This window comes from Aquarana catesbeiana, linkage group LG03 (genome assembly GCF_042186555.1).
Source record: "Aquarana catesbeiana isolate 2022-GZ linkage group LG03, ASM4218655v1, whole genome shotgun sequence".
Classification (NCBI taxonomy): Eukaryota; Metazoa; Chordata; class Amphibia; order Anura; family Ranidae; genus Aquarana; species Aquarana catesbeiana.
Window position 1 is genome coordinate 206,662,526 of NC_133326.1, and position 72,089 is coordinate 206,734,614.

Consider the following 72,089-nt stretch of genomic DNA (forward strand, 5'->3'; position numbering starts at 1 on the left):
CCCACATTAGTGCTACAGCATCCAGATGTGTAAACAGCTGCTGAGTGTCCTCTCCTTACACAGAATCTAGTTTACATTTCATTCTAGTTACAAACCCATCTAGACACCAAAATAATTTTAAGAGAAGTAGGCCAGAAAAAATGTATTGAACTGCATCTGGACAAAACATGGTGTTTTATAGGCCGAACTAACAATGTTTCCTACGAACTAATAATGTGTCCATGAACATGAAAGTTGCCATTTTAAACTGTACAACAGTAAAGAAAAGCACATGGAGCAGCACGAACGTAATAAAAATAAAGTATAGGAACACAGCACAACTACTTACTTTTTTGCAGCACTCTCCTGATCCTTCTATACTGATCGTGCGCCCTTAATTTGAGGTCCGACCACCGCTTCCTGAGTTAATCCTTGGATCGACGTACCCCAAAATTTCTGTGCAGACTCTTCACAACTTTAGTCATGATCTTGGCCTTTCTGACATTGGGGTTGGGGTAAGGTCCATACTTCCCATCATAGTCGGCCCTTTTCAAGATGTCCACCATCTCCACTAGGGATGAGCTTCGAGTCGAACTCATGTTTGACTCGAACATTGGCTGTTCGCAAGTTCGCCGAACAGCGAACAATTTGGGGTGTTCGCGGCAAATTCGAATGCCGCAGAACACCCTTTAAAAGTCTATGGGAGAAATCAAAAGTGCTAATTTTAAAGGCTAATATGCAAGTTATTGTCATAAAAAGTGTTTGGGGACCTGGGTCCTGCCCCAGGGGACATGGATCAATGCAAAAAAAAGTTTTAAAAACGGCCGTTTTTTCAGGAGCAGTGATTTTAATAATGCTTAAAGTCAAACAATAAAAGTGTAATATCCCTTTAAATTTTGTACCTGGGGGGTGTCTATAGTATGCCTGTAAAGGGGCGCATGTTTCCTGTGTTTAGAACAGTCTGACAGCAAAACGACATTTTGAAGGAAAAAACTCATTTAAAACTACCCGCGGCTATTGCATTGCCGACAATACACATAGAAGTTCATTGATAAAAACGGCATAGGAATTCCCCAAAGGGGAACCCCGAACCAAAATAAAAAAAAAATGACGTGGGAGCCCCCCTAAATTCCATACCAGGCCCTTCAGGTCTGATATGGATATTAAGGGGAACCCCGGCCAAAATTAAAAAAAAAAAATGATGTGGGGTTCCCCCTAAATTCCATACCAGACCCTTATCCGAGCACGCAACCTGGCAGGCCGCAGGAAAAGAGGGGGGGACGAGAGTGCGGCCCCCCCTCCTGAACCGTACCAGGCCACATGCCCTCAACATTGGGAGGGTGCTTTGGGGTAGCCCCCCAAAACACCTTGTCCCCATGTTGATGAGGACAAGGGCCTCATCCCCACAACCCTGGCCTGTGGTTGTGGGGGTCTGCGGGCGGGGGGCTTATCGGAATCTGGAAGCCCCCTTTAACAAGGGGACCCCCAGATCCCGGCCCCCCCCTGTGTGAAATGGTAAGGGGGTACTTACCCCTACCATTTCACTAAAAAACTGTCAAAAATGTTAAAAATGACAAGAGACAGTTTTTGACAATTCCTTTATTTAAATGCTTCTTCTTTCTTCCTTCATCTTCTGGTTCTTCTGGTTCTTCTGGCTCTTCTGGTTCTTCCTCTGGCGTTCTCGTCCAGCATCTCCTCCGCGGCGTCTTCTATCTTCTTCTCCTCGGGCCGCTCCGCACCCATGGCATGGGGGGGAGGCTCCCGCTCTTCTCTTCTTCTTTTCTTCTCTTCTTCTCTTCTTCTCTTCATTTTCTTCTCCGGGCCGCTCTGCAACCCATGCTGGCATGGGGGGAGGCTCCCACTCTTCTCTTCATCTTCTTCTTCATCCTCTTCTCTTCTTCCTTCTTCTCTTCTTCTCTTCTTCATTTTCTTCTCCGGGCCGCTCCGCAATCCATGCTGGCATGGAGGGAGGCTCCCGCTGTGTGACGGCGCTCCTCGTCTGACAGTTCTTAAATAACGGGGGGCGGGGCCACCCGGTGACCCCGCCCCCCTCTGACGCACGGGACATGACGGGACTTCCCTGTGGCATTCCCCGTGACGTCACAGGGAAAACCGTCAAGTCACCGTGCGTCAGAGGGGGGCGGGGTCACCGGGTGGCCCCGCCCCCCGTTATTTAAGAACTGTCAGATGAGGAGCGCTGTCACACAGCGGGAGCCTCCCTCCATGCCAGCATGTATTGCGGAGCGGCCCGGAGAAGAAAATGAAGAAGAGAAGAAGAGAAGAAGAGAAGAGCGGGAGCCTCCCCCCCATGCCATGGGTGCGGAGCGGCCCGAGGAGAAGAAGATAGAAGACGCCGCGGAGGAGATACTGGACGAGAACGCCGGAGAAAGAACCAGAAGAGCCAGAAGAACCAGAAGAACCAGAAGATGAAGGAAGATAGAAGAAAGAAGAAGCATTTAAATAAAGGAATTGTCAAAAACTGTCTCTTGTCATTTTTAACATTTTTGACAGTTTTTTAGTGAAATGGTAGGGGTAAGTACCCCCTTACCATTTCACACAGGGGGGGGCCGGGATCTGGGGGTCCCCTTGTTAAAGGGGGCTTCCAGATTCCGATAAGCCCCCCGCCCGCAGACCCCCACAACCACCGGCCAGGGTTGTGGGGATGAGGCCCTTGTCCTCATCAACATGGGGACAAGGTGTTTTGGGGGGCTACCCCAAAGCACCCTCCCAATGTTGAGGGCATGTGGCCTGGTACGGTTCAGGAGGGGGGGCCGCACTCTCGTCCCCCCCTCTTTTCCTGCGGCCTGCCAGGTTGCGTGCTCGGATAAGGGTCTGGTATGGATTTGTGGGGGGACCCCACACCGTTTTTTTTTTTTTTTTGGCGCGGGGTTCCCCTTAAAATCCATACCAGACCTGAAGGGTCTGGTATGAAATTTAGGGGGAACCCCACGTCATTTTTTTTTTTAATTTTGGCCCGGGTTCCCCTTAATATCCATATCAGACCTGAAGGGCCTGGTATGGAATTTAGGGGGACTCCCACATCATTTTTTTTTTTTAAATTTTGGTTCGGGGTTCCCCTTTGGGGAATTCCTATGCCGTTTTTATCAATGAACTTCTATGTGTATTGTCGGCAATGCAATAGCCGCGGGTAGTTTTAAATGAGTTTTTTCCTTCAAAATGTCATTTTGCTGTGAGACTGTTCTAAACACAGGAAACATGCGCCCCTTTACAGGCATACTATAGACACCCCCCAGGTATGAAATTTAAAGGGATATTACACTTTTATTGTTTGACTTTAAGCATTATTAAAATCACTGCTCCTGAAAAAACGGCCGTTTTTAAAACTTTTTTTTGCATTGATCCATGTCCCCTGGGGCAGGACCCGGGTCCCCAAACACCTTTTATGACAATAACTTGCATATTAGCCTTTAAAATTAGCACTTTTGATTATTCATGTTCGTGTCCCATAGACTTTAACGGTGTTCGCGTGTTCGAACGAACTTTTTTCCTGTTCGCATGTTCTGATGGGGGGGTGTTCGGCTCATCCCTAATCTCCACCATCTTCACAAAGGACATATTTGAGGCCTTAAATTGTCTCCTCCAGGATCCTGGCGTTTCTGGCACCGGGCTTACCTCCTCCTCCTCGTTGCTGTAATTATCAGACACCTGCTCTGTCTCCACCATGTGCTCTTCCCCACTGTGCTGAAAGAGAAGGGGCGGGCAATAGACTAGAAAGATCATCAGGGGCAGGCGGAGTTTCACGCATGCGCAGTGTATATAAAGCGCAACACGCATGTGTCGTACGTACGATCTGTGAGCAGAGGAATGTCATGAGAGGGTTTACCCGTTGGTGGCGCTATCGGTCTCTTGGATCGCAATACCAGTGTCCATCAGCAGGTGTCTTCCAACACCTAGGACCTGCAGTAAGAGGTCTTTCCTGCTGGTGGCACTGTTCCATCCTTGGGCCGTATTACCGGTGTCAACCAGCGGGTGCACTCTGGCAGTGTGGAGCAAACAACACACACTGCGCTCAGCTGTGACATGAGGTCAATCACCACAGCCTTATAAATACCCGGCAAGCCCTCATAGGCTTGCCTTGGTATCTCTCTCTCCCTGCGTTCTGACCTTGCTGCCTGTTTGACCTTGAACCTGCATCTGCCTTGTCCTGATCTGATCCAATCCCTATCCTGAGGCCTTCCTAGTCCTGTCCCTTCTGTTCCTGGCTACCTTGGATCCCTGCCCTGAACCCCATCCATCCATCCTCTCCTTGTCCTGTTCAGTTTCCCGTCCTTACCCTTCTGCTGACTTCCCTGTGTATGACCTTGGCTTGGCTTTGTTTACGATTACGGTATCTCCATTTACCTATATATATTGTTGTTTGTAGTGGGTTGTTGTGGGGGTTTTGCACTGTTTATATTCCTTTCACTTATCACTTGTTAATAAACACCATCATTTCACTTACATGTGTTTCTGGTCTCCTCTGTGCAGTCCACACAGTCTGGTCTACTAGTCTCCTGACAGGAAGGAGTAAAGGAGGTGCCGATTGTGATAACGAAGGTAACATTTAAACTTGGGCCTATACTGCTTAGAGATTGAGGCCTATATTGGGACAAAATAAGGAGAGTTTAGCCTGACATTATGGTTTGTCTTGTGTTGTGTCTTGCAGAGAAAATGGATATATTGAAGGATCAGAACTTTATCACCATATTCATTGATATGTTCAGGGAGCTGCCCTGTCTGTGGCAGGTAAACCACCCACATTATAAGAATCAAACAAAGAGGAAGGCAGCGCTGGATCAATTGCTGGAATTTGTGAAGCCCCATGGCAGACATCACCTATTTGAAGGCCCTAATTGGTGGCATGAGGAGCACTTATCTATGGGAGCACAAGAAGGTCCAGGATTCCCGAAGATCAGTAGCAGCAGATGACATTTATCTCCCCAGGCTGTGGTACTATGACAGACTGCATTTTCTGGCCGGTCAGACTGAACCCAGGCCAGCACTCTCCAATCTTCCTTCCACGCTTCCTTCCCCCTCAGCTGAGGCTTCTGACGTCCAACCTGGGCCTTCCAGGCAGCAACATGTGGAGTAGCCCAACTTGAGCCAGGTATAGCATTCTTCTGAATATTTCTGGTTGTCAAATTAATATTGTTAAATATATGTTAGTTTGGTTTCCTAATTTCTGATTGTGATTGATGAACCAAAAACTAAAATGATGTCCCTTTTTCATACACAGGAAAGTCTCAGCCAGGAGGTGGCTGGGCCAAGTAGGCTGCCTGATACCCAGGTCCCTCCGCCTTCAAAGAAAAAGTGGCGGGAAGAGGAGTAACCTGGAGGAGGCTGCAATTGGCCTATTTTGGAACACCCCACAGTGTTGAAGGGTATTTTGCTGACCTAACAGCATGCAAAATGCTGAAAATGGAGTAGGGCCAACGCCTCTTATGTGAGTTTCTCATTTTAGAAGCACTAAATAAGGGGTTGAGGGGCCAACTCACATACCAAAGCCACATTTGTGAGCTCACTCATGGTCCTCCTCCTCCTCCTCCTCCAGGTCCTCCTCCTCCTCCAGGTCTTACTCCTCCTCCTGCCACACCTCCAACACCAGAGCCACAGCCGGGAAGGAAGTGTGTAAGGAAGACCAGAGAGTGATGGCCTGGGATCAGTCCGGTCTGGCAATAGATGCAGGCTCTTGTATGACCACAGCCTGGGGACATACATGTCATCTGCTGCTGTTCATGATCTCTTGGACTTCTGGACCAGATTGTACTCCCTTATATATGGACTCCTCAGGCCACCAATTTTGCAGTAAAATAATTGATGTGTGCCCTGGGGGCCAAAGGCTTCGCCAATTTCTGCAGTTTATCCAGCGTTGCCTCCCTCTTTGTTTGGTTATGAGCCCTTAATAAAGGACTTTTTTTTCAATTATACTTACCTATGTGTGTTTTCCTTCAAAAAGGACAGTTTGTTTGTGAGGAGACAGGTACATGTCAAAAATACAATGTAAAATTAACAAGAGACACCAACACCAAACAATCTCCTCGAGATTAATAAATAATACAAGATAATAATGGTGTTGTCTTAACTTGACAAAAAAAACACACCCAAAAATATTCTGGAGTAAAAAAAAAAGATAAATAAAACACAAGATCAGGCTTTAAAAAAATCCTAAAAAAAGTTATTTAATCTAAAAACATCCCAAAAATATTATTTTTTCAGGAGATGTGACAAATAAAAATATTATATTGATGAAATCACGAGAAATAGTAAAGAAAGAAGTTTGTGAGAAGTCTATGTGAAAATGAGCAGCAAAACTACTTCATTCCTCTAGCATTATAAAGAAGAAGAGAGTGCGCTGCATTAAACAATTTAAAACATTGCAGCCTGATGAAAGTGCTATATCCATTCCGAACGCTAATTTTACTAGACCGAGCAGTTCTGCCTCGGAATTTATTCTGAGCATGCGTGGCACTTTGTGCATCGGAATTGTCCACACACGGTCAGAATTGACGCGATCGGATTTTGTTGTCGGAAAATTTTATAGCCTGCTCTCAAACTTTGTGTGTCAGAAAATCTGATGGAAAAAGTCTGGTGGAGCCCACACACGGTCGGAATTTCCGACAACAAGCTCCGATCGCACATTTTCCATCAGAAAATCCGACCGTGTGTACAGGGCATTAGATTGCACACAGGTGGACATCATTTCACTAATTATGTGGCTTCTGAAGGTAATTGGTTTCACCAAAGTTTTTTATGGGCTTCATAACAAAGGGGGTGAATACATACGCACATCCCAATTATCAGTTTTTTATTCCTGAAAATAGTTTTATGTATATATTTTTCTAATTTTATTTCACCAACTTAGACTATTGTGTTCTGATCCATCACATATAATTCAGATTAAAAAAAACATTGAACTAAAGGCTGTAATGTAATAAAATAGGTAAAAAGCCAAGGGTGGTGAATACTTTTGCAAGGCACTGTATATGAATATAAAAGAGTGGAAAAGGGAAAAATGGTGGATATTGCAGTGTGTGGAGAAGCCTCTTAAAAATATAACATTGGGAAGAGATGTGATGGAAGTTGTGGAGACATAGCAGCTGTGTAATGAGACACAATGGCTGTGTTTCGTGCCACCACCATGTCCCAATGTGACTGCCTGCATGAAGATGTATGCAAAACCTGTGCATCCCCATGCAGGTAAACACAGCCCTGCATTGGCTTATGCTATTATACATACAGGGGGTCATTTACTATAACTCCAGGAAGTACTGGGCACTATGGCAAATAATAGAGCCCATTTTAGCCAAATGGAAACAAAACGGCGAATTTGCGCATGAAAATCAGCGATATAAGTGGAGAACAAACGTTTGTAAATTCCAAATTGCCGCTAATTAGCGCTTCCGCGTATATACAAATGCCAATTCTTATCAAGTTGTTATATAGCACTGTACTGTAGCCATGATCCATGTATGTGAAAGAAACATTTTTTATCAGAGATGTGCTCTAATTCCCGTGCATCTATTGATTTATATTGCAATTAGTATTCCTTTTTTTTTCCTTCTTTTGCTAAGAAATGCAGTTCTGAATGATTATTACATAGTAATGTCTGCTATTCTGTAAAGTTACATGTATTAATCATTTAGGTTACCTATTTGTTGTATGTTGTTTTTTTCATGTTTTTGATTTATCAGTAATTATTTATGTTCATTCTTTAATAATACTACACTATTATGCAGGTCTTGTACTTAGCACAATGGCTTAGTGGTCTGCTTGGATATCTCTACACCACTCATGGTATGAGTTCAAACAACAGCCAACCTACCATCCACCAGTTGTGTTTATTTTTTCAGTGCACAAGTGAATTAAAATAAACAAACAAAGAAATGTAAACTGCCCTTTAGCTAGTGTGTGGTGTTTGGAATGTCACATCATAATATAATTGAATACTTACATATCATTGCATGCATTTAAAGAGTTAATACAATAAAAACTTTCACATTAAACTGCATTGGCTACTTGGCAATCACCTATTTTCAGTAAATATATATATACACGTATATTTGTGTTGCTTTGGCTAATTGGCTAACTGGCATTCTCCTTTTCCCACCAATGCAATCTTTTAGGATTTTTCTGTGGGATTTGAACCCATGAGTCTTTCAATACCTGAATGTTTGAAGGTAGAGGTGCTAACTGCTAGCCTATTGGGCTGAGCACAATTGTACATACAAAATACTTTTACTAGTGTTTGATGTGTTATATACTATACAATAAAGTTTATCAAATGTAAACTGCTTGTTAGCTAGTGTGTGGTGTTTGGAGATTCACACCATAATATTAGTGAATACTTACATACCATTGCAAGCATTTGAAGAGTTAATACAATAATATCAACCACATTAAAGTGTATTGGCTACTTGGCATTCACTGTATGCTGCTTTGGCTAATTGGCTAACTGGCTAACAGTAATTCTCCTTTTCTCCACCAATAGCAATCTTTTAGGATTCTTCTGTGGGATTTGAACCCATGAGTCTTTCAATAACTAAATGTTTGAAGGTAGAGGTGCTAACTGCTAGCCTATTGGGCTGAGCACAATTATATATACAAAATACTTTTACTAGTGTTTGATGGTTTATATACCATACAATAAAGTTTATCAAATGTAAACTGCTTGTTAGCTAGTGTATGGTGTTTTGGAGATTCACACCATAATATTAGTGAAGACTTATTTATTTTTATTTAAGGTACTGCTATAGTGCCGTCAATTTATGCAGTGCTTTACATATACATTATACACTAATATGGGCCCCTACCCTCAAGGAGCTTACAATCTAAGGTCCCTAACTCACATTCATATACTAGGGCCAATTTAGACAGAAGCCAATTAACCTACCAGCATGTCTTTGGAGTGTGGGAGGAAACCGGAGTACCCAGAGGAAACCCACGCAGGCACAGGGAGAACATGCAAACTCCAGGCAGGTAGTCTTGTGGTGTGGTTGGGAATACGAACCAGCGACCCTTTTTACTGCTAGGTAGGGATGAGCAGACCCCCCCCCCCCGTTCGGTTCGCACCAGAACATGTGAACAGGAAAAAAGTTTGTTCGAGCATGCGAACACCGTTAAAGTCTATGGGGGTCATTTACTATAGCGCCAGGAAGTACTGGGCACTATGGCAAATAATAGCTCCCATTTTAGCCAAATAAAATTTCAACAGGCGAATGTGCGAATGAAAAACTAGCGCTATTAGTGAGAAACACATGTTAGTAAATTCTAAGCTGGCGCTAATTAGCGCTTCCGCGTATATGCAAATGCCAGTTCCTACCAAGTTGTTATATAGTACTGCACTGTAATCATGATCCATGTATGTGAAAGAAACATTTTTATGTGAGATGTGCTCTACCTCGTGTGCATCTATTGATGTATGTTGCAATTAGTATTCCTAGTTTTTGCCTTCTTTTGCTAACTAATGCAGTTATGAATGATTATTACATAGTAATGTCTGCTATTCTGTAAAGTTACATGTATTAAACATTTAGGTTATCTATTTGTTGTATGTTGTTTTTTATTTTTTTATTTAGATGACTATAAAGCGGTAATTATTTATATTCATTCTTTAATCATACTACACTATTATGCAGGTCTCATACTTAGCACAATAGCTTAGTAGTCTGCTCAGATGTCTCCACAGCACTCATGGTACAAGTTCAAATACCAGCCAACCTACCATCCCCCAGCTGTGTTTATTTTTTCAGTGCACAAGTGAATTAAAATGAACAAACAAAAAAATGTAATCTGCCCATTAGTTAGTGTGTGGTGTTTGGAATTTCACACCATAATAGTATTGAATACTTACATATCATTGCATGCATTTGAAGAGTTAATATAATAGAATCAGCCAAATTTAAAGTGCATTGGCTAATTGGCATTCACCTATTTTCAGCATATGCTGCTTTGGCTAATTGGCTAATAGTCATTTGCTTTTTTTTCACCAATTCAATCTTTTAGTATTTCTCTGTGGGATTTGAACCCATGAGTTCTTCAAGGTAGAAGTGTTGACCGCTAGCCTATTGGGTGTAGCACAGTCATACATAGAAAATACATAGAAAATACATTCACTAGTGTTTGATGTTTCTTCTCCCCGAGCTGTCTCTCCTGCTGCCACCATCTTCTCCCGCTGATGTGTTCTTCAGCGCAGCCAGTTACCCACTAATAAAAAAAAAGCCACTCTTCTTGTGGCGGTCTTCTGTGGCCATCCGATAATGTCACCCGGAGAGTCCGCTCCATGGCTATGTAAGAGACACTACACAGCGGGTGACAACACAGCGGAGGAAGACCACCATGGAAGAAGAACAGCTTTTTTTTATTAGTGTGTAACCAGCGGTGAGGAAGAACACAGCAGATGGCGGCGGCAGGAGAGACGGCTCTGGGAGAATACAGCTCGGGGAGAAGATGGAGGAGGGAGAGACAGCGTCTGGAGAAGATGGCTCAGGGAAGAAGACAGCTTGGAGCTATTCTACAATAAAGGACTTGTCAAAAACCGGCTATTAATTTTTTTACATTTCACTGCTTTTTTTGGTGAATGGGTAGGGGTAAAATGTACCCCATACCTATTCACATAGGGGGCAGGATCTGGGAGCCCCCTTGTTAAAGGGGGCTTCCAGATTCTGATAAACCCCCTGCCTGCAGACCGACAACCACCGACCAGTGTTGTCGGGAAGAGGCCCTTGTTCCCATCAACATGGGGAAAAGGTGCTTTGGGGCATGTGGCCTGGTAAGGTTCAGAAGGGGAGGGTGCTCACTCGTCCCCCCCTATCCTGACCTCCAGGCTGCATGCTCAGGTAAGGGTCTGGTATGAATTTTGGGGGCCCCACATCAAATTTATTTTACATTTTGGTGTGGGGTTCCCCTTAAAGTCCATACCGAAGGGCCTGGTATGTACTGGGGGGACCCTACGACATTTTTTTCCTTGAATTTTGGAATTCCATACCATATTATTGAATAAGTACATACCATTGCATGCATTTGAAGAGTTAAAATATGGAATAAAGCAAGCTGATGTGCTTTGCCTAATTATGCTTCTGAGTACAATGCACACTTCTGGGAGGTGATGCTGTCAGTGGGATTTGAATTCATGGCTTGAACTTTTGGGGGCAGCAGGGTAGACCGCTATACTACAGAGCTGAGCACTTACCTACAGAGAAAATACATTTACTAATGCTTGATTCAATACAATAATGTTTTGCATTTCAGGCATTAATATTATAGTAACAACCATGCTCGTGCCAATGTGGCATTGGCTAATAGGCATTTGCCTCTTTTCAGCATATGCTGCTGAGTACAATGCAAGCTTTCAGTAGGTGATACCATCTGTGTGATTTTCAGCCATTTGAGCACAATTATATTGAGAACATATGTTTACTAGTGTTTGATGGTGGGACTACTTTATATTCTAGGTATAAAATAGTACTCAGCACAGTGACTTAGGCACCTTTCACACTTGTGCGACCTGAAAGTTGCAAGATTTTAATGCGACTTTAAGCAATGCCTGTGTAATCTTGAGGTCTATGGACACAGGAGTCGCAGGGAAAGACACGCAACTTTCCCATGATTTTGCATCAGCAATTTTGCCGCAATTCCAGGGAATGCCTGTGTAAACTTGAGGTCTATGGACCTCAACTCGCATCAAAGTCAGACCAAAGTAGTACAGGGACTACGTTGAAGTCAGTGTTACTTGAAGTCGCACAGATATGAATGGTACACATTAAAAATCATGGGGTATGACTTGTCATACGACTCTGATGTCCAAAGTCGCACAAGTGTGACTCAGCCCGACTTTGTCAGCGATTTCAGAGACATCAGTGCACTGTCCTGCACAGATGTCTAGTGAAATCACATAGGTCCCAACTGTTCTCCTTTAAGAAAGTGTCCTATGCCTACCTACTTTTGCTAATAGGTGTCCCTTATACCCATCTCAAAAAGTTGGGAGGTAAGAAATCGCCCCTTGAAGTCGCCCAAAGTAGTGCAGGAACTACTTTTGGGAATCATTGTGGCGTTGCACCAATTCGGACAGTTCCATTGCCATCAATAGGCGCCGATTTGGCCTACAATTTGACATGTCAATTCAGACCTATGTGAACATGGGTGAAGTTGCATAGATATTAGAGCTGCACGGTTCTGGCCAAAATGAGAATCACAATTTTTTTGCTTAGAATAAAAAGATCACGATTCTCGCGACGTAAAATCTTTCACATTATCCCACAAAAAATTGGGCTAACTTTTCTTTTTTTTTTTTTTTTAATTCATGAAAGTACTTTTTTCCAAAAAAAAATTGCATTTGAAAGGCGCAAATACAGTGTGACATAAAATATTGTAACAACCACCATTTTATTCTCTAGGGTCTCTACTAAAAAAAATATATATAATGTTGGGGGGTTTTAAGTAATTTTCTAGCAAAAAAAAAATGATTTTAACCTGAAACCAACAAATGTCAGAAAAATGTTTAGTGTTTAAGTAGTTAAACTTTCCTCACTTACACAGAATTCTATTTAATTGACAAATTGTTACAAGGTTTCTAGTTAAGTTCACTGATAAAGAATGTTCTAATTCTTGGCAGACTTCCTGGTTTTTCGGCTGTGGCTTCAGAAGAGCAAAGAGAGTTCTTTGCATAGCAAGAATCGTGAAACTCTTTTTTCAAGATCGTAAAGGGGAAAAAAAAAATCACGATGACGATTAATCGTGCAGCTTTAATAAATATGCATGGAAATCAAGGGGGACAACTTTTCATGTGACTCTGAGGTCCAAAGCTCCATGAAAAGTCACCCAAGTGTGAAAGTAACCTAATGAGATTAATTGATAACACCTTTGAATAAGGCCCCATTTGCACTTGTGCGACCTTAAAATTGCACAGCTTTGTCATGACTTGAAGCAATGTCTGTGTAATCTTGTGGTGTATGGACCTCAAATTGCATCAAAGTCAAACCAAGGTAGTGCAGGGACGAATTTGCTACACTTTCAGGATGCACAAGTGACAATAGGGCCAAATTCAAAGGTGTTATCCTTGAATCTCATTCACACTGCTGCGACCTGAAAGTCACACTATTTTGCTGCCACTTTGCCGCTGCAACTTGGCCCCAACTTCTGGGAATGTCTGTAATATTGTACCCGATATACCTCAAGTCACACCAAAGTAGTACAGGGACTTCTTTGAAGTTGGTGCGACTTAAAGTAGCACAGATATGAATGGTTGTCATTGAGAATCATGGGGTACAACTTGTCATTCAACTCAGAGGTCCAAATTTGCTGGAAAATTCTCCCAGCTGTGAAACAAGTCTTATATATTTTAATAAAAGGAGCTCTCATTTATACTTGCATAGTCCTTACTGATTCACATCAGCAGAACAAATGCAGGAAGTGATGTGTGCACATGGGATGGAAGCAAATGTGTGGTGATGCCAAACAAATCAATGAACCCCACCCACACCAAATCTAACTATGACATCCACCCCCGCATTGATTAAGTACAAGTACATATCCTACACTTACCCGGCCAATGAGCAGCACCTCCTCTCTGCTAAAGAGACCTCACCATGTCCACCTAGATGGAGATCCTGACCGGCACAGGAACAGGAACTTCTGGGTGCATACAATGAATAATTTCCAGGTCAGAAGGTGAAACCACACTTTTGATTGCAGCTGCGAATAGTTGATCTCAACCATGATTAGTATTTTTTATTTTCAGACATGCAAATCTGTATTTCTACATATATTTGAAGGTAAACTTAAGGGAGTTTGCTAAGAAATGGTGTCCCTGGGTTAGCAACAGGTGAATTACAAAGACAAAAGGCCCAGTTTGAGCCCTGGTTCACACTGACAGAGGGAGGAAAGCGTTCAGCTGAACTCCCACAATTTCGTTCCTGCATGTCAGTCCCGACTGTGGGGGCAACATCAGAGACATCGGTGCAGGTTTCTGCACCAATATCAATACAAATCGCACCAATTAGAACAGTGCAATTGCCACAGATTTGACATGTCAAATCACACCAATGTGAACGAGAGCTGACACATTCAAACACTGCCTATCCACCAGCTGAATTCATTACCTGCAATTCTCCACAGCTGTTAATGATAAAGGTGGAATCTTTATATATAACTTGCAGTTGTATAGAAGCCTAGGTTTACATTGGAGCGATTGGTCATGCGATTTGAGAGATGACTATTGGCAATGGCACTGTTCCAATTGATGCAACTTTTTTTTGTGGCACTGCATCAATTTGCTAAAGTAGTTCCTGCACTACTTTTGCCGATTTCAGGTGCGACTTCAATAGACATTTGTGTATGAAGCCACCTGAAATCACGCTGACCTTGCTACTTTGAAATCGTGCTACTTCGAGTGAAGTAGCGCAATCTCAAAGTAGCATGTGAACCAGGGCAAAGAGATAAGTTTTTTGGTGCACAAATACATATTGAAATAAAATATAAAAGAGATATTGCACTTCCCCAAAACCACCACCCACAAAAACTAAAGAAAGAAAAGTAGAAGGAAAAAAAAAAAACCCACACACACCCCACAACAAAAGCTCAATGTACTTTTAGTTTACCAGCAGAAAAAAAATAAATTTACATTTACTAGCTTCAAAAAAAATTTGGACAGGATATATGGTACCACATTTAGCAACGGAATTTTAAGGGCCCTGCTCATAGGAGCTTACAATCTAAAATTAGACAAAACCTTAGTGTGGACACAGCTTTAATTTCAGTGTATAACGGGCAACACATCACATTATTATCTGAAAGATTATAGAAACATACTTAACAGTCATTCTTACAAAGCATTCCAACAGAATATTGCAAAAGACTTATTCAAAACACCCACCACCAGCCCACAATCCACACATACATACATTGGTGACCATGTTCTGCTGGAAGCTGCATTTCGGTGTACACGATTAAACAAGATCAAAAATAGTAGGTCAGCAGATGCTTCCAAACGATGTTTGCATGATCAGACAGGAACAATACACCCACAACATTGACAGCATGGCCACATAAAGCCACTTTTGATTGAAAAAATGCACAAGAATTTCATCAAATCTCCCAATATCATTCCTTCTCCATCACAACAAAAAACCTGACCTTCTCAGGCCAAACGAACCCCCCCTACTGCAAGCCTTTATATAAGAGAGGTTGTATTGTTAGCACACTGACACACCCAATAGAAGTACACGCCCACCAGTATCTTTCAATCTGTCTCTTCATGTATGTCTAAAGTGATTGCACCTGATAAGCAGGAACACATAATAGTATTCACAACTGTGTTAGCCCTTGGCTATGTGCATCAAATCTCCAACTACAGGACAAAGATCAAAGTCCATTTGCATCCACATAAACAAAGAAACAGTTTTCTAATCATATGTACCTGTGCAGTGTAAACCCTAAAATTTGAAATGCCCAAGTCCCTGGGCATTAGTGCTAATAAACATTAACATCAGTCCCTGGCTGCAATGAGCTTCCAATATAAAGTCCAAAATTAACTTTCTTACATTAGAGCCTACTTCAACAGGAGACAAATAAGGTGCCAGCATGTCTTTAGATTGTGGTGAAAAACCCACACAGGGAGAACATATAAACTTCAACATAAGCATTAGCATGTTAGGGAATTGAACCAACATCCCAGGTGCTGCTAGACAGAACTGCTACCCACTTAGCCACCAGGGCAGACCCACACATGTTCTCTGCATCTCTGTGGTGTGAACCAGCCCTAAGTCCATAGCCATGCTCAGTGTCACAAGCAATATACAGTATATTGGCGTAAGTATTGGGATGCCTGCCTTTAAACACACATGAACTGTAATGGCATCCCAGTATTAGTATTGGGTTCAAAACTCATTTGGCCCACCCTTTGCAGCTATAACAGCTTCAACTCTTCTTGTCCACAAGGTTTAGGAGTGTGTCTATGGGAATGTTTGACCATTCTTCCAAGTGCATTTGTGAGGTCAGGCACTGATGTTGGACAAGAAGGCCTGACCTACAGTCTCCTCTCTAATTTATCCCAAAGGTGTTCTGTTGTGTTGAGGTCAGGACTCTGTGCAGGCCAGTCAAGTTCCTCCACCCCAAAATCACTCATCCATGTCTTTATGGACCTTGCTTTGTGCACTGGTCCAAATGATTTGGTGGAGGGGGATTATGGTGCGGGGTTGTTTTTCAGGGGTTGGGCTTGGCCTCTTAGTTTTAGATAAGGGAACTCTTAAGGCGTCAGCATACCAAGACATTTTGGACAATTTCATGCTCCCAACTTTGTGGGGACAGTTTGGGGAAAGCCCCTTCCTGCCTGTTCCAACATGACTGCACACCAGTACACAAAGCAAGGTCCATAAAGACATGGATGAGCAAGTTTGGGGTGGAGAAACTTGACTGGCCTGCACAGAGTCCTGGCCTCAACCCGATAGAAAACCCTTTGACTGAATTAGAGTAGAGACTGCAAGCCAGGCCTTCTCATCCAACATCAGTGCCTGGCCTCACAAATGCACTTCTGGAAGAATGATCAAACATTCCCATAGGCACACTAAACCTTGTGGACAGCCTTCCCAGAAGCTGTTCTAGCTGCAAAGGGTGGGCCAAATCAAATTTTAACCCTACGGACTAAGACTGGGCTGCCATTAAAGTTCATGTGTGTGTAAAGGCAGGCGTCTCAATACTTTTGGCTATATAGTGTATCTGGAAAAGACTTACAATGGTGGTGGAAACCTCCTACACATAACTACTACAATTAGACATAGTTATAGGACCTGAGAGATGAGACAACTTCTCTACATAAAGTAACATGGTTGGGATTTGAACCCAGACCCTCAGAGATACTAAGCAGAAGTTCTAACCTCTAAGCTACGGAGCTGCCACGTGTGAGACCCTCCTACACATAACTACACATAAATACACATAAAAACACATAAATACTACATTTCTATGGACATACAGGTGATGGAATTACATTACTCAAGAGTTATTCTTCTTGATTTATTCTGTGATATTTGGTGGTTTTTTTGTGGGTGAGAGTAGAATATTACCCTTAAATTTTTGGGAATTACATTTTGATTTCTGATGTTGGTACACATATCACATTTTTTGGGCTCAAATTATGAATATTTGGAAATAATACAAAGCACAAAAAATTGTGATTCATTTTAAATTTTCATCAGCAATGGTATTGTTTGTGGATTATAAAAACTCCTGTGTGAGTTTAGGTTAAAGATTGTTGTGAGATGAAGAATAACAAGTGAAAGTGACAGAGAAAAATATATTTTACCAAAACATCAAAACATTCCACATTGTAGCATTCTTAAAATCAAAATATTTTAAGTAGAAGCAACAATGTTGCAAAGGAAAATTTATTTCAAAGAAAGATACATTTCATCTCAACATTAAAAGGTTTTTTTGTGAAAGTTAGAATTGTTCCATTAGAATCAATGACTGAAACTTCATTTGGACTAAATTAGAGCAGATTTTAACTCCCAAAAAATGCTCTCTAATTAGCTCTCATTTTGGTATTTACTATACCTCCAGGTAAAAAAGACACTTGAGTTAAAATGAGAGTTATTTTCAGGTCTGAGCATGCTCAGTTGTGTTGGCACCTAGTTGTCCAAAACGGGGAATTTTTCACTTTTCAGACTTTTAAAGATATTTCAGTGTAGAAATCACTTTTTCACACAGTTTAAAAGCAGATAATCTTTAAATAATATACCGCATATTTCAGTACCATTTAGGCAATTATATCATGCTCTAAACATTATTTCCATGTGCAATTCTCTAGGTTTTAGCAGAGTTAGGGTTTGGGCTCTATTTAGTTTCAGGGAGCTATAGTAAATTCGATTTTGGGAGTATTTTCTCACCAGCGCTATAGTGAATACCGTTTTAGCGCGAATTAGCGCTATTAGCGCTAATTCGCGCTAAATTGCCGCGATTTAGCGCTAATTCGCGGCAATTTGCGCGAATTAGCGCCATAGCGCTATAGTAAATGACCCCTACAGTGTGTATGAAACCTCTTTCAAACACAGATAGGAATATCAACTGGACATTAAAGCTCTGAGGAAGCAAAAAGTTCATGAAACTTGTTGACACCATTTGATACCTACTATGTTTGAAGTCGGCATGTTTGCACAACAGCTGAAGCTGTTATATTATACTCAGCTGTTAAGTGTAATGCCCTGTACATACGGTCTGACATTGATCGGACATTCCGACAACAAAATCCATTAATTTTTTCAGACGGATGTTGGCTCAAACTTGTCTTGCATACACACGGTCACACAAAGTTGTCGGAAAATCCCATCGTTCTAAACGCAGTGACATAAAACACGTACGTCAGGACTATAAACGGGGCAGTAGCCAATAGCTTTCGTCTCTAAATTTATTCTGAGCATGCGTGGCACTTTGTGCGTCGGATTTGTGTACACACGATCAGAATTTCTGGCAACGGATTTTGTTGTCGGAAAATTTTATAGCAAGCTCTCAAACTTTGTGTGTTGGAAATTCCAATGGAAAATGTGTGATGGAGCCCACACACGGTCGGAATTTCTGACAACAAGGTCCTATCACACATTTTCCGTCGGAAAATCCGACCGTGTGTACAGGGCATAAGAATGGCTACATGACATACATATTATGTGGTTTTAATCTGTATTGTTCATAATACTGTTTTTCTATTGGACTTGGATATTTAATTAAATACATTTATTTTTGTAAATTGTATTGTATATTGTTTTGTATATATATTTGAATGAAAATTAGCTTTTGATCACTTAATATGTGATATTTTTTGTTAAAAATGCACAAGGACAAAGGGATCTTTTGTATTTATAAGAAAAACTGTTTCTGTCAAAGATTAATTTTATCAATAGCATACATTTTTCCTACAGTAGTAAATGTTTGGCCATGCTGAAATTAGCTTTATTAAATATATTCTTAGGTTTTTATATTTTAAGACTGAAGTTCAAAATCCAGAAATGCATTTACAAAATGTTACCATTAAAATGGACAAAATAGAAAAATAAAAATACTTTGATTCTAAAAAAGAGTGCTGAAAATAATATTTAAAAGTAAGAAACATATAATATTGATGACAGATAAAAAGTGATCCATCTAGCCTGCCATTTTTAAGAATGCAGTTATTCCAAAATAATTGCAAGCACAATAAAAAAAGATCCTATCAACTTTAATTTCAAAAAAGTTAAGCGAAATCAGGGATGGCTCTAAGAACTTTACAGACAAATAGGTTGATGGTTTATGCTTGAAGGGTTTCTCAATTGAGAATGTGAATGATCTGAAATTGTCTCAGTGAGTTAGTTACATGCTTTCACTGCTTGACCTTGAGAAATACATATGTGAATTCTAATTCCAAGTTCTATGCTATACTGTTTTGTTAAGTTAGGCCTAAATCAAAATAAATAAACACACTTAATTACTTCTAAAGATAAGCATGTTCGCTTGTTTTTAACTGCTAAAACATATTGCATCAATTCAAATGAACATTTCTGTATACATAAATCATTTTACTGTATGAGAGTTAGCAACATCATTAAAGTTACTGAAATAATATTAGCATGGTGTTGTAATATATGTTAAAATGAATTGTACATTATTTACTTTATTGTCATTTGATATTCCTATTTTTCAATTAAACTATTTTAACTAAAATGTTCTAGTTAACACATTTTAAAATGTAATATGTTTGCAAAAAATGGCAAATAACCAGAGCTGATATGGGAAAGTGCATTAAATGTAAATTGTAACAATAGTATAATAAAATATCAATACAGTATTCTTTGCTACAGTGCATTATTTATAAATTTGTTAAGAAAAAGTCAGCACAAGTAGAAATGTGTGCTTATGCTTAGTCGCACAAGCGAGTGATGTCCTAATTTGTAATGGTAGTCAACAGTGTATGCTATTTAATGGCTTTCATAAACTCAGAGACAGCGATGTGTCTATAGTGGGGGTTGCTGGTGCTTGAGTGATTGTTTTCTGTCTAAGAGTGTAACCCTTTATCCCTACATCCTCTACAGGAGTTGATTGGTCACATTGTCTTGTACTTTTCTTCGACCCATGATTTCAGTAAGCATAAAGAGTCCCTTACCCTTTGTGACAGTGGTAGGTAATGCCACAGTATAACTAGAGGTAAAGAGTACACAGGGTTCTCACAGATGCAGAGTGAATGGATTTAAAAGGAGATAACAGTTTTTGTTGTTGTTTTCTCCAGGTTTTGTAATTCCTTGAACAGGGTCTAGAGTATGGAGACTTCAAAGAGCTTTGGGAGGAAGGAAGCTTCTAATCCTGTGTCTGGGTCTTGCCGGAGACCAGCACACTTAGTGTGTAGATGAACACACCTGCTATAATCAAGGACTTGACAGTAGTTCAGCATCTGGAGTTTAGAGACTTCAAAGAGCTTTTGGAGGGATTAAACCTCTAAGCCTGTGTACAAGTCTTGCCAGGGACCAGCAGACTTAGTGTGCAGGTGTGCAAACCTCCACCCTCCCCAGGAGTCCGTGAGGCTGCAAGAGGCAGCAAGAGTGTCTTCATGTTAGAGTTTCTCCCCTGATAACTGATGATATGATGACCAGTATTGGGAATGATCAAGAAGCAGTAGTGGAGGTGAAGAAAGTACAGAATGAACAAGGATAAAGAAAAAAAATGAATCAAACAGTCCTCATACTGTAGGTTTTGTGCACAGTAGCACAGCAGAAACTTCAACAAACTTTGCTCCAAACCTTCTGAAATTAGCAGGCAGAAACATTGCAGATAAACCGCATTTAGACCACAGAACAGGAATACCTAGGAATAGTCATGTGTCAGAAAGTTTGACACTTTCAGCCTTTTTTCCACAAATATGTTTATTGTATATGTTAGTACAGAACAATTAATAAATTTAAAAAATAAACATATCTCATCAATATGCATTAGGATAGTGGGCCACATAATTCACATACAAGTAAAAACAATAACAAGAGAAAAGGAAGAAAATGTGTGTGTGTGTGTGTGTGTGTAAGGCTAATAAATGAAATCATGCTCATATGTTCAAAAACAATAGAATTGCTTGTGATTGCCTGCTGTACTATAAATCCTTATTGTGTTAGCACAATGAGGTTCCAAAAACCCCCATGAGATATAGAAACACCAATAAAACCCAAGCTGAGCTATAGCTGCTGTGGTACTCTCTTTTTGGTGAGTAAGACAGATAAAAAAATTCTCCCCAATGAAAAAGTCTTGGTAAAATAATGACATTAATAGAAAGAATAGAAAACAGAGAGCAAGGTTAACTGCAAATGTGAGCAAATCTCTGCTGGTAAAACCTCCACTGAATCTAACCAAACCAAACCATAATTTGCCTAGATGCACGCAATGGATTAAAAGGTAAGCATGATTAGGTCTGAGTATGCAGGCATCAATGTGAATTGCAGCCAGAAGGCCCAGGCAAATGAGTATATATTCAGTCTGCCTGTCCTGAGAAATATGTACCAGTTCTTCCATTTTCAATATCCTGTCTAAACATAGAAACCATTCCATGAGCATTGTGGTATGGATATGGATTTACAATGCACTGCTATATATATTTTGGCCACAGTACCATATGCATGTCTAGAGATTTTAACCACTTGCTCACTTAGCACTTAAACCCCCTTCCTAACCAGACCAATTTTCAGCTTTCAGTGCTCTCACATTTTGAATGACAATTACTCAGTCAGGTAACATTGAACCCATATGAAATTGTTGTACGTTTTTTTTTACACAAATAGAGCTTTCTTTTGGTGGTATTTGATTACCAATGGGTTTTTTATTTTTTGCGCTATAAATGAAAAAAGACCGAAAATTTTGTAAAACAATGCATTTTTTTCTCTTATAAAATTTTGCAAATTAGTAATTTTTCTTCATAAATTTTGGCCAAAAATTATACTGCTACATTTCTTTGGTAAAAATAATCCAAATCAGTGTATATTATTTGGTCTTTGTGAAAGTTATAGAGTCTACAAACTATGGTGCCAATCACTGAAAATTGATCACACCTGATGTACAGAAGGCCTATCTCATTTCTTGAAACCCTAACAAGCCAGGACAGTACAAATACCCCCAAATGACCCCTTTTTGGTAACTAGACAATCCAATCAATTTAGTAAGAGGCATTGTCTTTTTTGAAGTTGTAATTTTTTCCCGCAATTCTTTGCAAAATGAAGATTTTTTTTTCTTTTTTTTTCCACAGTATTGTCATATTAACAGGTTATTTCTCTCACACAGCATATGCATACCACAAGTTACACCCCAAAACACATTCTACTACTACTCCTCCCGAGTATGGCGATACCACATGTGTGAGACTTTTACACAGCCTGGCCACATACAGAGGCCAAACATGCAGGGAGCACCATCAGGTGTTCTAGGGACATGAATTACACATTACATTTTTTGACTCACCTTACTCCAGGACATTGCTACGTATATTGGAAGGATGTGGGCCATCTTTCAGCCCATGCCTTCTATCGCGATGTTCATTGGGTCCTTCCCTGGTTCAAATTGATATACAAGAGTAGGGCATGCCCAAAGAAGTTCACTAAAATCTGGCAACCATGGCTTGATGTATTGGAGGATTTCTGGGGGAATGTCCTCTCTTCACAGTTTTCCCAGTAGACCCACTTCTTATGTACTCTAATATTATTGCCTGGCAGGATACCAAAACTGAGAATCATGGGATATCTTTTTTGAAGCACCTACTACATAGGGGGACTCTGGACCTTTGTTGTCCTCACGGGGTCGCATGTGTTGCAGGTTTGAATGGTTGTATGTATGAACGTATGAATGTGTTCTGTTGGGGTATTTCTGTCTCATGGACTAGTAAACTTGTTCCAATGTTATGTAAGAGCTCTACTAAGTGCTCCTTACACAGATGTGTTTACAGTCCCTCTTTTGTTATCTCCTCTTGTATTTTTATGTTATAAAATCAAAATAGACACCTTTAAAAAAAAAAAAAATTTTTGACTACCTCTTACAGTTTTGAAGGCCCTGGAGCACCAGGACAATGGAAACGTCCACAAAATGACCCCATTTTGGAAAATAAACACCCCAACATATATTCTATGAGGCATAATGAGTCTTTTGAACATGTCATTTGTTTCCACAAGTTTGTGGAAAATGTGGAAAGAAAATGAAAAATATTTTTTTTTAACACAAAGTTGTTCATTTATAAGATATTTCCAACACATATCATGTACATAGCAGAAATTACACCCCAAAATACATTCTGCTACTCCTACTGAGTATGACAATACCACATGTGTGAGACTTTTCCACAGCGTGGCCACATAGAAAGGCTCAACATGCAGGGAGCACCATCAGGGACATACATTTCAAATCTAATTTTACTACCTATTACACTTTTGTGAGACACTGAAGGGCACTGTAGTGGCAAGGATGCAGCATGGATGAGAACTGATGTGGCATGAATGTGGCATGAATGAGTACTGATGTGGCATGGATGAGCACTGATGTGGCACAGATGAGAACTGATGTGGCACGGATGGCAACTAATGTGGTATGGATGAGCACCGCTGTGGCACAGATGAGCACTGCTGTGGCAAGCATGAGCACTGCTCAGGCATGGATCAGGCATGGATGGGCATGGATGAGCCATGGATGGAGCACGGATGAGCATGGATGAGCACTGATGGAGCATGGACGGAGCATGGATGGAGCACGGATAAGCCAGGGAGGGATGGAGCATTGATGGAGTATGGTTGAGCATGGATGGAGCATGGATGGAGCACGGATGAGCCAGGGATGGATGGAGCAAGGATGGAGCATGGTTGAGCACAGATTGAGCATTAATGAGCACGGATTGAGCATGGATGAGCAAGGATGGAGCAGGGATTTAGCATGGATAAGCATGGATGGAACACAGATAAGCCAGGGATGGATGGAGCATGGATTAGTCAGGTATGCATGGAGTATGGATGAGTCAGGGATGGATGGAGCATGGATGAGCATGGATGGAGCATGGATAAGCCAGGGATGAATGGAGCATGGATGAGTATGGATGAGCACGGATGGAGCATGGATGAGTGTGGATGAGAACAGATTGAGCATGGATGAGCATGGATGGGGCATGGATGAGCCAGGGATGGATGGAGCACGGATGAGCCAGGGGTGGATGGAGCATGGATGAGTATGGATGAGCACGGATGGAGCATGGCTGAGCAAGGGATGGATGGCGTATGGATGAGCCAGGGATAGATGGAGTATGGATAGGCACGGATGGAGCATGGATGAACCAGGGATGGATGGATGGATTGATGTTACATGGATGGGCACATATGGGGCATGGATGAGCAAGGGATGGATGGATGTTACATGGATGGGCACAGATCAGCACTGTGGGCACTCCAGAGACAGCCCACAGTGCTGCTGCACCCGGCTCCCCCCTCTCATCGCACACTGTACCGATCACTGCGAGGAGAGGGGAGGAGCTGCACCAGACAAGCTCCAGGTTGTTCACAAGTGATCGCTCCATCATTGGATGGAGCGATCACATGGTAAAGGGCCGCTGTCATTGGCCCTTTACCCCACTCCATGACGCGCCGGGTCCAGAGGACCCCACAGTCACAGACATTCCCAGGTGAACACAGAATCCATGGACGCCCTCCCCGAATAAGCCGACTATGCTGTAGCCATCTTTCTGCTATGGCCTGGTCGGCATGTGGTTAAGTATTCTCTACAACAGGGTTAGGCAGTCTGAGGCCCGTAAGCCGCACCCAGCCTACCACCGCTAAATATTCAGCCTGTCAGTGCACGTGATGAATTCATGTGCACTTGGCCACGTGCACCTCAGATGGGCACTGAGCAATTCACGTGCACCTCAGATGGGCACTGAGCAGGCTGCATTTTTGGGCAATTTAATGGCTGCAGATGGGCACTGAGCAGGGTGCATTGCTGGGCAATTTAGTGACTGCAGATGGACACTGGTGAGGCTGCATTGATGAGCTGTGATCCTAATTTTGCTTCAAAGTTCTTTATTTAAAATGTAGGTTTTTTTTCCTGAAACGTCCCTCTTAAAATGAAGGTGCGAGTTATACACCTGTGCGTGTTATACTCTGTAGTCTGTTGTTTGCTCTGTTCACGTCTGCCCTAGTCTGGTGGCAGGCATTATAGCATTGTGTATAAGTCCTGGGGACAACCAAGTACCAGTAGGCCTGCTTGTCTTAAGGGACAGGGGGCTGCTATACACGCACAGACAGCTCTTGGACTTGGCGTGTCAGTTTGCAAAATTCCTCAGCAAATAAACAGGCCTATGCAGAGTCCATCTTGACAGAAAATTTTGTGAAAGTCTTGTGATAATGTCACGAATGTCACATCTACCTCAATGCAGGTGGTCAGATACTATAGCTAGCTACTGTGTGCTTCACCTACAGGCGTTTACAGGAAAGGCATACAGAGAAGTTTGTTTCTTTGTCCCCTAGTATGCTGCTCACCTTTTCTTTTTTTCTTGAGCCCTCTCAGCCTCACCAGGAGGATGAGCCCATGAAAATTGGTGCTACCCATTAATCCTCTGGGGAAAAGGCTAGAAGGAGATCTCAGGGTCTCTGCTTATATTGTGGCAACCACGGCCACTTTGTCACTAGCTGTCCTAATAAGCTGAGAAAACGCCAAGAGTCTAGTGCGGGTGGGGTCTGCTTCCATAGACCATACTGTGTCTGTTTCCCTCAGAGATGGCTTATTTTTTCCTGCACAACTTAGGTCTGCCAAGTTTTCTCTCCACCTCTCCGCTTTCATTGATTCTGGTGCTGCTAGCAATTTCATTGATAGGGACCTAGCACACAGTCTACAGATTCTGGTGACTAAGGTGCACAGACCCTTCTCAGTCTTAGCCATTGATAATTCCCCCTTGTCCATGGGTCTGGTGATCTTATGTGCGGTACCTATTACCCTTACTATTGGGTAATTTCACAGGGAGACAATCAGCTTCTACCTGATCTCTTCTCCTGCTTATCCCCTTATCTTGGGGTATCCCTGGCTTAAACTTCACAACCCGCACATAGACTGGGCTGCAGAGTAGATTGGGTCCTGGTCTCAGACCTGCAACCAGAATTGCATTAGAACCGTTGACCAGTTGCCCATGTATAACTCTTGTGTGGCCAGTACCAGTCACGTGCCTTTTTTCCAGTCCTATTCAGATTCTGTTCATGACAACGTTTCAAATGTAGCATACAGTTTACATAACCATGTACCTTTATATGACCCTGTTATAACAAAAGATGCTGACAAGTCTATTGAATTCTCTACAGGCCACCTCTCCAGCCAATGGCCACAGCCTGAACCCTCTCCTTCTAGAAACCAGTTGTCTCGTATCCTTGAGCCCTGTTTGGAAACTTCCTCTAAATCCTCAGTCAAGACCCCTGGATTACTCCTACATTTGCATGTCGCTAAACTCCCTTGGATGCAGAGCCAGGCTAACGTGACCGCAAGTTCCACTTTTGTTACACCTGGTGATGCAATTCAGACAGACGCTACACCTAGTGATGCAATTCAGAAAGTTGCTACACCTGGTGATGCGATTCAGACTGTTGCTACGCTTGGCGATGTGATTCAGACTGTCACTGCACCTGGTGATAAGATTCAGACTGTCGCTACATCTGGCAATGCGGCCCAGTCGGCCACTGCATCAATTATGCCAGTCCAGCCCATTCCTATTAAACTTCCTGCTTTTTCTTATTCGAGACTCTCTGGTGATACAATTCAGACAGTCACTATACCAGGCGATGCAGCCCAGACGGCCACTGCATCAGTTACACCAGTGCAGTTCATGCCCATTGAACTCCCTGCTTTTTCTTATTCTGGACTCTCCGATGATGCGATTTAGACAGTCGCCACATCTGGCCATGCAGCTCAGTTGGCCACTGCATCAGTTATGCCAGTCCAGCCCATGTCCATTGAACTTCGTGTTTTATTTACTCGGGACCTTCTAGTGATGCGACTCAGACAGTCGCTGTGCTTGGCGATGTGGCTCGGTCAGCCACTGCATTAATTGTGCCGGTCCAGCCCATGCCCATTGTGCCTCCTGCTGTTTCTTATTCAGGGCTTTCTGTAACCTGGCTTCACCCTACTTCTCTAACCAGTCTAATGCCCCGTAAACACGGTCGGATTTTCCGACGGAAAATGTGTGATAGGACCTTGTTGTCGGAAATTCCGACCGTGTGTGGGCTCCATCACACATTTTCCATCGTTATTTCCGACACACAAAGTTTGAGAGCATGCTATAAAATTTTCCGACAACAAAATCCGTTGTCGGAATTTCCAATCGTGTGTACACAAATCCGACGCGCAAAGTGCCACGCATGCTCAGAATAAATGATGAAAGCTATTGGCTACTGCCCTGTTTATAGTCCCAATGTACGTGTTTTACGTCACCGCGTTCAGAATGATCGGATTTTCCGACAACTTTGTGTGACCGTGTGTATGCAAGACAAGTTTGAGCCAACATCCGTCGGAAAAAATCCTAGGATTTTGTTGTCGGAATGTCCGATCAATGTCCGACCGTGTGTACGGGGCATAAGAGGTTCAATCCACCCTTTGGATAAACTGCTTCACTTGGCCAGGTGGGGCTTTCAATCCTTTTTTCAGGGCTCTCTGTATTCCGTTTGTTTTTCAGCTGTCCGGCTTGACCCCTGTGACACATCCCCTGCTAACCAGCCTGACCTCGTGGATCTGCCCAGTCTGATGGTCCTGTGCTGGATGTCCAACTGGTCTTTGAGGGTCTGGGGGTCCCTTCTCAGAGTGCCCCTGTTCCTTATTCCAGCACCCGGGGGTTGGCTGTTGCTTTTCCCCTGTCTGTGTTCACCTGTAGGGTGATTGATCTGATCAGTCACCTGATATAAGCAAACCAAATACTCTATCCCTTGCTTGTGATAGAGACACTTACCTGCATTGTTCCCAATCAAGCCTCCCATTTGTCTGCCTTGCTTTGCTGTTGGATTTCCCTTTGTATGACCCGGATCGGATATTGGACTATTCCCTGAACTCAGCCTGCCTTATTACCTGGACCATCTTAGAACCACGCTATCTGTCTGCTAAACTGCAAGTAGTCTGTTGTTTGCTCTGCTCACGACTGCCCTAGTGTGGTGGCCAGGCACTATAGCATTGTGTATAAGTCTTGGGGGGCAACCAAGTACCGGTAGGCCTGCTTGTCTTAAGGGACAGGGGGCTGCTATAGGTGAAGCACACAGTAGCTAGCTATACTGTCTGACCACCTGCATTGAAGTAGACGTGACATTCGTGACACATATTCTCCCTAAGCATTATCCTTTCAAATATATCAATCCTGTCCTTATCTGCTTGTGACAGGACCCAATATTCAGTACCATATGTGATAATTGGTCTTATAATGATATTACGCAGCTAAACCTTTGTAATCCTTGAAAAGAGATGGGATTTAAAATGTTTTCACAGACCATGATAACATCTACTGGGAATCATTAAAGGGGCTTTAATTTCTTCACACTATTCTCTGAATCCGCTTTTGTGCAAGGGTAAAAAAATATTTTACCTCTTCAAAGCCTTATATCCCTTCACCCAAAGGCATATGGGTTTGCTGTTTATGCCACTTCTAGAAACAAATACTTGATTAAATCTTGAGTAGCCACAAAACCCATCCAACACTTCTCAAATAATAAATATATTCTATTTGCCTTAAGTTCAGTTTGAGTTTTGACTATGATAGTTGTTAGTGGAACCTTGAAGCTGACAAGCAGTTGGAAATGGAATATTGGCCTATCTATAGGTATGGATTTGGCAAAGTATTGAGATGGCGCAATTTTGTGAGAGGAAACATACAGTAAACTTTATTTGCATCTTCAAATCTGGGACCCAATTGTTCTATTTGATCTTTAAATAGCTTCTGTCATTGAATGCATCAAAGAGGTCTGGACATACATACAGACATATAGTTATACTATTATCACAAAGAAGATCAGAGGGCGTACCAGGGAGAGAAACAAATTACATTTTTCTATGACAAACATTTTTAACCACTTCAGTCCCAGAATGATTTACCCCCTTCCTGACCAAGCCATTTTTTTCAATACGGCACCGCCCTGCTTTAACTGACAATTGTGCAGTTGTGCGACGGTATACCCAAACAAAATTTATGTCCTATTTTTCCCACAAATAGAGCTTTCTTGTACTGGTATTTGATCACCTCTGCATTTTTTTTTGGGGGGGGGGGGTTTTGTGGTTTTTTTTTGCGCTATAAACAAAAGAAGAGCCTCAATTTTGAAAAAAAAAAACACAATATTTTTTACTTTTTGCTATAATAAATATCCCAAAATGGGAAAAAAAAATAATTCTTCATCAGTTTAGGCCGATATATATTCTACTACATATTTTTGGTAAAAAAAAAATGCAATAAGCCTATATTATAGATTGGTTTGCACAAAAGTTATAGTGTCTACAAAATAGGGGATAGATTTATGGCATTTTTATTTTTTTATCTTTTTTACTAGTAATGGCGGTGATCTGCGATTTTTATCGGGACTGCGACATTGCGGCAGACAGATTGGACACTTTTGGGATCATTGATATTTATACAGTGATCAGTTCTATAAAAATGCACTGATTACTGTATAAATGTCACTGGCAGTGGGGAAGGGGTTAACACTAGGGGGAGATCAAGGTGTTAAATGTTAATTAGAAAGTTTTCGTATCAGCACAAAGTGGTACAGTGGATACAAAGAGAGTACTATGTGCCGCGTCCTGAATTTACATACGAAAAATAGGAATTTGAGGGCTTGGACTTTATAGGCATGACCACAAGGGGTATATGGTATAAAACATGTTTTATAAATTTATTAAACATAGAAATATACTTGTAAAAAAAGATACACATTGTCAACGGAAAATCAGTCCATCAAACAGGGTTGCAGTAATATAGCCAATACATAGCTCTGGGAGATAGCATCAACAGTTTAGGGATGAGATACCAATCATTCCATAATTGGATTGTTGAACTCCGAAGAGAAGCTATGTAATTCTTAGAGATGGTATTGGCGTCTTGGGCTCAACATGTTGCGCGCTGAGCTCTTCTTCAGGAGCATGAGGACAGACATACTGAATAGAAAACAAAACATCAAATAAAAAATGACATAATACAATTAAAGTCTAGAAATAAGATATAAACATTGATATATACACTGCGACTAGGGGATGCTGTGGTGGACCGAAAGGCTGGTCAACATGAAGGACCCAGATAATATTCGTAAACTATGGGGACATATGTAACAGGATACAGTATGGTATTTGCGATAGAATCTCGTATTAAAAATTAATTAATATAGTGTTAATATGTAAGTGGCACCAGGGGTGGGATGCTCTATAGTCCTTATTGTAATAAGAAAGGAGAAGAGGGGGGGCGTGGCTGGATGGTGAAGAGAGCAGTCGCATAGACTCACAGCTCCGGCTCTCAACAACCATCCTTACCTTATCCTTGGCCCTATCTCCTCGTGGAAGGTACCATTTTGTTCCCCACGGCTGTGGGCATCTACCAGGCTGGCAGACATGGTGAAATATGGGCCACCCCGACCCTCAAACTCGGCAGAACAGTTTGCGCGGTTCCAGAGGCAAGATGGCGCTGAGACACATGCAGAGCATACAGGCACGCTGCAGGCTTCCTCCTTTGCTGTCCAGGACCTTGTAACAGGGGTGAGTGCTTCAATTCCTGCTATATTTCTCCCTCACACAGACCCCCTGCAGGCACAGGAATCACAGCAGTCTGCTGAGTTTAGTCAGGATGTGGATTCTCCCTCTGCAGAGCCTACACTGTCTACCATTATGCTGGCTATTCAGGATTGCAAGGCCTCCCTCTCTACTCAGATAACCTCTATCCACATGGACTTTTCATTATTAAAACAAGATGTCCAGAACCTCAGTGACCGCACAGGAGACGCTGAGGAATGTATCAGTACCTTAGAGGACACTGTGCACCCCACGTCTGTTAACATGCGTGATACTACTAGCGAGATGGCGGGACTTTGTGCCAAGATTGACAATTTGGAAAATCGTTCTCGCAGGAACAATCTTAGATTTGTGGGAGGCCCCCATCCTGAAAAGAATTCTTGGTTGCGGGACATTTTGGTAAGGATGCACCTTCATTCTCACATGTTATAGAGAGTGCGCATCGCACTCCTCTTCGCCCTCCTCCGGAGGGTGCCCCACCACACTCCATTATTGCATGCATCCTCAATTTCCAGGATAAAGTGACCATCCTATGCCTTGCACAAGAAAAAGGCCCGCTTACATTTAATGGTAACAATATTTCTGTTTATCCGGACTTTTCTGCTGAAGTTCAACGCCAACGTATCTCCTTCTCGGCAGTGAAATCTCGTCTGCGCATGGAAGGCCTGTCCTATGCCATGTTCTTTCCTGCCAAATTGCGCATTATTCATGATGGCAAGGCCCATTTCTACACCAGCCCCAAGGAGGCTATGAAGTGGCTGAATGATCACTATGGAGCAGCCCACAGACGCAGAGGAGATTGAGTTGCCACTAACCTACAATGATACTCACCAGTTGTCTTAATACAGGCCCCGTACACTCCTGTATGCTTCAGTGCCTTTATAATAATAATTTTCAATGCCAGTAGTTTCTATTTTACCTGGTGGGACCTGCACTCTGCTATGCCAGATACGGTGTCTAACTCTCCATTATTCTCCATTTTCCCCTGACCTTCATCTCTAAATTTTCTACTGCACATGTACAGTTTGCCATCCTGACCTGTCTGGAATGCAGGCCACCGGATTTTGCACTCTCTTCCACACGGATGATTAGGTCATGCATCCTACATCAGGACACGATCAAAAAAAGTTTTTTTGCCAATAGTTGGGAGCCTCACCAGATCTCACGTTAGCCTCTTACCGACTTGCGGCGAGGCCACGGAACAGTTTTTGACCTCCACGGTTTACTAGTTAGGAAGGTCTTTCAGTTTGGGATCCGAAGCTCGCTATGTTTGGGTTGGCTGAGCAGGGTGGGGGGCAAAAAGGTTTTAAGGGATTTGTTGATACTTTTATTTCATGCCCTTTTTTTTTTTTTTTTTTTTTTTTTTATCCCTTTTTCAGCTCACCTATGCAATTTTTTCACTCGTCATTATTGTTTTCTCAGGTTACCACCTATGGTGGTTTGTCAATGCTTCTGTTTTTATTTTTATTTTTTATTTTTCACAATTTTTTTTTAGCTTGTGTCACCATGCAGGCAAATCCACGCACTTTTTGGTCATGTGCTTCAGGTGGCGCGGCCTATCTGATCATATTTGTATATGTTCAAATGTTTACCTATGTTTCTTTATTACTGCATGCTCTATTATGGCAAAGCCCCTTAGGATAGTCTCATGGAATACTAAAGGTCTGAATGCACCTCAGAAGAGATCCTTGTTTTTTTCTGTGTTAAAAAAATGTCACCCTCACATTATTTGCCTCCAGGAGACTCACCTTACAGGCTCTAAGACAAGGGCCCTAAAGCGCCTGTGGTTATCTAAATTATACCATGCTACTCACACTAACTATTCCAGGGGGGTATCTATCCTTCTGGCTAAATCTCTCCCAGCTGAGATGATAAATGTTAAAACAGACCCAGTAGGGCGATTTATTGTTCTTACCTTACAGATTTCCACTGTAACCTTTACGCTGGTGAACATTTATATTCCCCCCCCATTTTCAGTGGAGGTACTCTCCAAGTTGTCCCTCCAACTACTGAATAGACCCCCCCAGCCCCCTGCTTTATGTGGAGGATTTTAATGACCCAGCAATGGACCGTCTGGGAGGAGGAGGTAGGTCATTCCCCTCTTTTGTAGACTGAGCTCAGGTCCACGGTCTGACAGAGGTGTGGCATTGGAAGCATCCGGATGAACGCCATTTTTCCTGCCATTCGGATTCTTTCCACACCATTTCTAGACTGGACTTGGCGTTTGCTCCGGCGGGGACCCTTCCTGTTGTTTCCGCCGTTTCATATCTGCCCAGAGGAGTTTCAGATCATGCCCCTCTCTCTGTATCCCTCCTCCTTCTCCCAGGCTCGGGGCCTGCTTTGTGGTGCCTGAACTCGTACTGGTTGGAAGACGAGGTAGTGCAGGGAGAATGTAGGATGGGCATTTCTAACTACTGGTAAGATAATTTAGATAACGTGGACCCCTCCACAGAATGGGACGCATTCAAGTCTACGCTAAGAGGCACCTTTATGTCTATCACAGGGATCTTATGAAAAAATAACCAGATGCTTACTGAGGAATTATAGACTGTTATGGTGCGCGCAAAGTCTGTTTATGCCTCTTACCCTGCCTCTGACACTAGAGAGGCATGGTTACAGAGCCGCAGGGAGTGTGAACTCCGTCTGCTAGATCTCCCACAAAACGCATGCTGCATGTCTCTCAGAAATCGTTTGAACATGGTAATAAAGCCGGACGTCTCTTGGCATACCTGACCAGACCTGACCATTCCCCCATTTCCATACCATGTATCATTACTGCTCAAGGCACTCTTAGTGATGACCCAGGGGATATCTTGGATTCCTTTTTATGTTTTTACAAAAAGCTGTATACTTCTAGGGTTGACTATGATGATTCCCAGCTGTCTGACTACTTGGCTGACATCTCTTCCCTCCTTATCAGATGAGGGACGGGATATGTTGGAGGCACCTATTTCAGCTGAGGAGATTGCTACAGCAATCTCCCAAATGCCTGCACATAAGACTCCTGGGCCCAACGGTTTCCCGACCGAATGGTATGCAAAGTTCAAAGATCTTTTGTCCCCTTTTCTTCTGCGAACATATAACAAAGCCCTAGATGTTGGGATCCTCCCCCCAACGATGAGAGAGGCTCTGATAATACTCCTATTAAAACCCAGAAAAGACCCACTTACCGTACTTACCGTCCGATTTCTCTCATCAATGTGGACGTCAAGATTCTAGCCAAAATATTAGAAAACCGGTTGAATACTGTGGTCGCATCCTTGGTCAATAGTGACCAGGGAGGCTTTATACCCGGCAGGTCTACTAGAATGAACATTCGCAGATTGTTTCACAATCTGCAATATCCGCATGACTGTCCCCCCACCCGCGCCATTGTGTCCTTAGACACATGTAAAGCATTTGATAGTGTAGAGTGGCCATACCTTTTTCGAGTGTTACAGAAATATGGCTTTGGCCCCCGTGTTGTAGCATGGATAAAACTTCTTTATACCTCCCCAGTAGCTCGGGTTCGGGTCAACTCCTCTATTACTGATCCCTTCCCGATCACTAGGGGCACTCAACAGGGGTGCCCATTGTCACCCCTCTTGTTTACCCTGGCCATGGAGCCGCTTGCAGTTCGCATTCACTCCTCCCCTCAATTAAAGGACTTCCGATTGCTAATATAGAGGAGCGCATTTCACTTTATACGGATGACACATTGGTGTATCTGGCTGATACAAATGGGTCTCTGCGGGCCTTGCTGGAGGAGATCACTACCTTTGGGGACTACTCTGGATTCTGTGTTAACTGGGACAAATCCAGCCATTTCCCCTTAGATGTGAATAACCCTCTCCAGATTCACCCTGCCTCCAGGCTCCAGTTGGTGTCCTCCTTTAGATATCTTGGAGTTTTAGTCCAGACCCCCTTATCTTTATATATTACCAATAATCTAGATCCTTTGTTGGTCCGCCTTCAGGAACAAACTAAACAGTGGATGGATTTACCTCTGGACCTCATGGGGAGGGCCAATATTCTTAAGATGATTTATTTACCAAGATTGCTCTATATCCTTACTAACTCCCCATGTAAAATACCTAAAGCTATCTTCAAATGCATAGATTTGATATGTACTACTTTCCTGTGGAAGGGCAGATCCCCCAAAGTGGCACTTGAAACACTGAGGCTACCAGCTCATTTGGCAGGCCTAGCATTTCCTAATTTTTTTCTATACTATATGGCATCTCAGCTGGTGCATATACATGAATGGTTAAATCCAGTTCCGGCCAATGCCTGTACAGCCACGGAGGGGGCTATCGCATCTTCCCTTGAAACCCTACATAAAATAATATATAGAGGCCGGGTCCCTGACCGCCCCGGAACCTCCATACTCTCCACTTCCCTTTCATTGTTTAAATATATTATTATGAAAATATCTAAACATTCTTGGTTGAAGTCCCCTAATAACCCCTTGTGGTTTAACCCTAATCTGCAAGAATTGTACTCTCTTCCAGATGCCAATCGTTGGTACCCTAAAGGGGTTAAATATTTATGTCACTTATATAATGCACATGGTTTTTCACAGCTATGTTTTGGACTTTGACTTACCAAGATCATACTTATTTTTTTACTATCAGCTCAGACATGCTATACATGCCCAATTTGGTACCCTAGATGATATTACTGACCTGCCCCCATTGGAAATACTGCTTAGGCAATCAGAACCCACTAAACTAGTATCCACTTACTATGCAGCCCTAATGGCTGACTTTAACCCTAGGTTTCATAAAGCACAAGAAAAGTGGGCTTCAATGGATATTTCCATGGTGACTGAGGACTGGTCAGAATTTAGCGACACATATAAAACTTCTGTTATTTCCTCTCGAGACCGCATCATACAGGTTAAAATCTTTCATCAGACCCACCTTACTACAGCTAGACTACATAAGATGGGTCTTTTGCCCTCGGCTGTCTGCTTCCATGGCTGCGGCCAGGAGGCCGACTTCCTACATTGCTTCTGGTCGTGCCCGATAGTCAGGGACTTTTGGGAGGAAGTGGGTGCTTTTATATCGACTGTGTTGGGTCTTCGTAACATAATTCACCCTAAGAATTGCCTGCTAGGTGTTTTTGGTGACTTACACATATCATCCCATGCCAAGAGACTGCTCCGTATACTTTATTTTTATGTTAAAAAATCTATTTTACTGTCCTGGAAGGGTGCACAGACCTCTCTGAAATCCCTCTGGTTAAAACTTATTAATGACTCTATTCCACTGTATAAACTGACTTTTGAAATCTGGAAACGGAATAAAACCTTTCATAAAATTTGGGGTAAATGGTTGGCTAGTCCGTTAACCCTTTCTCAACACTGATTTTGATTCATCATTGATGAACCGTGCCCCAGGAACCTCTACTACAAGGTCCTTTAATACAGTTTTGCCATACAAGTATGCCTTAAATTCCTTATTCCTTATTATAAATATCTCAGGCCTTTTGCAATGCTTTCTGTCTATTTTATATGCATGAACAAATTGCATTTTGGTTAACAATTCTGTCTGACCAGATTGTCAGATGCTCTTGTATTTTTTACTTTTTGTTTTATTTTTTTTTTTTGTTTTTTTTTTTTTATTTTTTTTCCTTTTGTTTGTGCTTGTTTTATGTTTGTTGGTTTGTTCTAAACCTAAAATTAATAAAAATATCTTTAAAAAAAAGAAAGGAGGGGCGTGTCCGGAAGCCGACCTTAATGGACGCCTGAACTCGCATTCAGCGAGTCCGTCAGCATTAAAGGCACACTAGGAGACGATCCGCAGCACCCACATGGGCAAATCGAGGACCACCCAATCCTCCAAACAAAGGGGCACATCGCAACCCCCTCCAGGAGCATCCACGGACCTCCGCACCTTCTTCCTCCAGACGGACATGTCTCAGAGCGGGGGAGACAAGATGGTGCCGGACACTCAGGCGCGCAGACGACGGAGCTCCCCGCAGCCCAACCCGCCTCACACCACCCAGCAGCACCATCCACCTGACTCCCCGCTGAAGGAGACAGGCCCAGGGATCCCAACATACCACGAGGGAGCGGTGAGTCCGTCATCCCTCCCCGATCCCCAGTCTAAGCAGACATGCGGGCCGTGGCCCTCCATGCTGCCGGCCGCCTCACAGCACTATACACAGTGCTCAGCAGCATTTCCGCGCCTTCTGAGAGTGGCCTCAGATCCTTACATGCAGGGAACGGCTCCGCTCTCCCCAGCATCCTCAATCCTCTCCCAGGACTACCCACCATTACCTGCCCCGGCCCACCCTCCTATGCAGAGGCACCAGGACCTGGAGGTGGACAGTGAAAGTTCCTGGGCCATAACTGTATCGTCCCCCCCACCAAAGGCACAGAGACTATCCAGATGTAGAGACCCCAGTGTCTCTAGGCAGCAACAAGCCTTTAACCCCTCATATGCACAGAAAGCCAGCACCCCCCCTTGTACAACATCAGATAATCACCACATGAGGCCCCCCCAGCTAACGCAGGCCCTGCCATGGTCTGAACAGTGGGAGCCCCCATTGTCTGGACCCCCCGTGCCATCTGAGGCGGGTTCACTTAGCCCACGCTCCCCGCCTCCAGCTCCATCCCCACCGTGCCAACAATTTGGACCGATGCAAGCCCCACATATGCCACCTCAATGGCATTCATATCTTCAGGCCATGCCCACTAAGGAGGACTTCAGACAACTAATAGAAGATGTGAAATCCACATGCCGCACAGAAATTCAAGTTCTCCAAACAGGCCTTAAACATCTGGCAGAGTGGAAATGGCGGAAGAAGAGATCCAGGAAACAAAATTAGCAGTCCACAGATCACAACTTCAGGGAGCGGAACATAGATCACTCCTCAGAGACATGCAGAGGCACATGGAGGTTTGGACAACAGGGGGCGCCGCAACAACATTCGTGTGAGAGGTATCCCAGAATCAGAGGGTAGCGAGGACTTGCAAACCACTCTACAAACCATCTTCAACAACCTCCTCGGCGAACCCCCTACAAAACATATGGAGATGGACAGAGCACACAGAGCCCTGCGACCAAAAGGAGCAGCATCCAAGCCCAGGGATGTTATCTGTAGAATCACCTCCTACCCCCTCAAGGAGGGAATCATGAAACAAGCACGCCTTGCACGCAAAATTATTTTTGACGGGACTCAGTTACAACTATACCCTGATCTCTCTTGGATCACTCTGCAAAAACGCAGACTCCTTCAACCGTTACTGCAACTACTACAGACCAAGACAATTCCCTACCGGTGGGGCTTCCCCTTCACCCTCACTGCGAAACACCATGGCACAACTGCTGTTCTGAGATATCCGGAGGACCTCCGCACATTCTGTAACATCCTGGACATTCAACCTCCACAGCTTCCAGATTGGGACCTAGTAGCCACCCCTCCAACACCACCTACAGTCTGGCAGAAGGTCCCCACCTCCAATCGACCCAGAAACCCTGAAGCATCAGGCAAATCTGCCAAGCACAAGAACGGATAAGCTTCACCGCTCCATGAAGGCCTGCACCTCCGATAGGATCACTACTACTCAGGAACATTGGTTCTTCCTACTCGGGACTTAAATGCCCACTATATTTCTAGATTATAGTCTCCTAAATTGCCCCTATACCATAGAATGGTTAACTACAAGGGCTTACCTAGATCGAGCTTTGAGAAAGCAGATACTCACCCGATCGCCCCTCACCCCCCCCCCCTTTTTTCTTTTTTGATTCATAGTTCAGCGAATCATAAAGTTTGTTTGTATATCTATACTAGTTGCGGGCTCCCTGGTGCCTTCTCCTGGCTGGTCCTTTTGGGTTGGCGGGGGGGGAGGCATCTGGGAATCCGTGGTTGTCAAGGCCTGTTGGCCGGAAAAGCACTGCAGATAATGTATGCAACATGTTACCACTTGGTCTTAACCTCTTTCTTCCTTACTTTTCTTCCCTCTCTCTCCCTCTTAGTCGTCCTCAGGTGTACACAAAGGTGAAGGCGAGGTGTTCTGGTCCCCTCCCGGAGAGTGCCGGCTCCTGGTTTTTGACCACAGATCCTGGTGCGTCCTCGGTAAGTAAGCTCATACACGCCCACCCACACGTAGACAGATGGCAAAGATACTATCCTTAAATGTCCATGGACTGAATTCTAACAAAAAAAAGGCATCTGTCGCTGAGGGAGTTCAGACAGTCAGGGGCTGATATTGTACTGGTACAGGAAACACATTTCAATAAAGAGGGCTCATTCGCGTTCGCCTCCAGATATTTGCCTCAAATATATTTATCTAGCACTCAAAAAAAAAGCGGGTGTGGCTATACTTATTAAAAAGGGAGCCCCCTTCACTTGTGCAAACCACTATGCTGATCCTAAAGGTCACTTCATTATCCTACAGGGTACATGGCACGCACAACCAATCACGTTATGCGCCCTATACTCACCAAACACCAAACAATATAACTTTCTCTCCAAAGTATACTCCCGCATCTTTAAATCAAATCCGGTGGTTTTGGTGGTGGGGGGGATTTCAATCTTGTCCAATCAGCAACTGCGGACCGTCAGGTGGTGGGCACCCGGACATCACCAACAGGAGTCCTTAGGGACTCTAGACTCTTTTGACAAATCTCTAGACGATATGCGCTCTTTGACGCGTGGAGGGCCCTTCACCCAGGCGATCGGCAGTATACATTTTACTCCGCCCCCCACCGCATCCACTCCAGAATAGACTACTTCTTTGTCAATAACTTCACGCTCAAACTAACACAAGCAGCTCAAATACTCCCTATCTCATGGTCAGATCATGCCCCCATCCTACTTAGGTTGAACTTAGACACCCCTAACCGTAGATCCTATAACTGGAGACTTAACACATTCCTCCTCCAACACCTCCCCTCTCAACTGGAATTACATTCCACCCTTAAACAATACTTTAAAGAAAATGCCTCCTCAGAAACTTCATTATCTACACTATGGGAAGCCCATAAGGCGGTCCTACGCGGTAAGTGTATGGCACTGTCCTCCGCAATGAAGAAAGATAAACTAGCAGCGAAATTAAACGCGGAGAGGGATCTCAGAGTGTTGGAGCGTAAGCTCCAAGATACCCCTTCTCCGGAAAATAATTAATCTCCACTCTACCCTTAAAGAACTCGCACTAGGCCAAGTAGAAAAAGCACTGATTAGACTGAAAACAAATGTTTTATGATAAAGGAAACAAGGCGCATTCCCTTTTAGCCAACAAATTACGAGACAAATCCCATATGCAAACACCACATCAAATTAAAAATAAATTGTGACAAATGGTATCCCACCCTACGGAGATTGCCCATGCTTTTGCAGACTTTTACAAAAACCTATACAACAACCCAGACATACCCAGTAACCCCCCCTCGCAGGACTTATCCCACAAACTGCGACAGTATCTAGAATCCAGCGGAATCCCCCACTTGACGCCAACTGACTTGCTATCACTGAACGCACAGATCACAGATGAGGAAATAGAACTGACTGTTAAAAGTTTGCCCTCACATAAAGCCCCAGGACCAGATGGATTTCCATACGAATACTACAAAACGTTCCTCCCCACCTTACTCCCACATATGTGCAGGATATTTCAAGCCTTCCTACAAGACACCCCCATACCTCCAGACATGCAACGTTCCTTTATAACGCTTATACCTAAACCGGATAAAGACCCTTCCATATGCGCTAGTTACAGACCCATTGCGTTACTGAACTCCGACCTAAAAATTTTTACCAAACTCCTTTCCAACCGCCTCAATCAGATCCTCCCCTCCCTGGTCCATAAAGACCAGGTGGGATTTGTCCCGCTCAGACAAGCGGGTGATAATACTAGAAAGGTTATAGATCTGGTGGAGGTGGCGAACAGGGAGGGCCAAGTGTCCTTGCTGTTAAGCCTGGACGCAGAAAAAGCATTTGATCGTCTGGGTTGGCCTTTTCTGTTCGCCACCGTACAATTTATGGGATTTCGGGGACCTTTCCTACAAGCAGTCAAACACTTATACACTAATCCCTCATCCCAAGTTAGAACCCCCTTTGCACTCTCTCCAACATTTTCTGTGGCAAACGGGACTAGACAGGGGTGCCCACTCTCGCCCCTCCTATTCGCGCTCTGTGTAGAACCCCTAGCAGCATCCATCAGGAGCAACCCAGATATTAAGGGGATTTCGGTCAGAGGTAGAGAATTTAAGATCTCCCTCTTCACCGACGATATTATACTCACACTGACTCAACCCTATATTACCCTCCCGGTCCTACATACAGAACTAAGCCGCTTTAGAGCTCTTTCAGGATATAAAATAAATGAATCAAAATCAGAGGCACTCCCAATTAATATCCCGGCCACAGAGGTCACACTCTTAAAATCCAACTTTCCGTTTACATGGAAAACAACATCCTTGAAATACCTAGGGACGTACATCACCCCCAAATTTAACACCCTATATCAGGAAAACTTTCCCCCATTATTCCGCTCAATTAGATCCTCATTGCTCCAATGGAAAAAGCACCATATTTCTTTACTAGGTCGAATAGCTTCGCTTAAAATGACTATCCTTCCGAAGCTCCTTTATCTTTTTCAAACACTACCCATACCAATTCCGCTCCACCAATTGAAAAAACTCCAGTCTGAACTCCTACAATTTGTTTGGAATTATAAAAGACACAGGGTACCGGGATCAGTGTTGATGGCGTCCCGCAATGAAGGGGGACTGGCTTTCCCTAATATTATTAAATACTACTACGCAGCTCAACTACGCGCAGTAGCATCGTGGTACACCCACAAGTCCTACAATAAATGGACAGAAATTGAGAAGTTATGGCTAGCTCCCACACATCCAAATAACTTATTATGGAGTGCGAACGCGGATGTGGCCCCTGAACGTATGCTAGGTCCCATGTCCCTCTTGCGGAGGATATGGCGTAAACTGGCTTCTACTCATGGGCTGTCATCAGAGAGATCGCTCCTGACCTCCTTTGTCTGTAACCCCAAAGTGCCAGATAGCCTTACCTATCAAATGTCACACCCCTGGACCTCCCGGAATTTATTCCATTTTGGAAGCCTGGTGGATCCTAGGACACGGAAACTTCTGCCATTTACTGATCTACAAAATAAACATGAACTCCCTAGACAGGCGTTTTATGGGTATTTACAAATCAGACATTATGCACTTACTATAACACCCAACCTACAATTTTCACCTCTCTCCCCATTCGAAACTATGATTCTGGCAGGCAACGCCCAGAGAGGGCTCATATCGGGCATATACAAGATCCTAAACACATTCTCCCAAGATGGGCAGGGCAAACATTCTTATATGACCAAATGGGAAAAGATCCTTGGTGAGGACATTCCTATGACACAGTGGCAGGCCATTTGGTCCCAAGCAGCAAAGAGCTCAATATGCTCACTGTATAAGGAAAATTCTTATAAAGCTCTCCTACTGTGGTACATGACCCCAGAGGTGCTCCATACTATCTTCCCTAATACCTCCGATAGATGCTGGCGTTGCCAAGGAGCAAAGGGCACCTTCTTACATATATATTGGAGCTGCCCGCTGCTGGCCCCTTACTGGTCCACAGTTCAGAGATTATTAGATCGCCTATTGGACACACAGGTCCAGGCGTCCCCGAGGTTCTTTTTATTAGGTTTATCGCCACTCAAACTCTCCACCCCATATAAAAAATTAGTGCGTCATGTCCTAACGGCAGCAAGATGCCTCATAGCTTTACACTGGAAACGCTCCACCCCACCAACTGCTGAGGATCTTTATGCCAGAATTAAGGACATGGAAGTGATGGAAAAAATGACAGCCAGAATACAAGACAGACTGAAGGCACATAACAGGGTCTGGGAGCCATGGCATCTCCAGGAGGACCCACCTTGACCAGGTAACACCACCATCTCAACGACTTCTATATCCCCCTCTCCTCCCCTTTTTCTAATTCTCATTCCTTTTTTCCTCTCCTTCTCCTCCTCCTTCTTCTTCACCTCCCCCTCTCCCCCACTACCCCTACTGCATAGTCTTATGACTTCTACAGTTTTGGTATATATAACCACAGTTTTTTGCAGTGGTGAAGCACGTACTCCAATAACAGGTAAAACAAATGAACCACTAGACGACAAACATTGGACTACCGAAGGCACCTAGTAATACTTTTGTCTATGAGTATAGAAGTTTAGCATCAGCAAATTATATGTTAACTTAAATTTATGTAACGCCATTGCACATACTGTTTTCTCTTAAACAATGTATTGCACATGTGTTTGAAAATAAAACCGCTATTTGAAAAAAAAAAAAAAAAGAAAGGAGAAGAGGGTATATGCTGCCTTATAGATGTTATTTACACCCATAGTAAGATAGAAATAATAATAATAATAATTGGATGACCCAAAAACATTTAATAATATTATTAAGAGGAAATTGTATACTTACATTTGTAAAGAAGTGTTGGAGAAAAAGAAAACCACATATAATTAGAATTTGTGTTTTTTTTTTTTTTAACAAACCAACCAAACAGGTAATTAGTAATCAGAGTGTATGATGAAAGATGAATCTGGTGAATAATAAAAAAGTACAATGAGTGATTGGGATTACGTAAAAATATTATAGTGAATTAACTAATGTCATGAGGGAGTGCGGGTAAACACTTACCATGGTAATAATGTTATAAAAGTAAATAGGTGCCTCTCTAAAGGGAGGTAATTAGTAGCGTCCGCTGCGGTGCACAGATCTAAAATGGCTAATGTAATAAAATGTCTAAATGAAGACCGCTAAGAAATGAGAGGCTTCAATGGTAGAAGTAAATATTCAATTTTGTATACAGAAGAGGTATAAGCCAGAATAGCCAAGAAATTGTTAGAAGGTAGGCACCGTGCAGGCAGAAAAGGGCACCTGGTAGGAAAAAACAAAATACAGGAAGGGAATTAGCCAAATGCTGGGTTAATAAAATAATAAACTAACAGTATATATGAAATCAAAGGATAGAGCTGTATATGGATCAAGGGAGGGATAGAGGAAGGGATGGGGGAGGACTTGAGAGTAAGAGGGGGGGTGAAAAGAGGGGGAGAAACGAGGGGTCAAAAGAACCAGGGGACAGAGGACTTGATAAAGTACAGATACCTGCTAGTAGCGATCGAGTCAGAAGTGCAAATGAGGGCAACCGCTCGAGTAGGAAGTGATTGCAAACGAGGACTGGGTAAAGGGGACACTTTTTAACAAGTATTTTTCTATGTTTAATAAATTTATAAAAAAAATGTATACCATATACCCCTTGTGGTCGTGCTTATAAAGTCCAAGCCCTCAAATTCCTATTTTTCGAAGGGGTTAAATGTGTTCCATTACTGTGGGGGGATGGGACTGACTTGGGGAGGAGACCAATCATTGTTCCTATATACTAGGCACACACAATCCTAGTCTCTCCCCTGACAGGATGTGGATTTGTGTGTTTACACACACACAAATCCCTGTTCTCGCTCTGTCAGGAGCAACTACCAGGCACGCGCATTGGCTCCTTAGGGACTGGGTGGGCGCTTCAAGGAGTATAGGGGCACGTGTGCACGCCCGCCGTGTCCCTAAGGAGCCTATGCCCGGCGGTCGCAATCTCCGCCGGGCACCTGTACAGCTTACGGCGATTTGCGCAGGAGTGCCATTCTGCCGCCGTCAATCAATGGCAAGCAGTCGGCAAGTGGTTAAAGGGAGACATCCATGTGGAATAATAAGGAAGACATTTATAAGTAGGGATGAGCCGAACACCCCCCTGTTCGGTTCACACCAGAACTTGCGAACAGGCAAACAATTTGTTCGAATACCATTAAAATCTATGGGACACGAACATGAATAATCAAAAGTGCTAATTTTAAAGGCTTATATGCAAGTTGTTGTCATAAAAAGTGTTTGGGGACCTGGGTCCTGCCCCAGGGGACAAGGATCAATGCAAAAAAAGTTTTAAAAACGGCTGTTTTTTCGGGAGCAGTGATTTTTAATAATGCTTAAAGTGAAACAATAAAAGTGTAATATCCCTTTAAATTTCGTACCTGGGGGGTGTCTATAGTATACCTGTAAAGGGGTGCATGTTTCCCGTGTTTAGAACAGTCTGACAGCAAAGTGACATTTCAAAGGGGAAAAAAGTCATTTAAAACTACTTGCGGCTATTAATGAATTGCCGGTCCGACAATACACATAAAAGTTCATTGATAAAAACGGCATGGGAATTCCCCACAGGGGAACCCCGAACCAAAATTTAAAAAAAAATGACGTGGGGGTCCTCCTAAATTCCATACCAGGCCCTTCAGGTCTGGTATGGATATTAAGGGGAACCCCGGCCAAAATTTTAAAAAAATGGCGTGGGGTCCCCCTAAAAATCCATACCAGACCCTTATCCGAGCACCCAACCTGGCAGGCCACAGGAAAAGAGGGGGGACGAGAGAGCGGCCCCCCTCCTGAACCGTACCAGGCCACATGCCCTCAACATTGGGAGGGTGCTTTGGGGTAGCCCCCCAAAACACCTTGTCCCCATGTTGATGAGGACAAGGGCCTCATCATGGTTGTGGGGGTCTGCGGGCGGGGGGCTTATCGGAATCTGGAAGCCCCCTTTAACAAGGGACCCCCAGATCCTGGCCCTCCCCCCTGTGTGAAATGGTAAGGGGGGTACAAAAGCACCCCTACTATTTCACAAAAAACTGTTAAAAATGACAAGAGACAGTTTTTGACAATTCCTTTATTTAAATGCTTCTTCTATCTTCCTTCGGTTTCTTCCTCCATCTTCTTCTTCTGGTTCTTCCTCCGGTGTTCTCGTCCGGCATCTTCCTCCGCTGCATCGGCTTCTTCTTCCCTTCTTCTCCTCGGGCCGCTCCGCATCCCTGATGGTATGGAGGGAGGCTCCCACTGTGTGACGCTTCTCTCTTCATCTTCTTGTCTTCATCTTTTTTCGGGCCGCTCTCTGCATCCATGATGGCATGGAGGGAGGCTCCTGCTGTGTGACGCTTCTCCTCTTCTGACGGTTCTTAAATAATGGGGGGCGGGGCCACCCAGTGACCCCGCCCCCCTCTGATGCACGGGGACTTCCCTGTGGCATCACGGGGAATGCCACAGGGAAGTCCCGTCAAGTCCCCGTGAGTCAGAGGGGGGGCGGGGTCACCGAGTGGCCCCACACCCCCATTATTTAAGAACTGTCAGAGGAGAAGCATCACACAGCGAGAGCCTCCCTCCATGCCATCATGGATGTGGAGCGGCCCGGAGAAGAAGGGAAGAAGACGCAGACACTGCTTAGGAAGATGCCGGATGAGAACACCAGCGGAAGAACCAAAAGAACCAGAAGAAGAAGATGGAGGAAGAAACTGAAGGAAGATAGAAGATAGAAGAAAGAAGAAGCATTTAAGGAATTGTCAAAAACTGTCTCTTGTCATTTTTAACATTTTTGACACTTTTTTTAGTGAAATGGTAGGGGTACAAGTACCCCCTTACCATTTCACACAAGGGGGAGGGCCGGGATCTGGGGGTCCCCTTGTTAAAGGGGACTTCCAGATTCCGATAAGACCCGCCACCCACAGACCCCCACAACCACTGGCCAGGGTTGTGGGGATGAGGCCCTTGTCTTCATCAACATGGGGACAAGGTGTTTTGGGGGCTACCCCAAAGCACCCTCCCAATGTTGAGGGCATGTGGCCTGGTATGGTTCGGGAGGGGGGGCGCTCTCTCGTCCCCCCTCTTTTCCTGTGGCCTGCCAGATTGCGTGCTTGGATAAGGGTCTGGTATGGATTTTTGGGGGGACCCCACACTTTTTTTTTTTTTTTTTTTTTTTTTTTTTTTTAATTTTGGCAAGGGGTTCCCCTTAAAATCCATACCAGACCTGAAGGGCCTGGTATGGAATTTAGGGGGACCCCCCACATCATTTTTTTTTTTTTTAATTTTGGTTCGGGGTTCCCCTGTGTGGAATTCCCATGAAGTTTTTATCAATTAACTTTTATGTGTATTGTCGGACAGGCAATTCATTAATAGCCACGAGTAGTTTATATTACTTTTTTTCCTTTGAAATGTCATTTTGCTGTCAGACTGTTCTAAACACGAGAAACATGCGCCCCTTTACAGGCATACTATAGACACCCCCCAGGTATGAAATTTAAAGGGATATTACACTTTTATTGTTTCACTTTAAGCATTATTAAAATCACTGCTCCCGAAAAAACAGCCCTTTTTTAAAACTTTTTTTTTGCATTGATCCATGTCCCCTGGGGCAGGACCCAGGTCCCCAAACACTTTTTATGACAATACCATGAATATAAGCCTTTAAAATTAGCACTGATTTTTCCCATAGGTTTTTAAAGGGCATTTGAATTTGCCACGAACACCTCAAATTGTTCGCTGTTGGCGAACTTGCGAACAGCCGATGTTTGAGTCGAACATGAGTTCAACTTGATATTCGAAGCTAATCCCTATGTATGAACAACTCTGAAAAAGCAACGTCATAGGCCCATAAAATATGTTTACTGGAAACATGGTATTTGAGGAACTGCTTTAAAAACTAGGTAGTCAGGTCTGTCTGGCATTTGTCCCCACTCCCCAGATGATAGGATGTGGAAAAGGAGAAGGGTAAACTATATCCTACTACTAGAGATCATATTGTGAAGAATGCCATGACTGTTAAAGGTCTATAAATAACTGGCCCAATTATGGAGCAGATGACAATGTACAGAATTGTTCATTTTGGTGTAACAGTCAACCACCACTGAAGAACACGGAAAAAAGATAGCTCAGTAGCAATATGCATGGATATAAATGTGACATTAACGATAAGATAAAGAGACAGCAGGCCAGATAAAGGTAAATGATTGAACTTGTACTTTGTGTTCAGAGGGTTTTATCACTTATTGACTGCAAGCCCCCTGCTGGGGAATAATTTGGGCTAACAAATTACTCATGGTAGTTGTGAGGGCCTGAAGGTTATCTTCAAAATTCTGCTTTTCCAAAATGCTGATTCTGACCCATTGTATTGTAGGGATGAATAATGTTCAGGGCACTATCTACATGGAGTTTGCATGTTTTTCTGTTCTTGTGTTTCCTCTAGATTCTCCAGTTTCCCCTACACTCCAAAAACATGCTGGTTGAATAAATGGCTCTTGTCCAAATTGTCTCCAGTATGTACTAGATAAGGAACTTAGATTTTAAGCTCCTTTAAAGTACAGTGTGTAAATGTGCTGCACAAATCATCTATACTATATAAATACCTATAATAATAATAATCGGGGGGCGTGGCCTGGACGGGACCCGAGATGGCAGCCTAAGCAAAGAGCTCCTGCACATCGAGGACACAAAAAGCTCAAAAAAAGGGATTTACCTTCATTCTTAAACATGGGTAAACCCAACAGAAGCACTTCAGCTCCCCGAACCCTGAAAGACACTGGAACGCAGCCAGACAAGAACATACCAGAGATGTTCCGGAGCCAACAATCAGGGAAACACGAGGCATCACAGGCCTCACAGGCCTCATCCCCGGTCTCACATAGAAGCAGCTCCGCTTCACTGATGGATGACCACGGGGCTCTTAACCATCCTCCAAGCCTCCTGGATCTACAACATGACCTACAAAAGGTTGCCCTGGACATACGACACACCATTACAGCGGCAATATCGGATCTAAAAGCAGATATCCATACCATGTCCCATCGTATCACGGATGTGGAACAGGCATCCCAAATCCACGCTGCTGCAATAAGGCAAGTACAAAAATCGCTTGACTCCCAACTCACACACATGTTTGAACTGCACCGCCAAGTGGAAGACCTCGATAATAGAGGATGCAGACACAACGTGAGGGTGCGGGGGGTCCCAGAAGGTATAGATACCCCAACACTGCCACAAGCCATCTGCTCTATTTTTAATAATTTACTGGACCGTCCGGTGGATACCCCCATTGAAATGGAAAGGCTACACCGTGCCTTGAGACCCCCTCCCCGTGATTTGGAACCACCAAGAGATGTAGTCTGCTGTATTGTAAATTTTCCCCTGAAGGAAGAAATCCTCCGTAAGGCAAGAGAAAGAGGCCGCATACTATTTAATGGCACAGAAATAAAATTATTCCAAGACCTCTCTCAGATAACATTACAGAATAGACGTGCCTTGCGCCCTCTGCTGGAAACCTTGCGATCCCGCAACATACAATACAGATGGAAGTTCCCGTTCTGCCTTTCGACTTCCACTAGGGGTCGCACAGCGCTACTACGAACCCCAGACGACCTTCCTTCCTTTTGCGAACAACTTGACATACCGATGATTGAACTTCCTGAGTGGTACATATTCTACTTCCCGATGGAGCCATGGAAGACAGTCTCTCACAACCTCTCACCCAAAGCGCAAAGGCAAAGATCCAGACACCGCAGAGTGGACCCCACGTCTCCAGGAGATCGTCCCTCTCGCCGAGACCTCCCTCCCCACAGTCCGGGACCGGCCACGACTCCTAGAAGAGATCGTCATGATGATTAACCAAAACCTGTTCCTATCCAAGTTCTGGTACCAACCAGTAAGTGTTACTAACGCCTATTCATCAGGTCAACTGTTCCTGTTTTGTTTGTTATTTTTCCTATGATACCATCAGAGTCACTACTTCACAAACCGAAGATGGTTACGAACAGTGTTTGACCCCCTGAGCATATAAATAAGTCTGGCATCTAAATCAACAGTCTCCTCCGGAGCAGGTAATGATGTCTTTTCTCATACACAAGGACTCCATCTACCACACCCTGGAACTAGATTGGAAGCAACTCACAATACCCCACAGAGACACTCTCATACAATCTCATGAACATACCTAAGAGATGGAAGCAGGGGGGGGGGAGAAAGGGAAAGAGGTAAACCCCCCCCCCTTTTTTTTTTTTTTTTTCCTTCTCTTCTTTATCCTCCTATAATATTTGGGTATACTCTTACTGAAGTTTGTGCATTATTTGTGGTGGCAGATGGGGAGAAGCCTGAACCCTAACCAATTAGAAGTCTGTTATAGTCGCACTGATAACCGCTTACACATGCATAACATATATTATACCCTAACGACGCTGGGTCAATGATAATAACCCCCTTAAAATGATTGACGAACATACCAGCTCTGTTGGTGTGGGCGAGGGTGACTCTTACATCTTGCCACAACCCCTATTAATCAATTACCTCGGAGTGTATTGTAAAATGTATGAGAAATAATACACATCTTTGACAGTAATGTCCTCACCCACGATGATAGTCGTCAAACCTGATAAAGAACTGTAGTAACCCCCCTCACACTTCTATTCTCATGATCTGAGATTCCCACCGGTGTCCCCCCTAATCCTCAGTAGTATCTTCTAATGTATACTGTCCCCGGGATCTTAAAATGACCATTCTGTTAATATATCCCCATATCAGGGACACCCATAGAACTTTCTTACATATTATAAGATTAACATTAAGAGGAGACACCTACAAACACCTTCACCGACTGCCCCGTGTCCTAAGGCCAACATCACTGTTGGGGGATGGATAGGGGTAATTGGTGGGAATAGAGTACTACAATAACCTCTCCCTTAGACCGACATATATATAAATCCACAGAGAATTTTCCTCTATAACATACTGGCCCATGGAGTCACAAGCATGACCTTTAGACAACGATATACTCACACTGATGACCCATTAATGTGAGTGCCTTCACTTAGTGACAACTATCTACCTGCTCCAATTTACTACTGGGGCAACACAGGATTGTGATCTTATTTGTTTATTGTTTTCTGTTGAACTTAGACTCTACTTCTATAAGAGCTATTCAAAGTTTGAATATTGGTATCTGAGTTGGTACACTTGCCAAACAGCAAACCTTTATGATAAAACTCTACACTGAATACATCCCGGTTAATAACCATATTCAAGGGTAGTCCTGTAACTTTTAAACCTTCATTGTTATCCCATGTATTATTCCCACATTTTGGTGTCCTCCCTGTTGCACTGGTATCTGATCCCTTCCGAAACCACTGTCCCCACACAGCAGTCCTTGCGGACTTTGACTGACACTCCGGCGAAATTTTATAAGGTGGCATAGTAAATCTATACCCACCTCCGGTATCCTTACATACTCAACAATTGTGCACCCTCCCAAAATGCCACGGACTCACATTTTTTATTTTTTTTTACTTTCTTTGATACTTTCCCGAAGTATCTGTAACTTCTTCTCTCCTATTCCTCTCACTACTTCTCACCTCCTTCCACCCTTATTCTTCTCTTCACCTTCTCCCAAGTTTTTAGAGCTCAATTTCTATATTGTTGGGGGCCGCTTCCTCTTCCACCCAGCCAACACTACTCTCCCTACTGTTACCAGACACACTTATAACATCTCTTACACTTACTCATCATGCAGAAAGAACAGATGATTGATAAGCAACTCACCCTGAAATGCCTCTCGCTCAATGTAAAAGGCTTAAATGTCCCAGAAAAAAGAACACAGATACTAGCAGCACTAACTAAGCACAAAGCACACTTCCTCTTTCTACAGGAAACACACTTCAGATCAGACTCCATACCTAAGCTGACAAATCACATATACAGGACCATTCTGCATGCCACGAACCCTGAGTCAAAAACCAAGGGGGTAGCCGTTTTAATCTCCAAACATGCTAACTTCCAAATTTCTGACTCCTTGATAGATCCAGATGGCAGATATATCTTCATAAAAGGCACCTACGCAGCCAAACCAATCACACTGGTGAACATATATTGTCCTAATGAGCACCAAATATCTTTTTTCAGGAAAGTCTGTGACCTCCTATCTATATTTCAAGAAGGCCTGGTCCTACTGGGGGGAGACTTTAACATCCCACTCAATCCGACCGTAGACACCTCCTCAGGCACATCCACGCTATCATATAGAGCACTTCGACAGATCAAACTACAACTACAAACCCTTACACTACATGATACCTGGCGCACCATGTTCCCTTCAGACAAGGACTATACTTTCTATTCTCCACCTCACCAAAAATACTCTAGAATCGACTACTTTTTTCTCACTCAAAAAGACCTAACTACCCTCACACAAGCCTCAATTGAACCGATGTTCCTGTCTGACCACCACCCAATCACGGTTACCCTAACCTTCCCCGACTCCTCCCGTATAACAAAATCCTGGCGCCTTAATTCATCACTTTTAAAAGACCCAGAAATAACACAACAAATTAACTCATGTATTCGACAATATTTCGAAGAGAACTTTACCCATGATATTACCCCTATCACACTCTGGGAAACACACAAGTGCGTCATTAGGGGAAAACTCATATCATTGGCGACTAGAGCCAAAAGGAGACAACAGGAGCAAATCAACGCTCTAATCGATAAAATCAAACGCCTAGAAACTTCCCACAAACAATCAGTTTCACAAAACACTCTACAAGACCTAACATTCACTCGCTCCACACTATTAGATGAACTTGGGAAACGCACAAGAAGGCGTTATGTTCTAAAACAAAAAGTGTTCTATGAACATGGAAATAAAAGCCGAAGACTGTTAGCTCGCACGATACAGGCAGCCAAGACTACAACCACAATTCACCATATCAGAGATAACCAGGGTACGGCCTATTCTAAAAATGAGGATATAGCCAAACAATTTAAATCCTTTTACTCCAACCTATATAACCTGACGAAAGACAGCCCAACCACAAAATCTCTGACCAATCGATCCACACAAATCAGAGATTTTTTAAACCAATATTGCCCCAAACCCATCACCACCCAACAGGCAGAGGCCATGGAAGGTCATATCACGGCCGAGGAACTATCCTCCGCCATAAAACAAATGAAAGCAGGCAAAAGTCCTGGACCTGATGGCCTCTCACTTATTTATTATAAAAGCTTCCTAGATGTACTGTCACCCAAAATGTTACTGACCTTCAATGCTTTAGCCGATCCCCGATTATCAACAGGTAGAATGCTCGAAGCCCACATAGCAGTGATTCCAAAAGATGGTAAGGACCCTACACAAGTAGCTAACTATAGGCCAATCTCCTTGCTCAATGTAGATATAAAGCTTTATGCTAAAATTTTAGCGAACAGATTATTGCCTCTCATACCCGAACTTATCTCATCTGACCAAGTAGGTTTCATTCCGGGCAGAGAAGCCCGAGACAACACTACATGTATACTAAACTTGCAACATTGGCTTATGTCATCTAAAACTCAGGGTTTCTTTCTCTCTCTGGATGCTGAGAAGGCGTTCGATAGAGTGGCCTGGGATTACATGCAAGAGGTCCTAAAAGGAGTGGGACTTCTGCCTCTCATGTGCTCCCATATTAAAGCTTTATATAGCTCCCCTTCAGCAAGGGTAAAAGTGAATGGCCACCTATCGGACGCCTTCTCGATAAGCAATGGGACACGACAGGGCTGCCCACTATCACCTCTCATTTTTGTTTTATCATTAGAACCCCTACTAAACAGGCTGAGACTCAATTCAGACATTAAAGGAATCACCATCGCAAATAGAGAATTTAAAGTGGCAGCATTCGCTGACGATATTCTCCTTTCCCTACAATCCCCCCACATATCCTTCCCAAACCTACTAAAAGATATAAATCACTTCGGAACTTTCTCGAATCTTAAAATAAATTACTCTAAATCACATGCCTTGAATATTTCTCTACCCACCCGAGAGGTAACTCACTGCCAAAAATACTTCCCATTCACATGGCAAAAGAACGCTATTACTTACCTAGGCATCCAAATCACCAAGAATATGACCGACCTTTTTAATCACAATTTCCAAACTACTCTATTAAGAATCCAATCAGATTTGAAAGACTGGGCCAACCTAAACGTCTTGTGGTTTGGGCGCTCAGCACTCTTAAAAATGATTATTCTCCCCGTCTACTCTACCTAATGCAGACAATTCCAATTCACCCCCCCCCCATCTTTTTTCGCAACATACAAAAGAGCGTGCTCAGCCTTTCTATGGAAAAATAGCATTCCACGCATCAAATACACACGACTTACACGCTCCAAAATCAAAGGGGGGATCGGACTGCCGGACCTGTACAATTATTATCTCGCTTGCCAGCTAACTAGGATAGTAGACTGGAAGGTCCATAAACTGGAGAAGGCTTGGGTCTCTCTAGAGAATGCATTTACAAACATTCCATTACACTCGCTCCCCTGGCTTTCGCCTTCACACTGGCCCCAGACACTGAAGTCGCATCCGCTCATATACCCTTCCTTAACAGCCTTCAAAAAGACCTTGACCCCTGCCAATCTATCTTCACACCCAGGCCCGTTGACTCCCCTTAGGAACAACCCGGACTTTCCTCCTGGGGAATCACAATCATTCCTGCAACAAGAATGGCCCCATGAGGAACTGTTAGCTCACCAATTTGTCAATAAAGGACGAATACGAACATATGACAATCTAGTTTCCATATCGACTACTAAATCCTTCCCCTTCTGGACATACAGACAACTGAGACACTTTCTTATGACACAGGACCCCTCAGTCACCTGGAGCAGACAACTTACCCAATTTGAAGCTCTGTGCTCGCGAAACTCACCGCAAAGACACCTCATCTCCTACATTTACACCATGATTCAAGAGACCCTACATCCTGGTCAGGGGATAGACGCATCACGCACCTCCTGGGAAAGAGAACTCCAATTGTCACTCACTGACGAAAACTGGGAAGATATATACGAATACGCACATAAGGGTTCCCTTAACGTAGCATTACAGGAAAATAGCTATAAAATTGCTACTAAATGGTACAGAACCCCGGCAAGATTACACAGATTTTCCCCAACAATTCCAAATACCTGCTGGAGATGCAAAACAGAAGTAGGTACTATGCTCCACTTCTGGTGGGATTGTGCCCTCCTCCAACCTTTCTGGAGGGAGGTACACTCTTTAATATCACAGATCACCACATACACACTAGACTTTACACCTGCACAGTACCTTTTACACCATACATCATTGTCCAAACGGACTTATTATAAATCACTTGCAATGTTTATGGTCAACGCTGCCAGACTATGCATCCCAGTACACTGGCGTTCAACAACTATCCCTTCAATTAGAGAATGGTTGACAAGAGTATCTAAAATAGAGGAGATGGAGGAGCTGATTCACATCTCCCAAGAGCAGATATTTAAAAAAAGAATGATACAGCGCTGCGCTAAAAAAACTAACTAAGGAAGCAGCCAATACACCCATAGACTCAGGGAAAAATAACAACTAAAAATTCACAGTGTGGCGCTATTAAGTGAATACAGTATATAGAAAACTGAACATTGAATACCATCAAATAATGAAAATCTCACGTGAACGCTTGTGACAGTGACTAGTGAGAAAATATTACATATATGTGTTTAAAAAGATTAAACATCAAAGGACAAAATCAAATATAGAGTCCATAACACCAAGAAGAAAAGTCTGTGATAACAGTGTATAAGTAGTATGCAGTTGCTTTTCTTGTACGTGCAGGAAGATCAATTAAACCTGGTAGCCTGGTAGATGAATGGACTATAAACGACCAGAGGTGCACAGAAATTTGAAAACGGTGCCAGGACCATCACCAGAAGATATGGAGGCTTACCAGAAGTAATGGCCTGAAATAGCATATGCCAAAACAGGTCAAAAAGGCTTGATGACCAATTGGTCTAGATGTATTGTCTGGTCAGATGTCATCACTGCACCAACGGAGGGAAGGGGGGGGAAATAATCAGCACGACTTCCTCAATAATAATCACACCACCATGAGCCAAGCGAGGGATTCGTATAACATGTGAGAGATGAAAAACACTCACATAGTGTAATAACGTATTAACTTGGATTTATTAAAAATAGCAATAAAAAACAAACTCACATTTTTTGCAAATCAAACAAGCATGTAATATCGTGTAGCGGTAGTTGTGAGGGGTCCACCCGACATGTTTCAACTCAAAAGGTCGTCACCCCAGAAGACGACCTTTTGAGTTGAAACATGTCGGGTGGACCCCTCACAACTACCGCTACACGATATTACATGCTTGTTTGATTTGCAAAAAATGTGAGTTTGTTTTTATTGTAATATTTTCTCACTAGTCACTGTCACAAGCGTTCACGTGAGATTTTCATTATTTGATGGTATTCAATGTTCAGTTTTCTATATACTGTATTCACTTAATAGCGCCACACTGTGAATTTTTAGTTACATCTCCCAAGAGCGACTACAAAAATTCACGAATATCTGGGCCTGCTGGACACATTTTAAAACCACTGCAAGCTATGGAGTCCATTTTCCAACTCTACATACAAACAGCTGAACCGATCCAATACACCCCCATTCATTACCCCCCTTGGTGTGGACTGGTCTCGCACTGGATGGGGGGGGCGGCCCCCAATCTAATCTAACCTCACCCTCCATATTCCCTTCCCCTTCTCTTTTTCTTTTCTCTCTTTTCCTCTTTCTTTTCTCTTTCCCCTTCTCTTTTCCTCTTTTCCTTCCCTTCTTCTCTTTTCATCTCCTTTTTTTTTTTTTTCTTTTTTTCTTTTTCTCTCTTTCTTTTTTCTTTCCGTTTTTTCTCTTTTCTTTATCTCCTCTTATTTTGTAAGGTTACAGTAGACACTCTATCACTATTATTCGGGGACCCATTGACAAATCGGTGGTCAAGATAAATGAATAAAACATAGCCATAGTTGGACCTGAAGATACTGGTCTCAATGGCACAACGTATACCATGTAAATCTGTGACCCATATTAGACTGTTATCACACTATTTACTTTATTGAAATTTCATATAATTTCTTTTCGAAAATATTGCTCTAAATTACTCTGGACCCCATGTTATCTGTTATACTGTACGTATTGTAAACATTACTTATGTATTTTCAATAAAAATTTTTGTGGAAAAAAAAAAATAATAATAATCTGGGCAAACTAGTCAGAGGATGATTGGAACTTCTAGATAGTGTTGGGCGAGTGGTTCAGACCAAGCATAAGTTTGGCCCGAACATTGCCTGTTCTCCCATTTGCACAGTGCGGGATGCACTGTGCAAATGGGAGAACAGGCAATGTTCGGGCCAAACTTATGCTTGGTCTGAACCACTCGCCCAACACTATCTAGAAGTTCCAATCATCCTCTGACTAGTTTGCCCAGATTATTATTATTATTATTGGTATTTATATAGTATAGATGATTTGTGCAGCACATTTACACACTGTACTTTAAGGAGCTTAAAATCTAAGTTCCTTATCTAGTACATACTGGAGACAATTTGGACAAGAGCCATTTATTCAACCAGCATGTTTTTGGAGTGTAGGGGAAACTGGAGAATCTAGAGGAAACACAAGAACAGAAAAAACATGCAAACTTCATGTAGATAGTGCCCTGAACATTATTCATCCCTACAATACAATGGGTCAGAATCAGCATTTTGGAAAAGCAGAATTTTGAAGATAACCTTCAGGCCCTCACAACTACCATGAGTAATTGTAGTAACTGAGTGCCCACAATGCACTGCGCTCTAAACAGTGCATTTAAGCCCTGATCTAAGCCTCTTAATAAGGTAAGGTAATGCACCGATTGGTGATGTCACCCAGGGGCAGTGCGATCAGGTGTCGTCACCAGGTGGCTCCACTCCACTAAGAACTGTCAGATGGCCGAGTAGGTAGAAGGGCGGTTAGCCTTCGTGGTGGGCAGAGCTTTTTTTTTTTTCCGGGTCCGGTAGAGCAGCGGGCATTGCCATTGATGATGGATCTACATTGGGGGACATTGTTTGTTTTTTTTTTTTATTTTTAATAAAGGAATCATCAAAACTTTGTGTGTGTTTATTTCTTTTTGACTTTTTTTGTGAATGGGTAGGGGTACTATGTACATCATATTTATTCACATGGGGTGACGGGATCTGGGGGCCCCCTTGTTAAAGGGGCTTCCAGATTCTGATAAGCCCCCTGCCTGCAGACCCCTACAACCACAGCCCAGGGTCCAACATGGGGACAAGGTGCTTTTGGGTGGTATTTGATCACCGTTGCAGTTTTAATTTTTTGCACGATAAACAAAAAGAAGCAACAATTTTGAAACCCAATATTTTTTACTTTTTGCTATAATAAATATCCCCAAAATTAAAAAAAAACAAATGTCTTCCTCAGTTTAGACCGATATGTATTCTACATATTTTTGGTAAAAAAAATTGCAATAAGTGTAAATGTATTGGTTTGCGCAAAAGTTATAGCGTTTACACAATAGGGAATATATCTATGGCATTTTTATTATTTTTTTTACTAGTAATTGCAGCGATCTGATTGATTTTTTTTTTTTTTTTTATCAGGACTGCGACCTTGCGGTGGACAGATCGGACACTTTTGACTTTTTTTGGGACCACTGACATTTATACAAAGATCAGTGCTAAAAATAGCCACTGATTACTGTATAAATGGCATTGGCAGGGAAGGAGTTAAGAATAGGAGGCGATCTAGGGGTTAAATGTGTTACCTAGGGAGTGTTTCTAACTGTGGGGGGATGGGACTGCCTAGGGGGGGAGACTGATCCTTGTTCCTAAGCAATAGGAACAATGGATCCATCTCCTCACCCCTGACATCTGTCTATTTACATCACGACCACATCGGTTCCGTCATTGTGCCGCGGGCCCCCTAGTGCTCTTAAAGCAGCTGACGTACAGCTATGACGGCTCACCCAGGGGAGCCAACTTGCCACAGTATAACTGCAGCGGCTGGTCATAAACTAGTTAATAATGGGCCATAATTAAGTTCATATAGACTTACATTTGGGGGGATATGTATCCCCAAATACGGTATGGAATCACGACACCATATAAAAGGAAAAGACTGTTGCAGAGAGGTCGCCATCCTTAATGGAACATGGCTTGGCACCAGTACCAATTTCTCTGAATTTATTTTAAAATTTGATAAGGCCAAATTTACATACTTCGATCATCAGTTCAGTTAAGGATTTCTGGGGAGTGGAAAGATAGAATAATAAATCATCCACATATGCTGAAATCTTATGTTCCATTGATCCAATCTGGATCCTTGCAATCTTCCTATTTTTCCTAATCATACAAAGAAAAGGTTCCAGCACAATGACGAACAATAATGGAGACAGAGGGCATCCCCCTTACCTTAACCCTTGCCCTGGGATCTGCATACAGTGCCAGCACCCATCCCATTATCTTTTCTCCTAGACCCATTTCCTTCAAAACCTCAGTCATAATGATCCAATTTACTCTTACCACACTTGGAGTTTGATCGGGTCCATTTTGTACCCATGGTAGTAGTACATGAAGGTCTTGAATAGTCTTATCTCTAGCTTCTCGGCCCTTCATAAAGCCCGCCTGGCCCGCATGTGCTAACCTTACTATATGATCTTGCAATCGAAGGGATAGGGTCTTTGCCAAAAGTTTAGTATCCGAATTAAGGAGGGAAATTTGACTATAATTAGCGCAATGTTGAGGATCCTTCCTAGGTTTCGGGAGGACCGTTACATATGCCAGTAATGCTTCTGAGGGCAAAGGGTTGGAGGCTGTAATAGAGTTAAAATAACTACAAAGGGGGGAAGTCAACACTGGCCAAAATTTTTATAATAGATAAGGATGAGCCGAACACCCCCGGTTCAGTTTGCAGCAGAACATGCGAACATGAAAAAAGTTTGTTCTAACACCATTAAAGTCTATGGGACACGAATGTGGAAAATCAAAAGTGCTAATTTTAAAGGCTCATATGTAAGTTATTGCCATAAAAAGTGTTTAGGGACCCGGGTCCTGCACCAGGGGACATGGTTACAGTTTTAAAAACGGACATTTTTTCGGGAACAGTGATTTTAATAATGCTTAAAATGAAACAATAAAAATGAAATATTCATTTAAATATCATGTCTGGAGGGTGTCTATAGTATGCCTGTAAAGTGGCGCAGTTTTCCCGTAATTAGAACAATACCACAGCAAAATTACATTTTTAAAGGGAAAAAAAGTCATTGAAAACTGCTTGCGGCTGTAATGTATTGTCAGGTCCCGGCAATATAGATGACAATCATTGAGAAAAATGGCATGGGTCATCCCCCCAGCCCATTACCAGGCCCTTTGGGTCTGGTATAGATATTAAGGGGAACACCGCACCCAAATTTAAAAAAAAATGGCATGGGGGGGCTCCCAGGCACTATATACGCTGAACAGAAGTATATATACTATACGGCCTGCCCTATATAATCTGCAGAAAATTGGGCCTTAGGTGTTGGTGGTACCAGAACACTGTAAGCCCTCAGTTACTCTTGATGAGCACAGGAACAGGCCCTGCTGTGAAATAGCATTTCAAAAATTGTAATTACATGCCCCTGTTAAACAGGGGAAGAAAGATTAGGCTTTTGGCACACACTGTAAACCCTCACAGTTACTCTTGGTGGATGCAGGAATTGGCCCTGCTGTGAAATTTTAGATCAAGAATTGTAATTACATGCCCCTATTAAACAGGGGCAGAAAAATTGGGCCTTTGGTGGTGCCACAACACTGTAAGCCCTCACAGATACTCTTGTTGGGTGCAGGAACAGGCCCTGCTGTGAAATATTAGATCAAAAATTGTAATTACATGCCCCTGTTAAACAGGGGCAGAAAAATTGGGCCTTAGGCAGTGGTGGTGGTGCCCTAAACCAAAAATATTGTTGGAAGCTAGCATTATCAAGATTGAGGAGGAATAGGGTAGTCACTCAGCATTAGGGATAAGCCGAACACCCCCCGGTTCGGTTCGCACCAGAACCTGCGAACGGACCGAAAGTTCGCACAAACGTTAGAACCCCATTGACGTCTATGGGACTCGAACGTTCGAAATCCAAAGTGCTCATTTTAAAGACTAATTTGCATGGTATTGTCCTAAAAAGGGTTTGGGGACCCGGGTCCTACCCCAGGGGACATGTATCAATGCAAAAAAAACTTTTAAAAACGGCCGTTTTTTCGGGAGCAGTGATTTTAATGATGCTTAAAGTAAAAAAAAAAGTGAAATATTCCTTTAAATATCGTACCTGGGGGGTGTCTATAGTATGCCTGTAAAGTGGCACGTGTTTCCTGTGTTTAGAACAGTCCCTGCACCAAATGTCATTTTTAAAGGAAAAAATCTCATTTAAAACTGCTTGCGGGTTTAATGTAATGTCGGGTCCTGGCAATATGGATGAAAATCAGTGAGACAAACGGTACCCCCCAGACCATTACCAGGCCCTTTGGGTCTTGTATGGATATTAAGGGGAACCCCGCACCCAAATTAAAATAAGGAAAGATGTGGGGCCACCAGGCCCTATATACTCTGAACAGCAGTATACAGGCGGTGCAAACAAGGCAGGGACTGTAGGTTTGTTAGTAAGTAGAATCTGTTTGTCATTTTGAACGGGTACATTTTTAATGTGTTTAGCTCCAGCCAAAATATCTTTTTTAAGCTTTTTGGAAAACATAGGGAAGGGTTATCACCCCTGTGACATTTGTTTTGCTGTCTTTCCTCCTCTTCAGAAGATTTCACCTCACTTTTTGTCCCAATGACAAATGTTTTTTGAGAATTTGGGGTTTTTTGTGGAACAAGGATTGGAAAGCATCAGTGGAAAGGAGAAATGCTTTTCCCATATTAACTCTTACAGAAGAGAATTTCCCTTCCTAGGGGTAGATTTCATCTCACTTCCTGTTGTCTCCTTCCGTTTGCAAGTAGGAGTCATTTGTAAGTTAAATGTTTGAAAGTAGGGGCCTGCCCTATATACTCAGCAGAAATTTGGGCCTTAGGTGTTGTTGTGGCCACAACAACGTAAGCCCTCACAGGGCCCTGCTGTGAAATATTAGATCAAGAATTGTAATTACATGCCCCTGTTGAACAGGGGCAGAAAAACTGGGCCTTTGGTGGTGGTGGTGCTGGTGCCACAACACTGTAAGTCCTCACTCGCTCTTGGTGGGTGCAGAAACGGGCCCTGCTGTGAAATGTTAGATCAAGAATTGTAATTACATGCCACTGATGAACAGGGGCAGAAAAATTGGGCCTTTGGTGGTGGTGGTGGTGCTGGTGCCACAACACTGCAACCCCTCACGGACACTCTAGTTGGAACGCAGGAACGAGCCCTGCTGCAAAGTATTGCATCAAAAATTGTAATTACATGTCCCTGTTAAACAGGGGCTGAAAAATTGGGCCTTAGGCACTGGTTCTGGTGCCACAACACTGCAACCTCTCACAGATACTCTAGTTGGAACGCAGGAACGAGCCCTGCTGCAAAGTATTGCATCAAAAATTGTAATTACACGCCCCTGTTAAACAGGGGCTGAAAAATTGTGCCTTAGGCACTGATGGTGGCACCCAGAACCAAAAATGTTCTTACAAGCTATCAGCGTGATGATTGAGGAGGAAGAGGATAATTACTCAGGGATAGTCACTCAGCATCAGCATAGGCAGTCTTTGAAGGGATCTGAGATTTCAAAAAAAATTATTCGGTTACATCAGCATCAGGTGCTTGGTAGCTGGTGGTGATCCAAGACTGATTCATTTTTATGGAGGTCAGTCGATCGACCGAGTCGGTGGACAGACGCACCCTGTGATCGGTTACCACGCCTCCAGCAGCAATGAATGTGCGTTCCGAAAGAACGCTGGATGCAGGACAGGCCAGTAGCTCAATTGCATACTGTACAAACTCTGGCCAGTGATCCATCCTCAAGACCCAGTAACCCAGAGGATTTTCAGTGGGAAAGGTGTCCAAGTCTGATCTTGCCCCTAGGTATTCCTGCACCATGTAAAACAGACGCTGGCGATGGTTGCTGGAACCGATCATACCTTGGGGCTGCGGACCAAAAAATTGTCTGAACGCATCGGTCAGACGGCCACCTTCTCCACCGCTCCTTCTTTGACTGACTGAAGCCTCAGCAACACGTTGTCCAGAAACAGGAGTTTGTAACCTCCCAGTCTCTGGGAACGCGTTGCACAGACCTTTCTGCAAGGCCTCCCGAAGATGTTTCATCCTCTGCTCCCTCTGCGATGGCAAGATAAGGTCCGCAACCTTACCCTTGTAACGTGGATCAAGGAGGGTTGCCAGCCAGTATTGGTCCTTCTCCTTGATACCACGAATACGAGGATCCTTACGCAGGCTTTGCAGGATCAGGGAGGCCATGCAGCGTAGGTTTGCTGAGGCATTCGGTCCGGAGTCCTCTGGGTCACTAAGGACGACATGGTCCGCAGCCACCTCCTCCCAGCCACGTACAAGTCCATGTGTTTCTTGGGACTGATCCCTTAAAGACTGCTGCTGATGCTGAGTGCCAGGCTCCACCTCCATACTGACACAATCTTCCTCCTCCTCCTCCTCATCCTCGTCCTCTTCCTGTGTGATCGGCGGGCACGCAGGAACACTGTCTGGATAAAGGGGGCCTTGAGAGCTAAGGAAGTCCTTCTCTTCCTGCCTCTGTTCTGCCTCAAGTGCCCTGTCCATTATTCCACGCAGCGTGTGCTCCAACAGGTGGACAAGGGGGACAATGTCACTGATGCATGCACTGTCACTGCTCACCATCCTCGTGGCCCCCTCAAATGGTGACAGGACAGTGCATGCATCCCTGATCATGGCCCACTGGCGTGGGGAAAAAAAAACAAGCTCCCTTGACCCTGTCCTGGTGCCATAGTCGCACAGGTACTCATTGATGGCCCTCTGCTGTGTGTGCAGCCTCTGCAGCATGGCCAACGTTGAGTTCCACCTGGTGGGCATGTCACAGATTAGGCGGTTCTTGGGCAGGTTAAACTCCTTTTGGAGGTCAGTCAGCCGAGCACTGGCATTATATGACTGGCGGAAATGCACACAGACTTTCCTGGCCTGCCTTAGGACATCCTGTAAGCCCGGGTACCTGCCCAAGAACCGCTGCACCACCAAGTTAAGGACGTGAGCCAAACAGGGCACATGGGTCATTTGTCCCTGTCGGAGGGCAGAGAGGAGGTTGGTGCCATTGTCGCAAACCACCATTCCTGCCTTAAGTTGGCGTGGCGTCAACCACCTCTGAACCTGCCCCTGCAGAGCTGACAGAACCTCTGCCCCAGTGTGGCTCCTGTCCCCCAAGCACACCAGCTCAAGCACCGCATGGCATCTTTTGGCCTGCGTACTTGCGTAGCCCCTTGAACGGCTATGGAGCACCGCTGGTTCCGAGGACAAAGCACAGGAAGAGGCCATGGAGGAAGAAGAAGAGGAGGGGGTGGAGGAGAGAGGTGTGTCACAATCATTAGCATTTTGGAGGCGTGGTGGCGGAACAATCTCCAACACTACTGCACCTTGTCCTGCATCCTTCCCAGCTGCCAGCAGAGTCACCCAATGCGCTGTGAAACTTAGGTAACGTCCCTGTCCATGCCTGCTGGACCATTAGTCAGCGGTAATATGCACCTTACCGCTGACCGCCCTGTCCAGAGAGGCATGGACATTGCCTTCCACATGCCGGTAGAGAGCCGGAATCGCCTTCCGTGAGAAAGTGGCGTTTGGGTACCTGCCACTGAGGGACCGCACATTCCACAAACTCATGGAAGGGGGCAGAGTCTACCAACTGAAAAGGCAGCAGTTGAAGTGCTAGCAATTTTGCCAAGCTAGCATTCAACCGCTGGGCATGTGGATGGCTGGGAGCAAACTTCTTTCGGCAGTGCAGCAGCTGGGGCAGGGAAATTTGCCTGGTACAATCTGACATTGGTGTACCAAAAGCAGATTGCCCACAAGTACTTGGCTGTGACACACCTAATTCTACACCTTCATTCCTCTCAATGCAGGTCTCAGAGAGGACTGAAGGTATAGTGGGGTTGAAAATCTCAGCTGATGAGGAGCAAGGAGAGGTCCTCTTTGTTCTTTGGTGTGGGTCTTTTAGATACGCTTGCCAATGAACTGCATGGCAGGTCAACATATGTCTGGTCAAGCATGTGGTACCCAAGCAGGAGATGTTTTGGCCACGCGAGATACGCTTGAGACATATGTTGCAAATAGCAGCGGTGCGATCTGATGCACTCGTCTCAAAAAAGGCCCACACCAAAGAACTTTTTGAATAACGCGCAGAGACTGCAGCGCCCTGCATATGTGGAGCTTTGGGGTGTGATGCAGTCAATGTGCTGCCCTTATGATGTGCCACCTCCTCCTCCTCTCTCCTATCAGGCACCCACGTTGAGTCAGTGACCTCATCATCGCCTCCCTCCTCATCACTGGAGCAAACCTGGCAGTATGCTGCAGCAGGGGGAGCATAACTGCCAGATTGCTGTCCTTCTTGGGCACCCCCTCTGTCCGTGCTCATGTTACTGCCTTCATCGAGCTCAGTATCATCATCAGAGCCTTCCAAACGCTGGGCATCCTCCTGGAGCATGTACCCAACACTGTGGTCAAACAGTTCGAGGGACTCCTCAGGAGGACATGGTGGGGCTAGGGAAGGAGTCACTGATGACATTGAGCCGAGGGAAGAGGCTGCTGCTTTGCCAGACAAAGTACCCTGGGCATGGATGAGAGAGGATGAGGAGGATGAGGAGGGCTTGGTCATCCACTCGACCAAGTCTTCCGCATGTTGTGGCTCAACACAGCCAGCTGCCAAAAAAAAGGCAAAGCGTGTCCCACGGCCACATGCTGATGAGGATGCACCGTCTCCACGACCAGCACTAGACACAGAGCCTGCTTGCCCTCTCTTATTGGCTTGTGACTGTCTGCCTCTCCTTCTTGGCCTTCCAGACATACTAATGACCTGTAGCCTGCAGCTAGCAAAATCAACTGCCTGCCTGTAGTATGAGAACACCACCAACCTTCTACAGGTAGCTTTAGCTGAACACTGTGAGCAGGACGCACCCCACTAACTTGTAGGTTTAGCTGAACACTGTGAGGTGGACGCACCCCACTAACTTGTAGGTTTAGCTGAACACTGTGATCAGGACGCACTGCACTAACTGTAAATGGTCTAGCTGCCTGACTGTGGTACTAATAGGATCAAAAGAACACCAGTAATTTTCTTCAGGTAGCTGTATATACTGTAACAAGACAAGCCTGCCTGTCAGTAAGAAGATAACAGGAACGGATCTAGCTGAACACTGTGAGCAGGACGCACTGCACTAACTTGTAAGTTTAGCTGAACACTCTGAGCAGGACGCACCCCACTAACTTGTAGGTTTAGCTGAACACTGTGAGCAGGACGCCTCACACTAACTTGTAGGTTTAGCTGAACACTGTGAGCAGGACGCACCCCACTAACTTGTAGTTTTAGCTGAACACTGTGAGCAGGACGCACTGCAATAACTGTAAATAGTCTAGCTGCCTGACTGTGGTACTAATAGGATCAAAAGAACACCAGCAATTTTCTTCAGGTAGCTGTATATACTGTAACAAGACAAGCCTGCCTGCCTGTCAGTAAGAAGATAACAGGAACGGATCTAGCTGAACACTGTGAGCAGGACGCACTGCACTAACTGTAAATAGTCTAGCTGCCTGACTGTGGTACTAATAGGATCAAAAGAACACCAGCAATTTTCTTCAGGTAGCTGTAAATACTGTAACAAGACAAGCCTGCCTGTCAGTAGGAAGATAACAAGAACGGATCTAGCTAAACTGAATACAGTGTATATATATATATATATATATATATATATATATATATATATATATATATATATATATATGCAACACCTGGGATGCATATATATACACAATACACTGTAAGTGCAGCTAACTGACTGACTGTTCTGCCTAATCTATCTAACTCAAATCAAATGTCACTGTCTGTCTCTCTCTCTCTCTCTCTCTCAATGAACGCCAGAACACACACTACACAGGGCCGCTGTGTAGGCGGCCTTATATAGTGTGGGGCGTGTACTAAATCCCCTGAGCCATAATTGGCCAAAGCCTCCTTGGCTTTGGCCAATTACGGCTCTCTGTTCAGGCGGCGCTGTGATTGGCCAAGCATGCGGGTCATAGTGCATGCTTGGCCAATCATCAGCCAGCAATGCACTGCGATGCCGCAATGAATTATGGGCCGTGACGCGCAGCACGAATTTGGCGCGAACGGCCCATATCGTTCGCAATTCGGCGAACGGGCGAACAGACGATGTTCGAGTCGAACATGGGTTCGACTCGAACACAAAGCTCATCCCTACTCAGCATAGGCAGTCTTCAAGGGATCTCACATCCATAGAAAAATCAATCAGTTACATCAGCATCAGGTGCTTGATAGCTGCTGATCCAAGACTTATTCATTTTTATGAATGTGAGCCTATCAACCAAGTCTGTGGACAGGCGCACTCTATGATCCATTACAAACCTTCCAGCAGCACTGAATGTGCATTCAGAAAGAACGCTGGATGCCCCTAGATATTTCTGCACCATGTAATACAGATGCTGGCGATGGTTGCTTGAACTGATCAGACCTGAGGACTTAAAAATTGTCTAAAGGCATCAGTCAGCTGGCCACTTTCTCCACCGCTCTTCCTCTGACTGAACAAAGCCTCAGCAACATGTTGTCCAACACCAGGAAATTGTAACCTCCCAGGTTCTGGAAATGCATTGCACAAACCTTTCTTTAAGGCCTCCTGAAGATGTTTCATCCTCTGCTCCCTCTGCAAAGGCAGGATGAGTTCTGCAACCTTACCCTTGTAACGTGGATCAAGAAGGGTTGCCATCCAGTAATGAACCCTCTCTTTGATACCACAAATCCTAGGGTCCTTCCGCAGACTTTGCAGAAACAGGGAGGCCATGCAGCTTAAGTATGCAGAGGCATTCAATTCTGAGTCCTCTGGGTCACTAAGGATCACGTGATCCATAACAACCTAACAACAGCTTGTATAACAGTGTGAATTTGAAATTCTTCTCAAAATAATTCAAAACACAGCCATTAATGTCTAAACCGCTGACAACAAAAGTGTGTGCACCCCTAAATGAAAATGTCCAAATTGGGCCCAAAGTGTCAATATTTTGTGTGGCCACCATTATTTTCCAGCACTGCCTTAACCTTCTTGGGCATGAAGTTCACCAGAGCTTCCCAGGGTGTCACTAGAGTCCTCTTCCACTTCTCCATGACGATATTATGGAGCTGGTGAATATTAGAGACCTTGCGCGCCCCCACCTTCCATTTGAGGATGCCCCACAGATGCTCAATAGGGTTTAGATCTGGAAACATGCTTGGTTAGTCTATTACCTTTACCCTCAGCTTCTATAGCAAGGCAGTGGTCATCTTGGAGATGTGTTTTAGGTTGTTATTCCTCATCTGGTTGCCGCTAAACACATTTGACACCATCTGAACCAAATAAGTTTTATCTTGGTCTCATCACACCACAGGTTCCAGTAATCCTTAGTCTGCTTGACTTCAGCAAACTGTTTGCGGGCTTTCTTGTGCATCATCTTTAGAAAAGGATTCACTGTAGGATTCACAACAGCCATGCAGATCAATTTGATGCAGTGTGCAGCGTATGGTCTGAGCACTGACAGGCTGACCCCCCACCTCTTCAACCTTTGCAGCAATGCTGGCAGCACTCATACGTCTATTTCCCAAAGACAACCTCTGGATATGACGGTGAGCATGTGCACTCAACTTCTTTGGTTGACCATGGCGAGGCCTGTTCTGAGTGAAACCTGTCCTGTTAAACCACTGTATGGTCTTGGCCACTGTGCTTCAGCTCAGTTTCAGGGTCTCGCCACTCTTTTTATAGCCTAGGCCATCTTTAGGTAGAGCAACAATTCTTTTTTTTCAGTTCCTCAGAGTTCTTTGCCATGAGGTGCCATGTTGAACTTCCAGTGACCAGTATGAGAGAGTGAGAGCGATGGCACCAAATTTAACACACCCGCTCCCCAATCACACCTGAGACCTTGTCACACTAACGATTCACATGACAGGGAAAATGGCTAATTGGGCCCGATTTGGACATTTTCACTTAGGGGTGTACTCACTTTTGTTGCCAGCGGTTTAGACATTAATGGCTGCGTGTTGGTATATTTTGAGTGCACTGCAAATTTACACTGTTCTACAAGCTGTACGCTCACTACTTTACATTGTAACAAAGTGCCATTTCTTCAGTGTTGTCACACGAAAAGATAATAGGTGAGGGGTGTACTCACTTTTGTGGGATACTGTACATGAATACACCGCCTGAAGTGTATTAGAAATAGTACATCATGAAATGCACTGTAGATTTAGGCTACACTGCATGCAGAGTGTGTGTATATATGTATGTGTGTGTGTGTGTGTATATGTGTGTGTGTGTGTATATATATATATATATATATATATAATTTATATTTAGACTGTGTATTTAATACACCTACACCGCCTGAAGTATATTAGAAATAGTACACTAGACTGACTGTGTGTGTAGATTATATTTATATATATATATATATCTCTTGTCTCGCCACTAACTGAATAACCTGCCTACTTAATCTTAATCACAAATATAGAACAAAAGAAGCCCTAAGGCCAATGTAGCACTAGAAAATATGTGAAAATTTATTCAAAATGTGAAAAGAACAATATACAGCTGCTAGCAGTCTAATACAAAAAAACTTTAAACAAATATAGTATAAAAAAAATTAATGCAGCACTGATAGACTTAGTGATCAATTAAAGGGATGTTGTGAAAACTAAAACAAGATTCCATTGAAGAAAAACAAAGTGAAAAAAGAAAACTAAAGCAAAGTCCCATTGGGATTAAAGTCCATATACTGAACAATGAATGCACATCCAAATAAGAGTGATAGTTTGCAGTGAAGAAATCCTTCATATAAGTGCTTCAGCTCCACACCCAGGTGAGAAAATAATCTACTTACCAAAACGCCGTGATCACTAATCAGTGATCTCACCAAACATAGGGAATGATTAGGTCTCCCCAAGGCCTTTAAAAGACTGCCTGGAACTGTAGCTGGTACTCAAAAAAATAAGAGGAAAGGCTCCCATAGCGTGATACTGTATAAAATGCATTTAATAAAGCAAAATAAAATTTGCACTTACAAGGTAGAAGTTGTTTGAAAGCGATACAGTGATTGTTGGTTAAAAATGGAACCCCAACATATCCATAGACTTCTTCTGTTCACTTCTTGCGTAATTCGCCCATCCATCTCATGAAAGGAAAACCATGATGACGTCACTAGTTTCGTCACTAGCGGACATCAACTGGGGAGTGGCCAGATGACGGTGTCATCACGTTTGTTCATTATATACACCACTGGCGCCATTTTGACTACTGGACGCTAGATCTGTGAAATAGGTGGAATAGCCACGCAGCCATGTTAACTGCTGGCCAAGATTCTGGGCAATATAAAAAAAAAAAGTGTAAGAACTGGATGAAATAGAACAGCGCCATCTTGTGGCGAAAATAGAGAAAGAACAAAATAATTAAATAATTAATTAGATGGATGGCATCACAAAGGAAGCAAGAAGAAGTTATATGGACAATACATATAAAAAGCAATAAAACTCAACGTAATTAGAACAGATTTATGAGAGAATGTGCAGATCACAGAGAAGGGTCCCTATCTAAGCAATACACATACTAAAGAAAAATTTATGAAGAATTTACAATATTAAAAAAGGGGTAAAGTATGTAAAAAAAATCTTGTTTTAACCTGAAATCAACAATAACGAAACATTATTTATAAAACAATTGATATCCCAGTCAACGTTTAAGCCAAATGGCACATAAGATTTCATATCGAAAATCCACCTAGTCTTCAGATTGAACAAATCATATTCATTCCTCTCCAATGAGGTTGAATTTTGTCTAAAGCCACAAAGTCCCTTTAAGTTTCTTGTCATGATGTTTAGCATAATGTCTAGAGGGATTGTGTTTTTTTTTTTTTTGTTTTTTTTTTAAAAACCTCTCTTGATATTCCCTACATGTTCAGATAAGCATACATGTAATTCTCTATTGGTACGACCAATATATTGTTTGGAACATGGACACTGTATCATGTACACAACATATTGGGTGGAGCAGGTAAAGAATGACTCTATATTGTATGTCCTATTAGTTTGGGTAGATTGAAAAGTCTTGCATTTCCGCCCTCCTAAATGGGTTAATCTGGAAAATATTGCATTTCCAACATGGAAAGAAACCTTTCATGGATTGAAAAAATGAAATAGTCTTTGGAGGGGCTCTTCTGTAAATCACTACTGGGCGGTCTGGGATGACAGGACAAAGCACGTTGTCATTCTTTAGTATATCCCAATTCTTATTAAGGATTTTTTTTGACAGAAAAGTATTGGTTTGGATATCCTGTAATCATAGACCATCCAAATTTACTGTCTGGTACATGATTAGTCCCTCTAGTTATATTTAGCATAGTACCCCTATCCATATTAGCAACTCGATCAATAGTTAGACTAATATCACTTTCAGAATAGCCTTTATCTACAAATCTTTGTTTCAACATTTGAGCTTGCTGATAATAATCTGAAATTTCCGTACAGTTACGCCTAATTCATTGAAACTGGCTTTTGGGGACCACACTTAACCAAGACTTATGATGACATTGCCACACCGCGGGTTTGTAAAAAGAAATTACCCCCAAACCAAAAATAATTATGGCCCGTTGCGAAAATTAACAATTTCATAACAAAATCTCTTTGTAACTGCAACAAAGAGTGGTCTTGTTCCAGATTGTTCCAGAATTGCACTGCCTCAAATCCTTGCTGTTGAGATATAACCGTGTAGAGAGAGGCCACATCTGCTGTCACCAGAATGTAGGCCTCTCTTCACTCACACCCATCCAGCAGGTTCATAACCTGAGTCGTGTGTCTCAGATATGAGGGGGTTGCAACTACTAAAGGCTGAAGGAAATTGTCCACATATCTGCCTATCCTTGTTGTCACAGACCACTAATTATAGGGTGACCTGGAGGTTTGGAGGAGTTCTTGTGAATCTTGGGCAGGTAGTATATAACCGGCACTCTCGGAGCAGAGGGTACCAAATATGCCTTTTCCTTCTTATTCAGAATTATCATTCAGAAACCCTCATCAATTAGGTTTGAAAGTTTTCTTTTGAGTTTCCCATTCACTTCTAGTTGATTTTGTCTAAATAACAATAGTGCCCCCCTTGTCAGCAGGGCATATTACAATGTCATTGCAAGCACAGATTTGTTTCATATCACATTGAAAGAGTCTTAATTAATTTATTAGAAATTTTTAGTGCTACTAGATCCTTCAGAACCATTTAGTTAAAGACCTGTACCAAAGAAGCAACAAAGCCAGGTGGGTTGAACAATGAGGCGTTAGCGAGATTAGTGTGCCGAATTTGGGCACTTTCATAGCCTCCTGCTATACTCTGTGATGTGGGATTAACCACATCACCAATAACAAATTGGGATGGATTATTAGTAACAGATTGATTTCGATTCTCAGTAGGGTTCAAAATAAAATGTCTCTTAATGTTAATT